Source organism: Durio zibethinus, chromosome 23 (assembly GCF_047325235.1).
Source record: "Durio zibethinus cultivar Kanyao isolate XHJ-2024 chromosome 23, ASM4732523v1, whole genome shotgun sequence".
Taxonomy (NCBI): domain Eukaryota; kingdom Viridiplantae; phylum Streptophyta; class Magnoliopsida; order Malvales; family Malvaceae; genus Durio; species Durio zibethinus.
In genome coordinates, this window is record NC_143184.1 from 8,315,453 (window position 1) to 8,387,541 (window position 72,089).

At 31.1% G+C, this 72,089-nt stretch overlaps 7 protein-coding genes and 1 pseudogene across 12 annotated transcripts; 5 read left to right on the forward strand and 3 right to left on the reverse strand.

The window, feature by feature from the left end:
- Positions 1-365: 365 nt before the first annotated feature.
- Positions 366-1,418, reverse strand: LOC111314507 (uncharacterized). Its single transcript, XM_022915930.2, has one exon. The coding sequence runs from the start codon at positions 1,282-1,284 to the stop codon at positions 649-651; it is 636 nt and encodes a 211-aa protein (XP_022771665.2). The 5' UTR covers positions 1,285-1,418; the 3' UTR covers positions 366-648.
- Positions 1,419-7,501: 6,083 nt separating this feature from the next.
- Positions 7,502-11,534, forward strand: LOC111314510 (transcriptional regulator STERILE APETALA-like). The gene is made up of 2 exons (XM_022915933.2): positions 7,502-7,710; positions 10,404-11,534. The coding sequence occupies exons 1-2, from the start codon at positions 7,507-7,509 to the stop codon at positions 11,496-11,498; spliced, it is 1,299 nt and encodes a 432-aa protein (XP_022771668.2). The 5' UTR covers positions 7,502-7,506; the 3' UTR covers positions 11,499-11,534.
- A 1,136-nt stretch (positions 11,535-12,670) lies between these two features.
- On the forward strand, positions 12,671-14,442 carry LOC111314509 (desmethyl-deoxy-podophyllotoxin synthase-like; annotated as a pseudogene).
- Positions 14,443-15,648: 1,206 nt separating this feature from the next.
- Positions 15,649-17,650, reverse strand: LOC111314508 (Tetratricopeptide repeat (TPR)-like superfamily protein). Its single transcript, XM_022915932.2, has one exon. It carries the CDS (start codon positions 17,549-17,551, stop codon positions 15,941-15,943), a length of 1,611 nt encoding a protein of 536 aa, XP_022771667.2. The 5' UTR covers positions 17,552-17,650; the 3' UTR covers positions 15,649-15,940.
- Positions 17,651-26,295: 8,645 nt separating this feature from the next.
- On the forward strand, positions 26,296-28,106 carry LOC111313518 (F-box protein SNE-like). The gene has a single exon (XM_022914205.2). It carries the CDS (start codon positions 27,415-27,417, stop codon positions 27,922-27,924), a length of 510 nt encoding a protein of 169 aa, XP_022769940.1. The 5' UTR covers positions 26,296-27,414; the 3' UTR covers positions 27,925-28,106.
- Positions 28,107-50,802: 22,696 nt separating this feature from the next.
- On the forward strand, positions 50,803-54,274 carry LOC111314511 (uncharacterized). Its single transcript, XM_022915934.2, has 2 exons — positions 50,803-51,104; positions 51,701-54,274. Exon 2 carries the CDS (start codon positions 51,815-51,817, stop codon positions 53,915-53,917), a length of 2,103 nt encoding a protein of 700 aa, XP_022771669.2. The 5' UTR covers positions 50,803-51,104; positions 51,701-51,814; the 3' UTR covers positions 53,918-54,274.
- A 1,198-nt stretch (positions 54,275-55,472) lies between these two features.
- On the reverse strand, positions 55,473-61,316 carry LOC111314512 (zinc finger CCCH domain-containing protein 18-like). Of its 4 annotated transcripts, none has more exons than XM_022915940.2 (8): positions 60,996-61,316; positions 58,913-59,874; positions 58,655-58,822; positions 58,361-58,540; positions 56,761-56,837; positions 56,487-56,660; positions 56,266-56,392; positions 55,473-55,977 (listed from the first exon to the last, which is right to left on the reverse strand). In XM_022915940.2, exons 2-8 carry the CDS (start codon positions 59,857-59,859, stop codon positions 55,908-55,910), a joined length of 1,743 nt encoding a protein of 580 aa, XP_022771675.2. In that variant the 5' UTR covers positions 59,860-59,874; positions 60,996-61,316; the 3' UTR covers positions 55,473-55,907. The 4 variants fall into 4 exon arrangements, with proteins under 4 accessions (XP_022771675.2, XP_022771671.2, XP_022771674.2 ...); XM_022915936.2 differs by having other exon boundaries at positions 55,473-55,980; positions 60,996-61,303; XM_022915939.2 differs by having other exon boundaries at positions 55,473-55,980; positions 60,992-61,277.
- Positions 61,317-64,996: 3,680 nt separating this feature from the next.
- Positions 64,997-70,611, forward strand: LOC111314514 (vacuolar protein-sorting-associated protein 11 homolog). 3 transcript variants are annotated; one of them, XR_002693196.2, is made up of 6 exons: positions 64,997-65,365; positions 65,481-65,654; positions 66,154-66,477; positions 66,560-68,332; positions 68,913-69,655; positions 70,036-70,611. XR_002693196.2 is itself a non-coding variant. In XM_022915941.2 (5 exons), the coding sequence occupies exons 1-5, from the start codon at positions 65,141-65,143 to the stop codon at positions 69,300-69,302; spliced, it is 2,886 nt and encodes a 961-aa protein (XP_022771676.1). In that variant the 5' UTR covers positions 64,997-65,140; the 3' UTR covers positions 69,303-69,980. The 3 variants fall into 3 exon arrangements, 1 of the variants encoding a protein (XP_022771676.1); XR_016332340.1 differs by having other exon boundaries at positions 70,042-70,611; XM_022915941.2 differs by lacking the exon at positions 70,036-70,611 and having other exon boundaries at positions 68,913-69,980.
- The last annotated feature ends 1,478 nt before the right edge of the window (positions 70,612-72,089 follow it).

Consider the following 72,089-nt stretch of genomic DNA (forward strand, 5'->3'; position numbering starts at 1 on the left):
AAAATCGTATTGGGAAGAAAAATCAAGAAAGAAAGATCAAAGAGACTGCTTTTCAAGCCTCGTCTTTAGCATTAAACAAATAAAATGAAAAGCTATTTTGAGATGCGCTTTGCTTATAAACCTCGCATTTATCACTAAACCATATAGTTTAAAACTTTAAAAAGTTGAGTTCATTTGGCTATTTCTCTGGTTATATCTAAGATTCAAATCTTACTGCTTTTAACTCTTTTTTTTATTCTTAAGCGGCTTATTATGTTTAAAAATTAAAAAAAAAAAAAAAAAACTTGAAAACATTTTCATGGATCCTAATTAATTAGCTTGTCTATGAACAAGAACTTAAAACCAAACTGTAAGATACTCTTCAATTGATATGCTCCAACAACTTAATTATACTTCAAATAACAAGTTTGGTAACCGCTATCATATCCCATTACATGATTATTTGGATAGGGAATCATTTCAACACAACATATAATTTACATAAACCAAAATTTTTCTGGGAAAAGAAAAACAGGGAACCAGGTATAAATGGGTGCAAATTATTTTTAAGTTAAGGGCTTTCAAGAGACAAGCAAAAGAAAGAAAACAAGTTACTGAAATCTATAATTTAAAGCCGGAAGATGCCTAGAGTCTTGTGTGTGTTAAATTCTATATTATTGAACCATAATCAGTTACTGATTCAAATTTGATTCCTTCCTTCATCTTTCTAATAAACTGTTCAAATTTCTTGTTTAACTCTTCATTACTCATCAACCCAAGTTCTTCATCTTCATCTTCATCTTTCTCAACTGAAACAAGCTCATGTCTCTGTTCTTCTTCTTCATCTTGTACAACCAAGGGGACATCTTCTCTTCCTTGTACCAGGGGCGCCACAGAATCCATTTTTGATTCTTGTGCTTCTTGATCATCGACTTCTAGCATAACTTTTGCATTTCCAATGGATGCTTTCTGCTCTGATGATTCAACCTGTAACTCTGTCTGATTGCTTCCCTTACTTTTGAGAGTCTTTTCAGCTTTAAAATCAGTCTCCACCGAAAAGCTACCAATCAAACCAGAGCTGGTGGCAATGAAAACAAGTAGTCCATTGCAAAGTAGAAACATGTAATTCTTACCAACACTGAAACTAAAGAGTTGCAAACCATATGCCAAACTATGGAAGTTGCATAACAAAGGGTAGGATAATATAACAGAAAGGACTGAAAATGGTAGCAAAATTTTGGTGACAAACTTCAGGAAATGGGAGCTGCTGATGATCAATTGAATTGGAGTTAGAATGTTTTCCATACTTTCTGCTCTTTTTACAGCTCTGGAAAAGGTCTGGGTCTGGGTCTGGGTCTGGGGATAGAGATTTAGAAAAGCTTCAAAAGCTGCAGAGAGAGGTGCTTTTGAGATTAGATGAATGGCACTAGCTAAGGAGAGACAAGGCAAAAGCTTTTATACAAGAGTCGGGAGCTAATTCCTGGAAGGTAACCCCCGTTATCGAAGAAATAATAGACGCTGATTGGTCAATTATTTCATTCAGCTATGCCAATCCTTTATTATAGTATTCAACAAGTATATAATTAGCATTATGAAAAAAATTATTTTTTTAGTGTGTTATTAATATTACTAGGAAGATCAAGAATAATTTTTTTAATATATATTTCTGTGGTTGTATTCGTTACGCGTAAGCTAACATGCAAAGGTAAAATAAATTGCATCTATTTTTGAAAATTGACTTAAAAACATTTTTATTAAAAGCGATTAAATGAAAATTAAAACAAAAAATCTTGGTTATATGAATTAAATATGCAAAATTTTAATAAATTTTCATATTTTTTTAAATATGTATTTTTATTAAAATTTTATTATTGAATAAATATTAATAATTTTAAATTATAAATAAAATTTTAAATTTGTATCTATTATTGATTTTTTATTATTTTTTATTAATTTATCTATTTAAATTTTTTATTAAAAAATTTTTAAATAATTTTTTAAAAAACTTTACAAGATTTTTTGAATCAAGTGAGATTTTTTAAAAAAATATTTTTTTGTCTAAAATTTTTTGGTGATCGATAATTATTTTAAATTTTGATTAATTTAAAATTAAATTAAATCAGATTTCATAAAAAATAATATATTTTTAAATTTATTTTTTTATTTATAAAATTTAAAATTAATTTTTAAAAAAATTAAATTTTTTATCATTCGAATCCATAAACGTTAATTTTTCAAAAGTATTTATATCATGGACTCTGGATATGATGTTGTGCAAAGAAAGAATATTTTTTTATACTCTAAAATCAGATTTTATAATTTATATATTTATTTATGTAAATTATTGATCATTTATATATTTATATTAAATTTTATATAAAAATTATATATTTAGCTGGTGTTAGTATTAAAAAAAAAAAAATTTTAAGATGAGGGATATCTTCTTGGTCAGTGTGATTGATTTTACTTGCAAAGAACGAAGAAGAAGAAGAAGAAGAAGATTAGAAATATCTTGCTGACCCCAAGTCAACAAGATTGATTTTATTTGCAAGACGGCTAGTGCAAACTGGGGACCCCTCTCTTCCTGGCATCGTCGAGGCCACACCTTCAGCTTTACACGTCACCGTTCTCACCTTACATGGTTTGACCCAACCAAATTTACCAACTACTACAGAAGTTAAATATTTTAACTACCATTATTAACAATGCTTAAGAAAAATAATTTTTGGCTGTTGCTTAGTGTTACCACCTTATTGGACATAATTTTTTATATTTTTGAAGTTATCAAATATTAAAATTATAAATTCAAAATATAACATCTCAACTGTTAAAATTTATGATATTTAATATAAAAATACTCATTTTTCATGATTCTCAAATAGCAAAACTAATGTTAAAAAAAAAAAGGCAATATAATTTGTAAGTTTCAACTGATCCCTAAATTGTTATGCAAAATGGAAAATTGTGAACCGAATTTCAGTGACTGTGCCAAGTTCCCATGGCTCAATTCAGGGTTAGAAAATGTGTAAATTTTAAGAAAGCACATTAAAACCAAAGAAGGTAATCTAAAATTATCATACTTTGACCCAATCATAGTAGGAAAAGGGCGTTTTGATTGATTCTCTCCCTGCCTGCTTTTTCATTTTTAAAAGTATCATCATTTAACTCTAGGGTCCAAGCTTGACCATGTCAACCAACTGATTCCAACTTGCTACTGTTAACTTTACCTTGTTCTCCAAAACAACCATTTTCCCAACAGAGACCTTGTGCACAACAAAATTACTCATTTCTTTAGTTTTTGTTTGATCATCATGAGTTATAATAATTGCATGGCTACACGCATCACACCTTCTTCCTCTTCATCTTCAGTTTCCTCCTCTTCTGAATTCAATGTTTGCAAGCCAAGAAAATGTTGTTTCTCCAAATGGGTTTCTCATGTTCGTCCAAGAAACTATTTCCAGATCAAATCCTCAAATGAGAATCCACTAAATGTATTTTATATTGAAACGTTTTTGTTTGATCAATGGTGGCGAAAGCCCTTGTCATGAACTCAAACAAATCCGTGATCAAAATTGGGCATATGCAATTTGTAGCAACTCGTTCAGCTTGATGCATCAAATAACTATTTTATTGGCCCAATACCAGGCTGTCTAGGCAGTGTCATTATTTGAATCTTGAAGGAAATGACTTTCGCAGCATGTCACTGAATTTTGAAACGGGGACCAACCTCATCAGGTCACTCAAAATCAAAGATAATAATTTAGAAGGGAAGCTGCCTTAAAACCTAAAATATTTAACCATAGAGTGAGAATATTTATTATTTAGAATCCAACTTTATATATTATAAATATACCCATTTTTTACTTAATACCCTTAATGATATATTTTTTCTCTCCATACTGTCACCATGGATTTTATGTCTTATTGCTTATTTCAATCTCATTTGTTGGATCACCAATTTCATCCATGTCACCACTGCTTCTAATCTAACCATTGTTAATGTCACTGCTATGCCAAACATATCCTTAATTAGTCTAATTATTTTTATATGTGAAATTCATGTTACGTGATAAATTTATTATTTCAACACATGAAGTGAATATTAAAATGATAACAAAAATTTTTCACATAAACTAAATTGAATGCATCCTAATTTTGTATACAAAATTACATTCATGTAATCAACTAAATAATCAATTATTACATTATAAAAATTATGATAATTAAATAATAATTAATAAATTAAAATACAACTAAACAATCAAATTCATATATAATAAAACTTAAATATTAAACCTCAAAATTAAAAAAAAAAAATTATTTTTCACTAAGGCCTCGGTGGCTGATTCTCATGACATATGCCTGCATTCATAATAAATATAAATAAAATTTTTTTCCAATAAAATGCATCCATTAAGTTTTTAGTTGACATATACATTATACATGCATTCATTAAGTTTTCTAGGAGTACAAAAGGAATAGCCAAAGCCCAGTCCAACAAAAACAATAGAAAAGGCCCGGCAAGAAGTTCTACCATCAGCCAGCGCGTTCACTGCTTTTCATACGGTTTTGATGTGGCGTGATTAACAATTCAACAATTAACTATTATATTATTAAATAATTAATTAATAAATTAAAATTTAATTAAATAATTAAATATAATAAAATTTAAACTTAAGATCTTAAAATTTTAAAATTTTTTCTTTATCCTTAAATCAAAATTTTATTGACAATTACCCAGAGATTTTAAAAAGTAATAAGTCAATAATTTTTTTTATAAATATTTTACATTATATACAAATAATTTTAATTACAGTTTGGAACAATAAAATAATGTTATAAAAGTGTTAATCGTCACATATGTAACAATATATGAAGATTATATTTAAATATTTTTTAATTTAATATAATTATAATATTGGAAATAATACAAATTGTTAAATATATTTAGTATTTAAATGATTTAAAATATATATATTGAAAAAAATGTAAGTTGTGTCTTTATCAAGTAAATGAATTATTATTTTTTATTAATGATATTATCAAGATTTAGCAATTACTGCAATTAATTTTAAAATATTATTATTTTGATTAGTGATTTTTGTATAAAGCGCTGTAAAATCGTAAGCTTTCTCTCCTCTCAGGAGAAGCTTGCTGTATTGGCTTTAATTATGAATGGATTACAACCTTTTGACTGAGAAAAAAATATTTTTTTGATTGGTGATTAATTGCTTTGTTAATTAATGTAATATTTTCATTCCTATCCTAAAATTTTTATTAAACAAAATCAATATTTTACATTTATCTATAACTTTTATTTAATTGAAGAATTTTTTAGATAAACAATTTAACCTATTATTAATTTTTATAGTATTTTTTTAACTTAAAATTTAATTTATTAATTTATATAAATTATTTTTTAAAAAATAATATTTAACATTTTAAATTTTAATTTTATCTTAAAGGCTGCTATCTTTGCTGGAAAAAACGTAATAAAAGGGAATGAGTGAAGGATTGTCGCTCGCAAATCTCAAAAAAAAAAAAATTTTAAAACTAAACCCTAGTAATATAGCTGTAGTTAGTAGGGGTAGGCCTGCTGGAGGACGTAGTAGGTTTTGGTTTGTCGCAGATGCAGAGAGAGCAGAGTCGGGCCAGAACCAATTCTTTCTCTATCCGGAATCGTTGATAAGACATGAGCAGGCCAATCGCCATCCCTTTCCCTTCTCTCTCAGACTCGGCCCTTGACTCGCTTCTTCTCTTCGCGTCAAATTAATGATGATAACTTTGTTCTTCTATCAAAGTAGCCAATTCCTTTTTCACAACTAGCTACCTCGTCCTTTTTTAAAATTAATAGTAGTATATTTGTTATTATAATTACAAGTACAATTAAGTAAGGTAAAAACTTAAAAGGAAATGAGAAAATTAGGGAGATTTACCTTTTACTTAAAAAGTACAATTAATTAATAATTAATATCCATCCTTTGGTTAAAAGATAATTTTGAACTTGCAATTTCACACTTTATCTCATAACTTGGCTGTTGGAGTTAATATTTTATACTTTATCCATATATAAATTTTATATATTATTAATGAATTAAATGATAATATTTTATTAATAAATAATATTAAATTTTAAAATAAATATATAATAAATTAATATTTTTTAAAAAAATTTAATCATTAATAAAATAATATTATCTAATTCATTTTATTAACAATATATTATCATCCCATTTATTGATAATATATTAAATATAAACTCTTTATATTACTATAAAAAAATGTTTTGTAATTATAATTAATTTTATGGTTATAAATTAAAAAAATTTCATAGGGATGTAATGAAAAAATCAAATATGACAAAAAAATGTATGTAGGATTTACCCAAAACAAAATAGCATTTACGTCTTTATATTCTTTGAAGTTATCTAATTTAAGCAAATCCCCATCATAGTATTATATTAAATACTTTTATTCACACTAGCAAAGCAATGAATCCAGTCATGGCTATTGATTTTTCTGGAGCTAATTTTTTAATGTCGCATAAGTAAAGAAGAAATTAAGTCAAAATGAGGGAGGAAAGGTCGAAAGTGGTTTTGACTAGATCTTTTCTTTTGCATATGATATGCAATCATATGTTGATATAAATCTTGGGATTGAGCTAGTTTAAAATTAAGCGTGACAGGTTTTGTCTCTCATCCTTGGGCATAAGAATAGGATTTGTGATGATTATTTAGCCATGTACAAAATAATTTCTTCCATAGATTCTATAAAAAAAAAAAAAAAAGGTCTTTTTTTTTTTTAATTATTATTGTTTAAGCAAAAAGATGGAGCCAGTGCGTAGATGCACATTGCTCTTCTCTCCTTGATCCTAAAATTTTTATGAAAATTTTTAAACATACCTTTTTTTTCAATCTTATGTTTATTTAATTGTACGAACATACTAAATTAACCCAAAAATTGAGGTAAGCCTGTGACTAGCTTTTTCAATGACAGTGTCTGAGTAGGTCTGTTAACAAATCCGCGGTGGCTACTCTTTGTACTAATCCCATAGCTTCCAAAGACACCTTTGATTTATATATATGTAAAGTTTTTTTCTTTTTTGACCTAAAAAGCTTTAATAGAGGATAAAAGAGAAAGTTGGAAAAGAGGATACACCTAGGAACGCACCTGAAAACACTGTGGAAAATCGAAAAGTCCATCAGTTTTCTCTTGTGAACCTCATACTATCTCCTGGCTGTTTCTGCAGGGCGGGAAAACCACTTTATTTGATGTATGTTTTTGTATGCAAACTGATAGATTGTGTATTGTTGTATGTATACACATATGTATGGATCGTAGCTTAAAATAAAGTGAAATGAAATTCTCCTATATATAAATATATATATCTAAGAATCCCAAACACCCTCTTTGGGGTCCCTCAATTCGTGTCTTTATCTACACTTTTTAGTCCTTGTTTCTCTGTAGCCCATTCTTTCTTCTCCTTTATAGCTTCTCCATTTTTCATAGCTTCTCCATTTTTCAGTGATGTCTTCTTCTTCTGTAGATGGCAATGACAATGGTGCAAGTAGAGGTGGTAATTTCGCAGGGCCTTCATTGACTCGTAGACGTGCCAATAACGAAATCTGGCCTGGGCCTTTTGTTGAAGATCTTGTTGTCCAAGTTGCCGTTGATGCTTCTCGTTCTCTTGGTCGGCTTTCCGCAGCTGCTGCACTTGTCAATGTGTTTCAGGTATGTTTTTGATCATCTTCAATTCCCCTTTTCTTTGTATATAATTTTTGGTTGATTTAAGGGATAGACTTGATTGAATTAGAGCATTCTTGATTGGAAATTTTTTTTTTTTTTAAGTATCATTTTTGAGTTCTATCAACTTGATATATTGTTACTGAAAATGTTATTTTGTTGTTTTCATTTCCATCTTCATAGCATTGTGATGGCAGAAAAAAAAAATCACTAAATTAAGAAGATAAGAAGTTATGAGAAAGGACAAAAACTTACTCTGGTCAAAAATATCGTTTTGAAACCTGAAATGTACTGTAGTTTTACAGATTATGGTACCCAGATATTGATTTCTCTTTTTTTTTTTTCCTACTTGAGAAATTCTATTCAATAAAAGAGAGCAGAGTGAACTGGCTTAGGAAGGGAACTGACTTTGGATGGGTCCATTTCTAACAAATTTATGTCCCTTTCGGACGGTGTAGTTTCATCTTGGCAATGGTAGTTATTTCCTTTTTACCAATTTCGAAATGTCTATTCTTGGACCTCTTTTTATACATTGAGGTGAGAGAGAGAGAGAGAGAGAGAGAGAGAGAGAGAGAGAGAGAGAGAAGAAAAAGGAAATATTTGGATGAAATTATTTTAGGTGAAGTTAATTAAGTTTTTTATAAAAATAATTAAATTAAAATTAAAATTCATAAATTAAAAGGTATCGAATTATAAAAATATGCAAAATTTAAAATATTAATGAAAATTTTATCATTATATAAATAAGTATAAGATAAATTTAAATTATAAATAATATTTTAGATTTAATTTTTTTATTAAATCATTTTAATAAACAACTTGACAACTTTCCTCTTTAAGAACTTTATATAAATTTTGTTCGCGGAAAAAGGCTCTTTTGGTTTTTGAATTTTCTTTTTCCCTTTCTTGTCATGATCCTTTTTTAAGCTGTAGAAATTCTTCCAACTTTTTTGAATGACCTTTGTTAGCTACCTGGTAAATCCATGGGATTCTTTCTTTCCTTATGCTAAAATGTAGGAAGAGACCTTTGAGGCTTCCTTTAATTTTTAACAGTGTTGGGAATTATGCATAGCATTTAGCATGATTTAAGGCCATGGTCTCTGTTGTACTTTGTATGTCTCTTACTTTGCTCATCTAAGTCTTAACATTTCTATATTTGGTTAGCATTGGATATACTGGAACCTTTTAGATATATATGGGAACTGTTGCCTGTTCTTACATATTTATACAATAGTTTAGGACTTCAGGTCTAGGTACTATTCTCTCTCTCTCTCTCTAGGTTTACAGCTTGCTTAATACTTCATGCTTCCATCCCATATATGTAGTAATAATGTCTGTCATTTTATGTGTCAACCCAGTCAAGCTAATATTCAATGTGAAAACATTCATCAAGGCTTTGTTTAAGGCTTTATGGTTCTTTATATCTCGCTACTTGATGGTTCTAATAGTGGGGATATCAGTCAAAAGCCAGCATGTGCAATGCCAAAAAGCACATGGAGCCCAATGCTGGTTTTTGAAAACTGATGTCCCCTTGTCATCTCAGAGATAAGGTCTTCTCAATTTTCTTATGCCCAGAGCCCAGTTGGTGACTTCTTCTTTGTTCTTTTCTTGTGTGTGTATATATATATTGAATGAATTTTTATATGATTCTAGATTCTCAAACTTCCTTAGAAACATTACCCATTTTTTTCCTCCAGTTTTTATGTTTACTGTTCTATTTTCTGTCAGAACCCTATCAAAAGTTAATTCAAAGACTAGTTTAGATTTTTTTTTTCTTTCTTCTTTCACGTGCTTTATTTATCAGTACTTACTCACCATTTATTAATAAATAAACAATCATATACTAGTACAACAATGAATTAATTAATGTTTAAAAGAAGGAAGGAAATCCAGTATTTTTATGATAATAAATCATGGTGCATGAATATAGTAAGGACCCAAATAACAAGAGAAACATATACTAGGAGGACTGGATCAGACTGGAGAAGGTATGTGGGATGTGGAAGCATGGGGTTTTAGGGACAACAGCTACCAGTCCCCCTCGTCTTTTTCACTTCCTTTGTCACAACTCTCATAAAACTAAATATAATCTTCCTCTAAGAAATTTCCTATTCTCTCATGGTCTTCACAAAGTCTTTCTCCTTCTGATTTCAAAGTTATTCAACCACCTGACCCCGAGGATTCTTTGTCTTTTTATTGCAGCAGCTAATTTTCTATCTTTGTTCTCTTGTTGGCTGGCTCTCTTTGAAACCAAGAAAAATTGGATAAGAGAATAAAAAAAGTATGAAATAAAAGGTTTTGAAAAGAAAAAGAACTGTCACTCTCTTGCTCGCAGTAGTACGTCTGATGAGGTCTTTGAAACACTACAAGTCTATGCTACAAGACAAGTCCAGTCAACGCTATATTTTTGGAAAATGAAAAAAAAAGTTGCAAATAACATAAAAACAAAACAAAACAACACCCATCTTCTTTTATTAAAAGCTTTTTTTGGCCAATATTTAAAAGCGCATGCCGGCCCCGATTTGTTGACTGGCTCTTATCAATTTTTCTTCCCGCTTTTATCTTTTGCAGCCCTAGATTTTTATACAGATTTTACGTGTATGCATGCATGAGCTAAAGATTTGTACTTTGGGAATTTTTTTGTTTTCTATTTTTCTTACGTGGAATTAGTTTGCATGCAGGTTTGTTCTACGTGGCATACTGTCTCTCGCTCTGAACAACTGTGGCACCGTCTCACAAGCGTCATATGGAGCCGCACCCACCCCTTGCACGACACGTGGCGTGAGGAATACATGTACCGTCATCGAACGGCTCAGAATTTTCGTGCTGGGAGATCATTTCATGTGACACTCCACTTGGACGTCCCAGATGGGCTGATGTGCCGTTGCCTCACCCTCTCTGACACCCACCTCGCTTGCGGCTTCGCTGATGGAACAGTCCGCCTCTTTGACCTCGCCACCCGCCTCCAAGTGGGCTCCTTCCACACCCACCACGGAGACCATTTGGGCCTCTTCTCACATGCCGTATCCGGTATTGTCATCACGGACCCCAGGCTCATTTTCGCCAAGTTGGATGGCGACATCCACGTGGCGATCATAGATGGGCAGCCGCAAGCGCGCAGGGCTCACATGGGCAACGTCGTAGATGACGGTGCATTGGTCGACTTCACCGGCTGTGGGCGCTGGTGGGTGGGCCTTTACGCGGGGGTACCTGGCCGTGCTTTCCACATTTGGGACGGTAACACCGAAGAGCTAGTCTACGTGAACACAACTTTGACTGACCCAGAAGCCTTAAGGGGGTGGCACATGTTGACTGAATTGACTGAAACTATAGGCCGAGTAAGGGTGACGAGTCAGGAATCGGTGGTGGCATGTACGAGCTTGAGATACATGGTTTTGGACTTGAGAAACCCGGAGTTCCCACTGCACGACCAGGAGAGTAGAAGAGGGCTTATAGTGACTTCCTTGGATACCAACAACGAGGCGTTCATGACGGTGGACAGCCGAGGGTGGGCTATCGTGCGCCGGGTGGATACTTTGGAGGAGGTGTGTAGGTTTAACACACGGCAGAGGAACGTCATGGGCTGCATGAACTTAGGGTACGCGCTAATTTGCGTCACGGGTGTAATAAGGGTGTGGGAGATAGAGCATGGGCAACATTTGTACAATTTGAGTGGGAACATAGGGGGAGTCAACGCTATGGTGGCAAACGACAGGCACGTGGCAGCAGCAAGCAGTGCCACGACGATACACCTATGGGATTTCGGTGCACAGTAGGGTAGAGATTTTAGGGCATGGATGGATAAGGGGCGATGAGAGGATAGGAAGGGGACCCTGTACTGGATGGAAAGGAGTCAGACAAAATGTACTTCGGAGAAGTGACATTGATTAAAGAGAAGGCTATTGTGGATTGGCGTGTGACACGCTTTTTCGGGGACTTTTTTAGGTTTTGGAAAAAAAAAATAGTGGGGTAGCGACAGAGAGTGACCCAGTGTTGACGACGGACTTAGGGAAAACTGGTTTAATTGGTACTGCTTTTGACTGAAATTAACAAAGGAGAAAAAAAATCAAAGCCATTTGGTTCCATAGCGCCCTCCTTTTTCTTTTAGAAAAAGGATGTATTCTTTATATTATTTGCTTGGGATTGTGAGTTTGTGATGAGCGCGGCAGGCATGCCATTTGATTATTGGCGATGGCCAGTTGCCGTACCCTAGCATATTTACACAATAATCTATCGGTTTTCCACCCAATATACAATATTCATATATTAATTATCTTCTTTGAAGTGGTAGGGACGTAGGGTTCAGTTTTTTTTTATTCTAATCGATGGCCAAACTTTTTTACAAAAGCTTGGTGGGTCGAAATTACTGTTTTATTTCTTTTTATATATTTGCTAAGCAGATGGTAATTAAAAAAAAAAAAAGTTTGGGAGTTAAAGTTAAGGTCTCGAATTTTTTTCTTTTATCAAAGTTAAACCAGTATTTCAACTTCACAGTAACTCTGCAATACAATTTTTTTTCCCACGTACAACCACATTTGTTTGACAGATGATTTTCTCATTTTTATAAGGAAATGGAATGAAAATACTCACTCAATTAAAATACATATATATATTTCTATTTGTAATGATGCTGACATAATAAATAACCACTAAAAAGCAATGATTGGATAGCTATGCCCCAAAAGTCGGAACAGTTTCAGGGTGAAATCACAAACAAAGAAACAAAAGCTAATTTGGACAGACATGCATCGCACAGTAACTAGAAAAGGTTCCAAGACAAGTAAACCAGCGATTCCAGCCTCGAAGAGAATTTTGCCTCGACTAAGATCTAAAATTAAAGGTCAACGGAGCCCTCAGTGATTCCTATGTATGTATGTATGTAGCAATGGCACACTTGATCATATGGGGGAAGAATCTAAAGCATTACAATTTCTCTGATTCATGTCTCAATCCCTGATGCTACTCCAACATGTCTTCTCCTTCCCTTTCCTACTCTTGTTGTTCATGCCTATGAAACAATACAGGAAACATTCCAAAGCCTACAATATGAAGCAGAGACTGCCCCCTGGGCCTTGGAAGCTGCCACTGATTGGTAACTTGCACCAAATGTTCGGCTTACTACCTCACCGTCACTGGAGGAACTTGGCTAAGAAATATGGACCCTAAATGCATCGACAACTTGGTGAGGTATCGGTTCTCGTTGTTTCATCGCCAGAAGCAGCAGAAGAGGTGATGAAGAAGCACTACCTAGTGTTTGTGCAGAGGCCTCAACTTCTTGCTGCCAAGATTATGTCTTATGATTGAAAAAGTATCGCATTTTGCCCAAATGGCAGTTTTTGGAGACAACTGCGAAAGATTTGCATATTGGAGCTCTAAGTGCCAAACGTGTCGAGGCATTGGGATCAATAAGGGAAGAGGAGGTCCAGAATATGATTGAATCCATTGCTTTGTCTGGAGGACAACATGTAAATCTCAGCCAGAAGCTATTCTCATTAAGCAACCACATAACTGCCAGGGCTGCATTTGGTTCCAAGTGCAGGGATCAAGAAGAATTCTTATCAGCAATAAAAAAAACTCTGGACCTGGCTGGAGGCTTTAATGTACCTGACATATTTCCTTCACTAAAATTTCTTCATCACTTTAGTGGGGTGAAGCCTACACTGGAAAGAATTCATCAAAAGGTTGACAAGATACTCACCAATATAACCAATGAGCATAAGCTGAAAAGAGAAACCACGAATTCTGCAGGCAATGTTAAATTAGAGGAAGATGATCTAGTTGATGTGCTGCTAAATCTTCAAGAGTGTGGTGACCTTGATTTTCCTCTTACAACTGAAAGCATCAAAGCTGTCATCTCGGTATGTCCCTATACGATATAGGTGCTTGTCATCAGTAGTAATCAAGTTCATCTTATCCATTTTTCAAACCAATTGAATTAAAACCTCAGGGTGCATCATACTAATATTAGTGGATTGACATATACGGACTTTGGCGCTAGCGTATTTTTTCTTCTCATTGCATTAGATTAATTTGTCCCTTATCTTAGCTTCAAATTGAAACTCCTTTTTTCTATTTCCAGGATATGTTTACTGCAGGTAGTGATGCTTCATCAACAACCACGGAATGGGCTATTATGTCAGAACTGATAAAAAACCCAATAATGATGGATAAGGCACAAGCTGAAGTAAGAAGTGTCCTCAAAGGAAAGAAGGAAATAAAAGAGAGACACAAAAGAAGTTACTGACTTGACATTAGTTATCAAAGAAAGTCTCAGGTTACATCCTCCTGCTCCCTTGCTGGTCCCAAGAGAAGCAAGAGGAAGATGTGAAATAAATGGATATGAAATACCTTGGAAGACTAGAGTCATCGTTAATGCATGGGCGATAGGAAGGGATCCAGAATCATGGAATAATCCTGAGTGCTTTAAACCAGCAAGGTTTCATAACTCTTCCATCGATTTCAAAGGGGCAAATTTTGAGTTCATCCCATTCGGAGCTGTTAGGAGGAAGTGTCCAGGCATCTCATATGGTATTGCAAATATCGAACTCCCTCTTGCCTTGTTACTGTATCATTTCGATTGGAAACTGCCAAATGGGCTCGGAACAACTTGACATGAAAGAGTCCTTTGGACAAGTGTTAAGGAGGAAGAATGGTTTGCACTTAATAGCCACACCTCATTTTCCTTTTGCTCCATTGTCCAAGCGCATTCAACGAAGATAGAAATGGACCTGCAAGAGAATTTCCAGGTGTCCAACCAGCGGGACAACTTGAAGCACCTCTAATGATTGTAGTCTTGTTGCATTTTTCTTTTCAATGGAAGACAGAATTAAATGCAGATATGGAAACATAAACTCCACACTTACCATGCACGGATAAAGGATAGTGGTAGAAATTAGTTCCATTGGAAACTGAAATGGTCGGCTAAATAGGGAATGAGCTAAAACTGGATTCTAATCTTTGATACTAACAAAGATGAGTCAAAACATATAAAGCATATAGAGGCTTGTTTGCCTGTTATTTTGTTACTGTCGTTAATTTTAGCACCATTCCATCCATTATTAGATAATACTTGTGGGATACTCTTTAAAACACACCAAAAAACAGTTCAGCTGACCGTTGATGGAGAACAACCTTGAACATACCTCCAGGTTGAACAACAAAAGCTACCATTTTCATCAAATATATAAATTGTTTAAGCTCATAGGGAGCTAGGAAGATATCAGATGCTAAAGGTTTGAGTCCTTAACTTGTCCAAAAATAGAGAAGCTACCTAGCATTAGGAACTTCATCATTGGCTGATCCACAACCACATCCTAGCTTGAGAACTTTAAGCTGGAGGTTTGTATCTTTACGCCTATTGGCCACAACTATGTGAACACTCATACACGACCAGATTGCATTTATTTCATCAATTGAAGCATACAAAGAAATATGGATACAATAATGATCTTAATTACAGGAAATTACTCAACTCATATTTTGCAATTGAATATGGATGTATGATAGGAAAAAAACCACAAAGCAGAAGGTCATCCATGTTATTTAACTAGCACTCATCAATGAGTAGAAAGTAGAAACTCCAAGATAGGAGAAAACCAGAGCTCAATGTGATCAATGCATTTGGAGCAATACTTAAAACAAAAGACTCGTATGCAGCTATAAAGCTACATACAAAGCTACATACACAGAGATGAACTAAGTGGCAATTTATTTAAGAGACAAGAATAAGTAAAGTAAAAAAGGTGATAGCATTAACCAAAATCTCAGAGAACCTAGGGTGTCCATATATATGGGGTGCAACAAAGGACCAACAATATTACAGCTCAAGCAATTTAACCAAAAATTCTCTGTGAAACTTGCAACATTGGAAATATATCGAAGACTCAATATTGGAAGATGTTATCTGAGAAACCATAAAGCAATAACCGGAAAAATGATCCTCATTAATAGACATATGCACAAAGAATTAGAAAAACATCTGTAAAAATTCTGTCTCTTTCCAACATGTAAAATATTTAATAAAATTAAACAGGGGGTGGTTTTTTTTAACTATCAACAATAGGTACCTTGCTATTGTTTTGGTACAGACAATAAGAATCTTCCTTCACTTCGACTAAACATAGTTGTCTTAGTGTATACTCTCAAATAAAACTCGATAGTGTCAACTTGACAGTATCCGAGCATTGAAGTTGGAGCACATGGAATTATACAAGTTAAATCAAAATGTCTTGTCCCCATTTTCTGGTTGGGAATTGATAGTTTTGGATTTATCAAATCCTCCTGGCAGCAGGTGTCTATCTTCCAGTTTTTTGCATAAGATCGTTGCCAATTGATTTTTACCACATTGGCAAAGTCCATTGTGGAGCTCAGATAAAGTACCAGAATCAGGAATCACTAATCTATCAATCATATCATTCAACACCTGTACTGCTCCATCAAAATCCTCATTCTTGCAAAAGGTAGAAATCAGCATATTATAAATGCATTCATTTGGATGACAACCACTCCTGAGCATGGTCTTATAAATCTGGAATGCACGGTCAGAGTTGTTCCTGACACACTGCCCACTAATAAGGGCAGAGAATGTTGAAGCATTTGGAACTAAGTTCTCCTTATCAAGTTCTTTAACCAGATAAGCAGCTTTCTTTGTCTTACCCTCCTTGCATAATCCCAGTATCAATGCATTGTATGTCAGTATATCAGCCTTAACTCCATTCTTTGACATGTCCTCACAAAGCCTGTTGCTCATCTCACTCTTACCTGCGAGGCTGTACCCGTTTATCAAAATATTGTAAGTTACAGTAGTTGGGGCCACATTCAGGGCTTTCATCTCATTGAAAACCTTGTTTGCTTCATGTAATTTCCCTTCCCTACAAAAACCATTTATTAGGGTGTTAAAAGTAACCACATTTGGATGCACTCCATCCTTCCCCATTGAGTTTTTAAGCTTCACAGCCAAGTTCAAAAGACCCTTGTTACAATACCCTGCAATCAATGTATTGTAAGATGCAATGGTAGGACTAAAACCCATACTCTCCATCTCTCTTAACAACTCCATTGCCTTATCAAGTTTTCCTGACTTGCAAAATGCATGAATTACTATATTAAAAGTGTATACGTTGGGAGAAATCCTGCAACGCCACATTTCTCTGTAGAATCCCAAAGCAATGTCCACTCTATGTAAATCTAGTAACGAGCTCAAATATAAATTACATGACTTAACAGTTGGCAAAAACCCATAATCCTTCATTCGAGAAAAAGCATTAGTAGCATTCCTAAACTTCTTCGAATGTGCATAAGTCTTAAACAGTAAATCGAACACACGAGGAGAAGAATCACATATCCGATAAGAATACAGTATTGCATCAAACAACTTAGCTGGCAATTCCAATGAACCAGACACAATAATACTCCTCAAGACCGATTCTGCTGATTTAAATTTCTGGCTTTTGGTGAGAATGTGGAGAATCATTGAATGAGTTTCAAGGGAATGTGAAATGGGGTTTTGAGTTTTAACCCAATTGAAGAACTCAAGAGAAAGAACATGGTCCTTTTGAATCTTTAACAAAATATGCTTAACTCTAAATGGGGTTAAGTGGGTAGACAAAGCATTAAGCTTATTCCAATCAGAATGAATGAGGTGGCTATGAGCAACATTCACAAAGTCAAGGTCTTGACCTCTGGGTACAGGGATTGTCCTGAAGGGTATTGGAATTGGATTCCAAATCCTTCTCCTCGAATTCCCATCAGTGAAGGGTTTTAAAGAACTGGGTTTTACTTTAACAGAATCAAACAAAGTTGAGAATCGACGACTTGACAAATTATTCATGAAACTACCAGAAAAAAAAAAAAAAGGAAACTTGCAATCTCAGTGTTTAACAAAAGGAAAAGAAAATGGGTAGCTTAAATTTTTCTTAATCACCTGAAGATCACCGTGCTTTGTTGAACGCAGCTAATGAAGTGGTGCAGGTTCCTGCGCTTTCCAAGACCCAGTTTTTCCAGACTTTCAGAGTTCAGGAAATGGGGAAAAAAATGGAATGAAAAAAAAGGCCAAAAACAAGAGTGGGGGGATGGACTTTGAGTTGGGTTTTCATGGGCTTGTAAAGTTTGCATTTTGAAGTTTAGTTACTTCTAGTGGGCTTGTAAAATTGAAAATAATTTGTGATATTATCAAAAAAAAAAGTTTTAAACTCAAATAAATTCTTTTGCATTTAAATGAACTTTTAATTTGGATAAAATAATAAAAAAATTCTAAACTTTATCATTTTATTTATATAAGTTTCTCTATTTTTATTATATCTAAATAAATTTTTAACTTTTAATTTATAGTCAAATAAGCTCTTTAATTTTTAATTTGTATCTAAATAAACACTAAATAAACTCTTGACATAATTTAATCTTTTATTTAAAATAAAAATTTATTTCTATAAAATAAAAATATAAAAAAGATCATTTAAAAAAAAACAATTTAAGAATTTTTTTAAAATATTTTAATCTTTTTAATTTTTACTTTGATCAATAAAAAAAATATCAAAACTTTAAACTATATATATATATAATAATGTTCTAAATTCGCATGTTAATACTTATTTTACAATTTTTTGTTCTTGATTTATTATTTTTAAAGCTTCAGGCGTAGGATTTCAACTAGATTTGCTACATTCCTCTTATCAAATTTTTTTTTCCTTTTACTTTGGCACCTATTATGATTTCTTACCCTTTAAAATATAACTAATTAACTCCATACATATAATACAAGGTATCATATATAATAAAAAAACGTTTACATGGACACTTACATGAATATCTTCTCTTCACAACATGTGAAATGATAAAACTTAGATATTTAAATTAAATAATTTTAATTTTTGTATTTACACTCACTTTTAACAGCACTTTTTTTGCTTTTTTTTTTAAATAGCTCTTTTTTTTTTATAATTTAAAAAAAATTTTATGGCTTTAGATGCATTATACAATTTCTTTAGTAGAATGTCAGATAGATTAAAGAGATTTGTGTACATCAAAGAAATTAAGCATTTTACTAATTGCCACTGAATATTAAAAAAATTTCAAATAATTAAAGTCTAAATACCAGCATTTTTAAAGTTTTTGTACTGCACAAAAATAAGTGTAGTTAAAACTCAAAATTTTTATACTTTTTAGGTCATCAAGTAGTTGCTAATTTGATCATTGTCATAAAGTTTTTGGTTTGACAAGGATTGATGAAGGGCTGATCAATCGATTCAGCTCCCTTTCACTCGGGGACGAAACTAGTTGGCAGGCGGGAGTCATGGCACTCAAAAAATTTTGATAACATTATAGCATAAAATTCGGCTCTTCTTAATATAAAACTCAACTCTCTTTCTCAACGTATTCTGTCTAGATATCAAAAAATGCTAGTGAGCAGTTACAGCTGATTAAGTGAACTAGTAAAGTTTTGGTAGTGAATCTGAATTAGAAATTGTCTAGAATTGGGAAAAATACATTAAGTAATAGTTCGTGAAAACCATGAAAGATCATCGGTGTTCTTGGGGAAGAAATGCATATGTAAAGCCACCCAGGTTTCTTCCTAAACTCCTAGTTTCATACAGCTTTATCTTGTCTTGTTTCTGCCACAATTTCCTCCGTTCAAATCTTGGCAGTTAGCTATTCTATATTCCAAAATATTGAGATATTAGCAGACAAAATTTCAAGTAAAAGAGGATTTTTTTACATGCATTAAAAAAAAATGTTGTTTCTCTCTGCTATTGATCAAGATTAGCAGTACCATGATGATAGGCAAAATTCTAGTTTTAAAATATGTTTCATATTGTGGACTTGAAGACAAAATAATTTCATGATGGTTCAAAATTTTCCTTAATCCATTCTTTACAGCTAGATTTTGGTCTAAATCAAATAAATATTGCTCTTAATTTCTTGAACCCTAAACACTATATGTTGTCACATTAATGCCCAACCAACCAAGCACGATAAAGACTAGTCACATGATTAATTATTTTTTTCTTGTCAAATTAAAAGTCTCCTCATGCCGTTAGTAGGAAACAATTATGTTAATATATATATTTTTATTTAAATCATATCACTATAATTATATTATTAAAATTATTATTAAATTTATTAAAATAAATATTTATTACTAATTATTATTTGTGATGTATAATAAAAAATTAAAAATTTTTCAATAATAAAATTACATATCTTAAATGAAAACAAAACAAAAACATGCGACAAACGTGAATAGTGGAATAGTCATTTTATATATTTCTTTTTCACGTTATTCACTCCAGTTAGCTTATTTTTATAGTTACAGTTAGGTTGAAAGGATCACATGTTCCCTGGTTTGGTTCAAAAATAAGGATTAGAATACATATTCTGTGAGGCGTGGATTCCTTGAAAAGGTAAAATTGAAAATCTTTGGAGGGAGTGGGTATTTGCAATTCCTGTGTTTGTGGAACTAGTTTTAAATTATCAAATTTCCAGCGTACCCTCTTATTCTTAATCTTCCTCTATCCCTGATAATTGTTCGCCTATCCCTCTCAAATCTCTCATCTCTCTCATCTTTTTCAAGAGAAATCAAAGCTTCAGGTGAAAGCATTATAAGAAAATGATGTATTAGCAACAGTTTTGTAGTAATCTTTCATTTACAAATGTCATTAACTTCTGTATTTTTATAAAACTTAAAGTGTTTATTATCAAAACGCTATTAAATATTTAAATAACGACATTATTACTTATAAATGTTATTAAAGATAAAAATTAACAGTGTTTATCGATTAAAACACTTTAAATAATCTTTTCTAAAAAATTAAAGTGATTATACGTCTTAAATAATTTGCTCATAAAAAATATAAGCGATTATTGAAGGCGTTTTTTATAAAAAAAAAACACCTTCAATAATTTTTTAAAAAAATTGTAGAAGATTATTGAAGGTGTTTTTGACCAAAAAATACATTCAATAATCTCTTTATCAAAATTTAAAGGGATTATTGAAGGCACTTCTTTTTTAGAAAATGACTTCAATAATCATTTCTAAAAAATTTAAGATGATTATTGAATGTATTTTTTACCTAAAACGCCTTCAGCAATCTTTTTTGCAAATAGTAACATTTTTTTTTAAGTAAACGCTGCTATCGTAAAAAAATGACGTACTTAAAATTTTTTTTCAAAATTTAAACCCCCTCTTTCTTCTCTATAATTTTCTTTCTTTCCCCAGCTTTTTTCTTGAAAGAGAATGACGAGAAAAAAAATTCAAATCAAGAAGATTGACAACGTAGCAACGAGGTAAGTGACTTACTCAAAGAGGAGATAAGAACTTTTCAAGAAAGCTCATGAGCTTTCCATTCATTGCGATGCTGAGATAGCTCTTCTAGTCTTTTCAGCCATTGGAAAGCACTTTGAGTCCTCCAGCACAAGATTGCTCTCACTTATCTCATATCTACATGTGAATGCTTTGCTTTGATTCTTGCTCTATCTCTGTTGGTTTAATATAGAAATCTTTGCTTACTATTCGATTTAATGTGTTGAATGTGCTTGGGTGAGTGTGAGAGGAAGTGAGAAACGTAATTGTTTTTAAAAAAAATCTTTCGAATCAAGAGAACTATATAAAAGTATAAATTTATGATAACTGAATGTACTTGAATCTTATATTCTATTACAAAAAGAACTTCTTTTAATAATTTGTCAGAAGTTGAGGGGTTTTGAGGTGGGAGGCCATGGTTTCACATGAATATCTGTATGATATTTGTTGATACTTGTTCATACTTTCTTGAACCTTGTTTAAGCCATATTTTATTACTAATCAGCTGTCTTATAAAAAGTTTATGCTTTCCATATATCTTTTCTAGTGCAACTTAAAACACAAACTGATATTTTACCTTTCATTTTTCTTGTCAAAACTTGATCTGCTATCATTTTCATTTTTTCTCCAACCAAACAGCTTTTAATTTCGATTTTCTTAATTGAATCTTGTTACAATTTTAGGTTTCCTACACTTTTTTTTAATGTTCTTTAAGATTTTCATAATGAAATTTACAAATTCTCATGATTTCCTTTTCAAATTTTGTAAAATTCACGTTGAACTTAAATTTGATTTCAAAATCGCATGCCTGACCTATCTTCAGTCTTTTGATCAAAACTCAGTGAATTCTACCTTGATTTACTTTAATTTTTTTCCTAGATTCCTAATTCATAAGGCTATAATCTAGTAAAAATTTAGCCTCAAATTCTATCTATACAAGTACAGTTAAATCTTCAAAATTAAGGCTAAATCCAAAAGGCAGAAATAATCCTTGCATGAGAACTTGATGAATGATGATCCTCTCTCCTTTTAGGTGTTCATTTTTATTCTCTCATACTTTACATTCTTAGTTTTACATGTTTACACAATATTTTTTAATTGATTGCATTTATTTTCATGAATTCATTTGGTGTTTGGATAGATTTAGTTGTTAATGTTCTGTTTTTCTTTATTTTAAGTGTCACTTGAGTTACTAGTTCATTAAGCTGGTTTTTCTTTATTTTGCTACTATTTTCTTGTTGAATTTTGTAGCAAACTTGATTGATGAATTGTAGCAGTTGAAAGGTGTATACTATAGACTTATCAACTTGGATTGGTTCTTTATACTTTTTTCAATTACTTTCTAATGATTTCATGATACAATTTTTGATACTGCTAAGTCTAAAAAAGCATTGATCTCTATAGACACATCTATACCATCAGTTCAAGATACAGCATAGTTGATTTATTCATTACACAATTTGTATTTCCCTCTTGAAACTTTGTTGCGTGGTAAACTTCATGGAATCAAATAATCTTTATCTCTTTCCAATGCAATCAAATATGAACTTGATTGAAGATTTATCTTTCAACCTTTCATATATTCTCCTTCAAATTAAATGGTACTACATTTCAAGTCTAGCAATTTCATAATGATATATGGAAAATGAAAGAACTATGATTATGAAAGGCATTTTCGTGAAATGCACTCAGAGAAGGAGTGTACATCATTTTGCCTTGTGCATTTATCTTGATCATTGACCAAAAAATATATCTTAGTTTGTTGCTTTGGTTAAATCTATTTCTCTGTTATTTCTGTATGTATGTAACAATGAGATCTTGTATATCTTCCTTGATTTTATCTTGTATTATAAATTTTATGGTACTTTTTATAGCTTACCTAGTGACATTTTTCAATCAAGATGGAACATGAAATTGTGGAGAATATAAATAAAATGAACTGTGATGCATTTCTAATGGCACATTTTGAGGTTCCTGAAGAAATATTCTCTTTAGCAATTAAAGCCAATAGGAGGAATGGGCATTGTAGGCTCCATTCAAAGCAAGTGCGACTCATTCCATGGAGTATGTTGATGGGCAAGAGGAAAACAAATGCAAAGTGAAATATTATTGTATGTATTAAACTTTGTGTTACATGCATATTGGAATAAATTATGTATTTAGATATTTAAATATTTATAATATTCAATTTATGAATTTAAATTCATTTTTATTTTTTTTAACAAATTTTATTTAATTATAATAAATATTTAAAAAAATTAAAAAAAGTAAAATTTTTTATTTAGCGGCGTTTGTATTTAAAAATGCCACTAAATGTTGAATTTAGTAACATTTGTATCAGAAAGTACCGTTAAACTTAATGACATTTTTACTATAAATGTCGTTATTTTTAGCATTTAGTGACGTTTTTAAACACAAACATCGCTAAATTAGCAGCATTTTTTTTATACAAATGACATCAATTTAACGACATTTTTATGATAAAAATACCACTAAATTAGTGGTGTCTCAAATATACAAATGTCACTAATATAACGACATTTTTTAGACAGATACAAATGCCTCTAATATAGCTATGTTTTTTCAAAAATATTGTTATTTTTTACTACGCGTGTATAGGCATCACTCTGAATGATATTTTTCGCAAATGTCGTAAATCTTTTAATAGCGTTTATAAACGTCGTTAGACGTTAAAAAAAAGGTCACTAAAACCCTAAACCTCTGTAGTGAAGGAGTGAAAAAGGAAGAGAAAGAGAAGAAAATGGAGATATGTGAATCCTCCATGGAAGGAGACGAAAAGGAAAAGGGAGACTTTCACAAGTTTTTCTTTTCAAAATTTTTTTTAAATTTTTGGAGATAAAAAATAAGGATGGAAAACTAGGGTTGAGGGAATTTTGAATATTTAATTATTTGTTTTTATCTAATGTCATAATCTATTGTTGCCAATTAAACATAAAAATAAACTCAAAATACTTTTTTTATTCAATCAAACAATAAAATATATATTCAATTTTATTTTTTTATTTTTTATTTTGTCCAAATATTAATTTTATTTCTCTTCTGTTCTACCCTATTCTACGGACCACATCTACTGGTAATTCTTTGGAAGGCCTTGAGCAGAAATTGAGAAAGAAATTTGCTTCAAAAAAGAGTGAAAAAAAAAGTGCACATGAGTTTATCAAACAGTAAATTTTTGTCAGTATGTTAATATCAGTTTGTAAGTTGGATTAGAAGTTAGAAGTTTCCTACCAAAAGTAAGCCATAAAACAAGGAAAGTCCAACCAAATCTCTTAACCCTTTGGAAGAAGAAAAACCCACAAAGAAAACGTACAACCAGTTCTAGCTAAAATCTCAAAACAATTGAGTCCTCTCCGTGATAGATCACTTCAAGCTAAGAAAGCAGTTAGGGGAAAGATGTCATGTATAGCATTGATTCAGAACCCTACTGGCTGTAATTTCATTGTTTGTTTTTCCAGGCCCTATTCTGTTCACCTTTTATCTCCTTGTTTGTTTTCTTTACATTGTTTTCCGTCATTTAAATTTTCCTGTATGGATTCAATGCAATCACCTTGCTTATTAGTTTAAAAAAATTACTTTTTTAATGACATCAATCCTAATGGGTCCTTCCAGCATAAAACTACAGGGAGAACCTGACCATATGGATACCTTCAAACAGATAAATTTGGTTTGGGTTTTTTACTCTTTGTTGAAAAGTTCTGGGTTTTGTATGGGAGTTGTTACCCAAACCAAAGTTAAGACATCTTGTCTTAACTTATAAATGACACAATTACCTAGATAGCTCACACAAATAGAAAGTGTATAATTTTTTTATTTAAATATTAAACTTTTAATTTCAATTATCAATTAAAAAAAAGAATCCAAAAATACTAATCCAGTTAGCCATATATCTATCTACTTCTAACAGTACTGACCCACTTTCAGTCTCTCAGCCCTCACCAAGTGGTTGAGTTATATATAAATATATAAATATATATATATATAGTTTATCGTCCAAAGATTTAGAATAAATATAAAGGGTGAAAAATTAATTGAGTGAATCGTAAATTTGATGGTCCATGTGTGTAATGAAGTTGTACAGTGTTGCAGAATGCAGATGGATGAATGGAATAGGGAAAATGGTGAAAACTCTCATGTGAAATGTTGACCAATTAGCCAATGTTTTCAATTTTTCAACGAGTAAAGAACAAAAAATGATAGCGTTGGGAAAGTGAGTGAAAACTGAGAACATTTTTGCTCACTTTACGGGTTTCTCCTTGTAGCCTTGCTATTATCAAATTCCTCCCACAAAGAATAGGAAACAGTGGCTGCTCAAATGAGTCCAACACAACACAGAACAAACCTCCACCGTTAAATACTCTTATTTGTGGGGTTTAGGACCCCAGCCTCCACACTCTTTTTCACAGAGCAGAAGAAAAGCATTTGTAATTCAAATGTCAATTTCAAGCCCTTTATCTTAATGATTTTTTATTATATGCTTTCTGTCTCAAAGGGACTTGGGAGTTTCCTTTCTGGGGCAAATTCCAGCCCTCAAAAGACAACCAAATGGTTGCCTCCTCACCTTGATCTTAATGCTCTTCTTTTTGCTTTGGTTGCTACCCAATGTCTCATTATTACTTTTAGATCAAACATAAGATGCTTTGCTATAACTTTTTTTGGTATCCAGTAAAAGAAACTGTTTATATACTTAGGTGCAGTTTATTCATATGGATTAAGGATTTTTTTAAAGTATTTATTTATAATATATATAATTGTTAACAAAGTTATTAATTTTATTTATGAAAAAGGAGTTAAAAAAAGATTTTTTAAATGTTTTCTTTTTCAATCTTTAAAAATGTTGATAAACATTCTATGCGGCTATGGAGGACATGCATGAGATAATGAATTTGTATCGTGAAGCTCCTTTACCACCAAAAATCTGAATTTCAGTTTTTTTTTATACACAGACAAAAGAAGAGCCAGACAATGTGAATCTCGCCAAATCCTACTGCATGCCTATATTTCTAGTCCTGCAGAGCCAATAATTCTGAATTTGAACCGACTATCTAGATATAAAGTGACTAAAGGTTCGTTTGGACGGTAATGAAATTAATTTTATTCAAATTAAAAATTATAATTATAATTATAATTAAAAATTTCAATAAAATTTTTTTATAAAATAAATTTTATTAAAATTATTATTTAAATTTAATTAATGATACAACGAGCTCAACCCAAAGCTAAGCAAAAGATGAAGTGAAGGGAAATTAAGATACCAACAGGAAAATATGTCAATAGCAATGAGATCAGCCAACCACTCTTTGGTTTCTGCCTGTTGAGGATTCAAAATTTCTTTTCTGGGTTCCAGCTGTTGAGGACTCTTTGGTTTCAGCTTGCTTGGATAGCGATTATAGGTTGCTTCCAGCGGTGTTGAAATGACGTATTGGTTTACATTTTTCTTCCTCATTTACTTTGATTCTTTCCCTGGAATCCATAGCCCAAAATGTTTGAAAGAGAAAATGTGACATCAAAGTTTTTGCTTTTGCACCCCTACCCTATACAAGCTGGGCCTCACACATTTCACATTAGGCTTTCTATAACTATTCCCCCTACTTGGATGGTCCAATCTGATCAAATAGTGTCTATAGGCAAAAACAAACAACACAGTTGCAGACCATCTATGATCTATGAATGTAGCTGAAGAAAAACAAAATCCTCTGCCTCATCACAAAAGTTACGGGATTTGCCACGGCCCTGAACCTGAACCCTTTGAACCTAGAAAAAAAACTCTTTGAAATAATCAAACAACAACAAAAACAACAAAGTCGAAAACGATATACGAAAGCTATCGAAGAAAAAGGCGCAGCATCGGTTCCAGTTCTTTGCCTTGGCTCTTTTCCCTTGGCCCCTTCTCTCCTCTCGATACCCTATCTCTCTCTCTCTCTCTCTCTCTCTCTCTCTCTCTCTCTCTCTCTCTCTCCCCCTCATTTTGACTCCCTTCAACTCATGCACACTGTATGAAAAAATATTTTCTCCGACATGCAAGTGAAATTCTTGTAAAAATTCTAACAATTCTTACCAAATACTTTATTATAGAAAATGAAAGAAAAAACTTTATTTAAATTGTCTCAACAACCCAGAAAAGAAAAAAAAAAAAGAAAATTTCTCTTTCTTTCCCTGTCTTCAAGTCTGTCTCTGTGTCTCTTTCGCTAATACAATTTATACAAACACTCTCTTTTTCTTTAATGTCCCTCTCTCTCTCTGTCTCTAAAGTCAAATCCCTTAAACTTTACGTTACACCTAGAGCACTTCTCCTATATATGGAACCCACCATTTTTTTTTCCATTAATTTCCTCTCCACGCTAGCTCTTGTTCTTGTGGCTCTGTTTGCTTAAACAATGGTACAACACCACCACCGGAACCGCCTCCGTCAGGACCAAGAGACAGTCGAAGAGAGAAAGGAAAAAAGACCCAAGTTCTTCATCAACGATCACGTAGACATCCTCGTAGAAATACTCAAACGCCTAGACGGCCGTTCCCTTGGCGTCGCCGCCTGCGTTTGCCGTCTCTGGTGCTCCATCGCTCGCAATGACTCTCTCTGGGAAGACCTCTGCTTCCGCCACGTGTCCCCTCCTCCTTCCAGCGTGCGTTCCATCGTTGTTGCCCTGGGTGGCTACAAGCGTCTCTACATGGTTTGCGTGAGACCCGTGCTGAGCCGACTCGGACGAGTCAGGAGGGCTTCTTGGACTCGCGACGAGGTTCAGCTCTCGTTGTCTTTGTTTTGCGTTGATTGCTACGAAAGGCTTGGTGGCGTTGGTGGAAGTAATAGTAATAGTAGTAACGGGAGGCTCGTCGGCGAATCGTTACCGTCGTCTCTAATGTTCCTTTGCAAGCCCGTGAACGTTTGATAATTCGTCGTCTTTTTATTATATATATTTTCAATTTAGTAATATACCTCAAAATGAAAACCATGATAAAATTCTTTGTAGCTTTTATTATTTTTTGTTATAATTATTTGCGAATTGTTACTCGAATTGTCATTAATGAAAAATAAAAGGTTTTTTTGGGAATAGGCACTGATTTCATTTTCCAACAAACAGTAAAACATTGCTGCCAAACAATAGCAACAAATTATGAAATTACAATACAAAAAAATATCTTTGCTTAGACCACATCTTTCACATGACTCTCTATTATCAAAAGCAATATTCTTTAATCCAGCCAATTTTATTTTGACAGCACTAATCTTTTTAATGGCATATATACATAAAGGATTAAGATCGATTTCTAATAATGTGTTTGGGTTTGTAGGCTCAGGATAAGAAAAGTTTTTTTTTTTTTTTTTGGTTGGCTTGAAACATGATAAAGTGTGAAATTAAGATGGCAGTAATTCGCATGGTTTGACCGTACTATCTATTTAACACATGTTGTATTTTTTTGTTTTTTCTTTTTTTAAAGATAAATAAATTCTAACGATAATAATTTGAGGGTTTGATTAAATCTTATGGATTGATTGAAAACAAATGAATTTTGTTTGTTAAACGATAATAATTTCTCTATTGGTTTTTCTGCAATTAGCATCAAAATCCCACTAAGCGATTCAGTTTAAGTGTCAATAGGACATGATACATTATGTCTAGGGAGATCTAAAGGTTAACATGTACTTGGAAGAACCTCCATCAAATTCTTTAAGGGTTTCTGGTGAAACAGTGTATTCGGTGGTTTGGGTAGTTTAGGATGATCTTATTATGTCAAAACACATTCCACAAGAGTTGTTGGTATGTCTTCAATGCCAAACATGAGAGATTCATTATGGGGTAAAGTATCTGAATTCACAATCATTGATGATCTATAATGAAAGACATCAGGGAAAGCAACAATTTAAATAAAAATAAAAAAAAGATTATAAGTGAGATCTATGTGGAGTTTTTTTATTTGAGATAACAATAATAATAGAAAAAAATAGGCAGACAAAAAATAAATTTAGAAATTGATGGAATTGAAACAATCATAAAATTTGGCAATAAAGCAGGATAAAAGATCGAAAATTGATCAAAGCCAAATAAAAAAAAAGAAGAAGAAAGAACAAAAAATAAACAAAAGTTTGGTGGCCATTTGAGTTCTTGTGAACTTGGCTGTAGTTTTGCTTGAAGTGGCTTTAAACCTGTGTTTGTAGTATTAATGCCAAGGAAAACTACGATAGTTGCATTTTGCTTAAGTTTCTGCTCACGAGCATTTTAAGTAACATTGAAGTACCTAGAGTGGCTTCTACAACTGATTTGTTAGGTGTACCTTTTATTTGTTTTGTCTTCTCACAGTGTCTAAAGGACAGCATGTGAGAGTAGTAGCAGTAGTTGACGTCACAACTGTTAGTACAGATCCTTGAGTTTTTTGCGTTAGGTTTTTAATGATATTTTTTTAATAAATATTATTAAAAAATTTATAATATTTATGAAAAATATCAATAAGAGTATCGATTATATAAACATAAAAAATAATGATATTTTTTATAAAATATTATTATATTAACAATATTTGTATTTAAAAAATGTTTTTATTTTAGCGATATTTATATTTTTGAAAAGTCACTAATTTAATATTATTTTTATCAAAAAAATATCATTATTATGGTGGTATTTATATGATAAGATGCTACTAAATTAACGAAATTTGTATAAAAAATAATCATTAATTTAACGATTTTTTTTATAAGAGCATTGTTATTTTTAGTGGTATTTTATGATACAAAGGTCACTAAATTATTCATTTAGCGACATTCTTAAACGTGAACATCACGAAATTAAGAAATTTATTTTTTTAAATAAAAAATTTTTGTTAATATTTATTATTTTTATTAACAAGAAATGTTAATGAAATAAAAACAAACTTAAATTCAGAAACTGAAATTAATAAAAACTTAATTCACGTTCAAATATGCATCTAATTAACACAAAGTTTAGTAATTAATATAATAACATTCAAATCTTTTTAATACATTAATAAAAAAATTAAAATGTATGAAATTAATAACTACATAGATTTTAAAAGTTGCTAATTGATGAGGAAATTTTTTCTCCTTGATCACTAACGTGCTCAAGAACCTACTGAATAATACCATACAATTTTTAATACTTCATAGTAAGATTTTTTTTATATTAAAAAATATAGATATTTACTAAATATAATATCTGAGTTGGTGGACCACCGAGATCAATTCTTGAAAATTATTGTTACACAAAATTCATAAGATGATCAAATCGATCATGAAATTATTGAAATTTTACACGTTCTTGCTCTATTCTAGCATGTTCTTCTTTAATTTTGACATGCTCATGTTCTCTTTTTACTTTCATTTGCTAAAAACGTTGTTGCATAGTTTAGAACTCCTTTCTTAATATCGAAATATCTCGCAAAGATTGACTTGCTGAAAATGTAAATTACTGAGAGCTACATCCATAGTAGATAGATGGTATTGGACCCAATCCAATGCCTCGGACCCTTGCATGCCTTTTTTTTCTAGCAACTTCTATGAATATCTAATTTTTTAATTCTTGCATGTTGACAGAATCATCAAATGCTACTTTAATTTCAGCAGCCTTTTTCTCTTTCGCTTTCTCATATAAATTAGTCATATACAACTATCAAATTTAATGATTAATTGATAATATATTAAAAAGAGTAAATATTTACTTTATGTTAAAATAGATGTTAAAAATTACCATAATTTTTTATGTTTCGATATTTATGTAAGATCCGTCTTTTTTATGTGTTTTTAGCGAAAAAGTTTTACACATTCAATTTTATCACCCATATTAATTTCCTATACAACAACATATGTTATTGTTAAATACATATCAACCGTAACTTATTCATGCATATCAAGTCTATCAATCAAGTTCAAAAATTTTGAATAATTTTAATATCATGTATTTAATCTATCTAAATTGTTAAAATATAAATATAACCGTAAATTTATATTTTGGTCCTTTAACAACACAATAGTCTTAAACAGACACAAACAATAAAAGCATTTTAACCTTTTATACATATCGATCATGAAAACCAAATTCAATTATTTGGACAAGTTTAATATAATGGATTGAAGCCATTCAAATTGTTCAAAGCCATCCAAAAGTTTAATTTGTATTTTTACCTTTTAAAGGCAAAAATAATCCCAAATAAACATAAATGACAATTTTTTCACCCATATCAACAGTATAAACCAAGTTTAATCAATTAGACAAATTTAATATCAAGTATTGAAGCTATCCAAACTGTTAAAATAAAACAATAACAACAAATTTGTATTTTTACCTAACTAGACATAAACAATAACTTTTTCATATATATCATCTGTGTCAACTAAGTTTAATACTTTCAATAAGTTTAATATCATGTATTGAAACTATCAAAACTATTAAAACAAAATAATAACTGTTTATTTGCATATTTACCTTTTAATGACACTAAAAGTTCATTAATTAGAATAAGTTTAAAATCATAAACTTACTATTTCTTTTTACTTTCTTGCAAAACTTTTTGATCCACTTGTGTAGCTACATTTTTGTTGTTTTCTGCTACCAATCCCAATCTATTCTCTTTTCTATTATAAAAAATAATTGCGTATATGGTAGAAATACAAATATTACTAACTTAAAGCATAAAACACTTTCATTATTTCATTATACTATACAAAGTTATAAATTAGTACATCTTTTTTTTTAGAACCAAAATCTAACTAATTGGTCATATTACCACCTAATCATATTACGAGATAGATTTTTCATCATCTCTTCTATGATAGTATTTCGATCGAAATACTTATTCTTCAAATTATGCTTATCATCTTTTCATTTCTTTCATAATGGCTTAAGTACAAATGAAGTTGGTATTTCAAGTACAAATCTTGACTGTAACAATACAATAAAAAAAGTTTGAATAAGTAAACAAAATGTAAAATAATTATATTTTTATATGTAATTAATTATACTAATACCTCAATAAAGTTTAAAGCATTAGCCTTAATTTTTGCTGGAACTTTATGCCATGTTTCATAATAAATAGGCAATTTCATTCCATTACGAGCAAGCATGCCTAGAAATCCAGCCAATAAATGAGCCTCTTCACCAATTGGTTACCTATCAGAGTTTGCAGACACTAAATACGCTCGTTTAAAGGTAGTGCAAATAATTTTTTCAAAGTTGTCTGGCCTCTGGTCCTCTGTTGACCATTATTATCAACTGTAAAAAATAAAAAATTAATTTGTAAAATGTTAATACTTTAATCATTATAATCAAATTTTAAATATGGGGTATATGATACCTGCATTCAAATTTAAAGCATAATCAATTAACGGGATACTATATAAACCTTAACCTCCCATATTGACAAATCCAATAACAGTTGAAGGGTTAAAAGTGACTGAGTTAGATTCGACATTACGTTCATTCTCCTCCAAAAGATTCAGTCCATAGCCAATATTAACAAGTGCCATAAAAGGTTCTGAACTAATATTTTTTATATATATTCCTTTCTATTTACTCTTCCGCATTATAGCTTACCTCCATTATAAAAGTGAATATATAAAAGATATTAGTTTAAAACATATATAAAGACATTAAGAAGTTAAGAAATCATAACCTACGATATATAAAGAACATATCAATTTAATTAAATCCAAAGATAATGTATGATTTACAATACAATAAATATATAATAGTGAATGTGACATTAATTACATACAAGCATTTACTACATTATGTCTTAAACACTCGAATTATAAAATATAGATGATCTATCATGATTCATAAATGTCTTCAGTAACATCTTCGCGGGCATATTGAGCGTAGGCACTGGAGATATTTTCATCCAAGTTTTGTTCTGCAAAAAGATAACATTTAGTTCTATGTTCAATATCATTTTTGGTATCTAACCCTATATCAAAAAAGTCTTTAGGTATGTTTCGAAGAACAACAAACCAACCCAATTCTTTGGGATTTTTAGAATAAAAAACTTATTTGACTTGAGATGAAAAAGCACAAGATTCATCGATGAGTTGTTGTCCAATTTGAATTAATCAAAAAAAATTCACAAGTGTAAATCCATACTAATCTTTTTTAATACTCCTCGCATTATTCACATGAGCCCAATCACATCGAAATAAGATAACTTTTTCACTTGCCATAATAATCCAACTCAATGATGTCATTAATCATGCCATAATAGTCAATATTTTCCTTTAAAAGATTTATTTCCCTAGCACTTGCATAACTAGTAGTTGATTAAGTAATAAAAGCTTCTTAATTTGTGTACTTTTAAATCTCTCATGAGATTTAGTATGAAATCTAAATCCATTAATGATGAAACCTTTGTATCATTTCACAATCCTATTCGGACCTTGTGAAAGACACTTCATCTTTTCACTAACAAGCCTTCCACTCTAAACCTATAAAAGTGAAATAAATATATATGTTATTAATGTTAGTTATACTGTAAGCATTTAATGTAGATTTCTCATAATGAGAAGTATGGCATTACTTATAGTTACTCCTACCACTTATGAAAGTTTTCAGTGAATAACTTATCAAGTTCTTGAAGGTTTAATCATCAATAATGTACAGAAGCTCTCAAATTATTTCTATACTTACTATAAATCATCATGATAAAGTATTAATAATTAAAAAAATACAACAAATTATGCTTAATGGAATGAATAATTTCCTTGCTAAAAAAATTGTGTGCGAAACGAATCAATTGAGTCATGATGAAAAAGAACATATCAATATGCTTATGCCCAAGATTTATCATCTAACTCTACCATTTCAACTTTATCTTTGGTTGTCCAAAACTTTTAAAAAGATAACTGTAGGCAACATCAATATGCTGCATACTAACATTTCTCGATGGTCTATTAAATCTCATTTCAATATCTTCTAAATAACTAGAATAAAATATCATACACTCTTCTACTAAATATCCTTCAGTAATAGAACTTTTCAAATAGCATTTGTTATGACAATAAGACTTTGACCTCCCAAAAAACCTATCGCATAAAACATTAGTCATATATCTTTTTAACTAGAGTGGCATGATCATCAATAACAACTTAATCAATCTATTAAAAAATATTACCTTTCGATAGAAAACATCCATCGATAATAAATCGGCCCACCGACTTTTAATTCATATGGAAGGTGGATAACCAAATGTATCATAATAGTAAAAAAGTTTGAAGGAAAAATCTTCTTTAAATGACATAAAGTAATCACAACTCGATCTTAAAATTTGTCAAGCTCTTTCACATTCATACATTTCTCACATAAAGATTTAAATATTTTACTCAATTCAATTTCCACAAAAGTAATTTGCTTTGACATTAATGAACTTAAAGCAATTGAAAGTAAGTCTTACATCAAAATGTGATAATCATATAACTTCAATGAAGAAAGTTTTTGCTCCTTTAGATTCACACATTTCGATATATTTAACGTATAACCATTTGAAACTTTGACATTTTTCAAAATCTTACAAAACATATCTTTTTTAGCTTTAGAAATTCCAAAACAAACAGGAGACAATCAATATTTACCATTAGGAAGCAACTTCAGATGAAGGTCAGGGCGGATTCCTATATCAACTAGCTCAAGCTGACACTTTAAGACATCTTTTGATCTTCTATTCACATTGAGAATTGTCCCGATAAAATTTTTACAAACATTCTTCTCTATGAGCATCAAATCAAGGTTATGGCATAATAAATTATATTCCCAATAAGGTAACTCAAAAAAGATTTTTTTTTTCATAACTCAAACTCATTGGGGTCATCTTTTTCATCGTCCTCTTCATCACTTTAAACATCAAGATCACCAACTTGAGTATCAGTATCAGTAACTTGCGTAATATGAGGTCAGACACCTTCAAAGATGTCTTTCACTTTTTTCTTTGATGGAGTCATTTTTTCATAAGTGAAATTGATATCGTTTAACTTTAACAAGATATTAGACCCACTAATTGGTGAAGACAATCTCCTCAAGTCTTCAGTTTCATCAAAAAGATATTTTTGAAATATAAATCAATGATTATAATCTAACCATTAATGATGTCCTATATAATAGAACTTCCTACCATTAGGTAACTACTTCGAATATTTTTATTGAGTACAACATGGACAAGCATAATGACCTTTTGTACTCTAACTAGATAAATTCGCATAAGCAAAAAACTTATTAATAGTCTATAATAAAGTAGTACGCATATTAAAGTTATCTTTTTTTATGCATCATAGGTCTAAACTCTTTTTCATAATTACTTTAACTCTTTAATAAGATGTTGTAAATAAATGTATATATTATTACCTAGACCTTTTTTCTCGAAACTTGTCATAGACAATATAAATGACTATTGTTTCATAGCAATCCATGGTGATAAATTGTAAGAAATTAATACAACTTGCCAAGTACTATAAGAAGTACTCATCATTTTGAACTGGTTGAATCTATCAGATGATAGTCCAAACATAATATTTTGAGGATAAAATACAAAGTCTAGAAACTTAGAATGAAATGATTTTCATGCCAAAGAATCTACAAGATGCCTTAATGATCCATAATCCATCCACTTCTTATGATGCCACCTCATTAAATCTATAGTTTTGAAAGACATAAAGAGTCATTGAAGTCTTGATATTAATGAAAATAGTGTAAAATTTTAACAGATTTTTTTTTTTACATAGACCTCATCACCATCCTTATTCAACCTTTCATCGGAGTTTTTATCCAACCAATGAGAAATACCACATAAATGATAAGATTCTTGATTTTTTTATCACCCTAATACAACATGCAATCACTGAGACAATTATGAATTTTTTCATATTCGAGATTCAAATATTTGATCATCTTCTTTGATTCCTTACAAGATTAAAAAATTTTTGTAAAAAAAAAATATTTCTTTTATAAAATCTAATGATAAAGTCAGAGAGTTTTTCATCCATTCACATAAACATTTTAAGTGAAAAAGATAAACACAGAAAGATAACCTTGAATGTTTTAATCCCTCATAAAGTTCTTCATTCATATTCTCAAGCAACCTATAAGACTTTGATGCTTCTTCTCAAGGTTGTCGGTCACCTACACCTACCTCAAGTTCACTAAATTCATTCATTTCAACATTGGACTGATTAAATCCATCATTTTGAGGAGACGAATTATGAAAATATTGGTTATGAATGTTAAAAGTATCTCATAATATACCTTCAATATCATCTGCTATAAAAGGATCATATTAGTGTTGGAAAGTCCTTGAAGTTAAAAAAACTCTAGTGAAAGACCTTGATGGTATAGACTCTCCATGAAAATATCAATTAACATATCCTAAGACAAATTCAATACAAATTAAATGTTCAAAAATAACTTCACGCATTTGCCAATCGATATTAGCACACTTCATACATAGGCATAATATCATATCATCTTCACTTGTATTGTCAAATGCAAAATTAAAAAAAAAAATTCATTCCATCTCTATACTTTTGACTTAATCTTGACTTTTGCATCCAACTCTTATCCATTTAATACTTGCTACATTATCAGATCAAATGTATATAAATAATTTATATAAAAATGAACATGAAAAATACTTAAGTTTACTATATTTTAAACAAAAGATAATAATAAAACCAGTACTTATACCATAACTCCCTGTTGTGAAGTATTTTATCAGCTACGTGATATTAAGCATTTAAAACTCTGCTACTAACGTGGACAGTATCCTAGAGTATTTGTAGTTGGGGTTGAAATAAGGTAAAACAGGTACAAAAAAAACCTAAAAAAAAATAAAAGGGAAAGGGAAGTGGATGATGGGTTCCAAATGGGTATTTAATGAATGTGGGTTTTGGAGAAAATTGTTTAAACCAAAAAGAATATTACGAATTGCAAAAACTAAAAGAATAGTAGAAAGAAGTAAAAGCTAAAGTAAATAACTAATGAATAGTAAAAATAGGGTTCTAAAATATAAAACTCGAAAGGAAAAGTAAATTGTAGTTGGTCTAAAAAGAGAAATAGTAGAATAATGAAGATGAAGCTTGACATTGGTAATTCGATGCGCTAAGTTTGGGGACAATTTAATTCGATCAAATTATTGAAGGCTTTTGTTAAGAAAAACACCTTCAATAATTTTCATTTAAATATTTTTTGGGTATATTAGAGGCATCTTCAATAGAGTTATAGTAAAATTTTAAGGTGATTATTAAAAGCGGTTATGCCCCAAAAACGTCTTCACTAATTTCATCTAATTTTTATGATGTATTTATTAAAAGTATTTTTTTGTATAATACGCCTTCAATATATTTATAATGTATTTATTGAAGGTATTTTTCTACTAAAAACGCCTTCAACAATTTACTCCAATTTCTAAGACAAAATTATTGAAAGCATTTTCTAAGAAAAAATACCTTCAATAGTTTTCTTTTAAAAATTGTTTGGGATTATTAAAGGTGTCTTCTAAGAAAACACCTTTAATATGTCACTACTAAATTTTAAGGGGTTATTGAATATGTTTATTCTAAAAAAATGCATTCACTGTTTTGTTCTAATTTTTGAAAAAAATTATTAAAGGTATTTTTTGCATTATATATCTTTAATAATTTTTTAAAAAAATTATTTGAGATTAGTAAAGGTGTCTTCTAGTGGAAAATACCTTTAATATTTTACTACTAAATTTTTAAGACGATTATTAAAAGCGTTTATTCAAAAAAAAAAACACCTTCACTAATTCATTGTAATTTTTGAAGGAATTTATTAAAGGTATTTTTTACATTATACACTTTTAATATTTCACTACTAAAATTTTAAGATGATTATTGAAGGCATTTATTCTAGACAAATACTTTCACTAATTCGTTCTAATTTTTGAAAGAATTTATTAAAGATATTTTTTTGCATTATACGCCTTCAATAATTTTTTTACAGAATTATTGAAGGTATTTTTTTAGAATAAACACCTTCAATAATTTTTTTTAAAAAATTATTTAAGATTATTAAAGGCATCTTCTAGTGAAAAACGCATTCAATATTTCACTACTAAAATTTTAAAAAATTTAGTAAAGGCGTTTATTCCAGAAAAATGCCTTCACTAATTCGTTCTAATTTTTGAAGAAATTTATTGAAAACGTTTTTTGCATTATATGCCTTTAATATTCCACTACTAAAATTTTAAGACGGTTATTGAAGGCATTTATTTAAAAAAAAAATACCTTCATTAATTTGTTTTAATTTTTGAAAAAAATTATTAAAAGTATTTTTTGCATTATATACTTTCAACAATTTTTGTACAGAATTATTGAAGGTATTTTTTTAGAACAAATGCCTTCAATAATTATTTTAAAAAAATTATTTGAGATTATTAAAGACGTTTTCTAGTGAAAAACTCCTTCAATATTCTACTACTAACATTTAAGGCGGTTAGTGAATGTATTTATTTCAGAAAAAAAACCTTCACTAATTTGCTATAATTTTTTAAAAGAATTTATTGAAGGTGTTTTTTGCATAATACGCCTTTAATAATTCCCTCTATTCTCATCACGAGAATATCAGTGAAGGTAATTTTTATCAGTGAAGGTGATTTTTTACTAAAAATACCATGAATAATTTTCTTTCAAAAATTTTTTTAGGATTATTAAGGCGTCTTTTAGTAAAAAATGCCTTCAATTATCTCCAACTAAAATTTTAAGAGGATTATTGAAGGTATTTTTTTACAAAAAAATGCCTTCACTTATAATTTTTATATTCATTCCCTTATCTTGAATATCAAAATCACAAACTGCTAGTATAAAGAACGATTAAAAGCTGCATTAATCAACCAAACCAACCCATAAACACATTTCTATTAGACTTTTGGTTTCTTTATCTCTATCGTCGCCATCGACCTTCAACAAATCAACGGCGTGCACCTCTTTGTTTACCGATATATCTTTATTATTTTTGTTTACTATATTATTTATATTATTTGATAAAGGTATTTTTTATTTTTTACTATTTATATATGTATATATATATTTTTTATTCATTTCACTGTAACCATAGTCGTACAAGTTTTGGTATTGCATGTGTGCTGTTTTTATGTAGTTTTCTTTAAATATTGTAGTTTGCTAAATGGTATTATGTGATATTATTTTACTTAATGATATTGTATGATATTGGTATGCTGAATCATATGCTGAATGGTGTTTCTGAACAGCTTGCTGATAGGTATTATGAACACATTGCTGATTGGTTTACTGAATGGTATTTCTGTACGTAGTATGGTATTAGTTGTATTTAATTATATATAATGTTAAATTTAGATTGTCATTTTGTTATATTTTGTATAATTATTGACTTAAAATCGTAGGTATTATGGACTCCAAACAAGACATATCTGTAGGCCGAAAAAGAAAAAAAAGTGATGAAATAAACAAATTAAAGTGAATGACACAAAAATTCATGTTGACTTCAATCAAAGTGGGCAGTCTGTGTCTGAAGGAGCTGCTAAGCTGGCTACTCATATTGGTGTCGTTATCCGTAATAGGATTTTAATTACGTACACCAATTGGAGATGAGTTTCTGATGATCTAAAGGATGATATATAATAGTCAGTTGTAGTATGTTTATTCAACGATTTTGTAAAATTTGTTAAATGATCATTTATTTGAAATTCAATGTGTTCATACTAATTATGTTAAATTATTTAGAACAGTTCAACATCCCAATTAACTATAAAAAGATTGTGTTGCAATCTACTGAAAAAGCATTCAGAGACTTTAAAAGCATATTGACAACCCAATATATTTTACCGTTGGTTAATCAAAGTGATGTACTGACTATTTCACCTACGTCATATGCAAATATAATAAGTGTTGAAAATTGGATAAATTTTGTTCGAGATCAGCTATCAAAAAATTTTTCAGTACACAAACCCATTACCAAAAAAATTATTTATAAGATTTTATGCAATATATTTGATATCTTCATATGCGATTGACATAATTTTTTTCTTTTGTAAAAAATCAAAGAAAACCAACGAAACATTCAGGCCAAACAACTATATCACCATTGGATAGTGAAAAAGAGATATACAAATATGAAGTATAAGCTTATAAGTATCACACACTTATTTTATACTCATTAATGAATATTTATAAACATTCATTTCATACATTTTGATTCTTATATTGGGGTAATTTAATATGAATTAGTGAGCTCTGGCACTGAAGTTTCCAAATGGGATGTCTGAAAATAAAGACATCTACGAAATGATGGATCATTTGCAGATGAAGCAATCAAAGAAATGGTTAAAAAGATTGTATATATAATGGCTTGTTTAATATCATGTATGATTAGCATTGTGGTTATATGCATAACTCTATACTAGCTTGTATAAATTTGTTGTTACAACCCATTTTATTATTATCTTTCAAGATGATTATGCTGTCAAAGTTAAATCTGGTGAACTGACAATCTAGTACGACGAAAATCCATTATCTTTAGCATTAAGAGCTAAAGAAAAGCCTGGTCGGGTTTGTGGGTTTAGTAAATTTTTGTTGCCATTAAAGTTTTTTAGTAATCAATCCAAAACCTCATAATAACAAATGCACAATATAAAGCAATCATTGAGCAACAACAGTAACAACTTGATGACCAAGAGCAACGGCTCAATGAGCAACAGCAAAGACTTTATGCTTTTGAGGTCATGTTGCCAGCAATACAGCATAAGATGCTTGTAGGCCGGTTGAATAGCATTGTTCACTAAGACAAGCTTCCATTGCAAGTTAGGCAAAGAACCCAACCTTCGTTACCAGCCATAAAGTATGATTTTGTCTATAAGTTTAATATTAATTTGTGTATTATATTTATTGATTTAGTTTTAATATTTATATTTCATTAAGTATTGCAGTAGGATGTTGAGACTCAGAGTATGACCCTTGCTCAAGCTACCATGAATGAGTTATCTAATTATTCACTCGAGCATTTATCCAGATGAAACTTCATAACCATTGAGTCTGAGAAAGGGTTATTTGATAAACCATCATTTTTTTTACATTGGTGTGAATGAGGTTAAAGAATTTTGTGAACTGAATGAAATATCAGCTGTTGATATTATTGTTTATATGAGGTTAGCTTATAAATATAAATATGCATACTCAATAAGTATTAATCTATATTACAGTGTAATACCAACTAGTATTGTTGATTGTTATCGTGTAGCTTCCTATATAGAGAGCTCAAGACGAGACAGTTGACTAATAGATTTAGATTCATTGACCTTACTTCATTAGTGAACATAGTGGCATAGTCGTTTATCATGCTAATCATGTGATTGAATGCATGAAAAGATCAACTGATTCTTATTTACTCCCATATAATATGCAATAAATTATATTCATATAAATAATTATTTCAACTTTACCCAAATATGATATGATGCCTAATCTGAGTATATCATTGTTATTATTTTGCAATCGTCATTAGGTGCTTATTGTGATTGATACCAAATCTTTAACACCATATTTACTTAATTCAGTTAATCCAACGGCAATGCCCAACCCTAAAATTCAAACTTTTATAAAGAGGTATTACACTTTATTATATTATGTATCTTTTGTTGCATAAGTAGTTTTATTTATGTATTAAGTAATTTTTTTTTTCAATTTAGGGTAATATCTGCATTTGATAAGAAGGCAAAGAAAAAATAGGTATCATTACCAATAAATGTGAAATTTATTCTTTTATGCTAAGTTTGTGTAGATAAATATTTCTTAAACCCACTCAATTTAATTTTTAGATACCTCATCAACCCAAAATATTGAAAGTGGATAATATGTCATTCATTTTATGGGTGAGATAGTTTTATGATTTTATAACCACACCATTCAAGATTAGTATAAATTTCATAAACTCATTATATCTTCAAAAAAATAAAAAGCTAAATTATGTTCTCATTTATTAATATTTACTTTGGATATTTTTTTTAGTGGGAGAGTAAACAAAGCTTTACAGTAGAGGAACTGGATGAAGTCGTAAAGAATGGTGTGAGTATGTATTATCATTTATTGATAAACCTTGAGGTTGGACATTATTGGTTGAATGTAAATATATGAGGAATAAATTGTTATAATGTTTTTAACATGCCATGTTGAATGAATAATTTAAGTTTGTAGATTGGGGTATTGGTTTAATATTATTGGTAAATATTTGTTTTATATGAATACGTTATGTGTACTCAATATATTATTGAGTATGATTATTTGATAAAAGTATATTAATATGGCAACGTTATCAGTTTTAAATTCGAATATGTGGTCAATTTATTGAAATATAATAATGTTCATAATGTAAATTTCAAAAATGTAATTCATTGTATCACATATATAAACCAAATATTTTCTGGGCATAAATTTATAACTGACTTCAAATGTTTTTGGGGTATAAACCTACAACTGACTTCACATATACAATAAAAAAACTTTTTTTATGGGATTACTAAAGACGTTTTTAGTAAGAAAATACCTTGAATACTCCCTAACAAAATGTTATTGAAAGCGTTTTTGAGCAAAACCCCCTTCAATAATCGTACTTAAAAATTTATTGTGTGGAATATTAAAAATGTTTTAGGCCAAAACACCTTCAAGAATCCGTTTCAACTTTTTTATATGGATTATTGAAGACATTTTTGATAAAAATTCCCTTTAATAATCCTAACTAAAAATTTATTGATTGGATTATTGAAGGCGTTTTTAGCCAAAAACGCTTTCAAGAATCCGTTATATATTTTTCCTATGGATTATTAAGGTCATTGGCCAAAAACGCCTCCAATAATCCGTTCTATATTTTTTCTATAGATTATTAAGGGCATTTTTAGCAAGAAAACGCTTTGAATAATCCCTAACAAAATATTATTAAAGGCATTTTTAACCAAAACTGCATTCAATAATTCCAATTAAAAATTTATTGATTGAATTATTAAAGGCACTTTCAACAAAAAATATCTTCAAGAATCCGTTTCATATTTTTTTTATGGATTATTAAAGGTGTTTTTAACAAGAAAATGCCTTGAGTAATCCCTAACAAAATATAATTGAAGGTATTTTTTTATCAAAATTGCCTTTAATAATTTCATCTAAAAATTTATTGTTTAGAATATTAAAGGGGTTTGGCCAAAAATGCCTTCAAGAGTTTGTTCCAACTTTTTTGTATGGATTATTAAAGGCATTTTTGACAAAAACAACTTTCAATAATCTCACCTAAAAATTTATTGATTGGATTATTGAAAACGCTTTCAGCCAAAAATGCCTTTAAGAATCCATTTCATATTTTTCTTATGGATTATTAAAAGCATTTTTCTGTTGAAAACGCCTTCAATATTCTTTCCAAAATTTTTAAGTCGATTGGTGAAAGCATTTTTATCGTAAAAATACCTAGAATAATTCATTACAAATAATCCCTACAAAAACCCAAAAAAAGTTAAAGGGATCGAATCTACCACCTTATGGTTAACATCCGTATGATCCTAAAATTTTGATAGGATATTTATTGAAAGTATTTTTGACCAAAAATGCCTTCAATAATTTTGTGAAATTTTTTCGTCGAATTATTAAAGGCATTTCTTACAGAAAATGCCTTCAATAATGGCATACATTTTTTTATTAGGGAATTATTCGAGGCATTGTTTGCCAAAAATGCCTTCAGTAATTTCCTATCAATTTTTTTAACTGGATTATTCAAGCTGGTTTTTTGCCAAAAATGCCTTTAGTATTCACTTAAATTTGTAAGACAGGATTATTTAAGGCATTTTAGTTGATAAATGCCACTAATATCAAGTCTCGGGTGGCGTTTATAAGTAACAACGCCATTATTTGAATATTTAGTAGCATTTTGATAATAAACGCCTTAAGTTTTATAAAAACACGAAAGCTAACGATATTTGTAAGTGAAACACCGCTACAAAACTACCACTAATCTTCTATTTTTTTGTAGTGCTAACAATATTTTTCTAGCAAAGCTTTTTTCACACTGTAATAAATAAATATAAGAATTTGCATGAAGGGTTTAACATTGGGCTCTCATATGATATACCATAAAGAGTAATGTCAATAGGACTCACAGGTCAAATATGCAAAAATTCATGACAATATTAAAAGTAATGCCAATGAGAGAAGGTCTAAGACTATAATAAAAAAATGCAAACCTTTACTCTCGCAACATTGTTAAGGCAACCTAAAAACAGCACATTAAGGTTCATCTTCCAATAAAATGGTTATCTTTTTATTAGTAATAATGAGAAAGGTAAATATACCTCAAACATAGTTTGATACCCTGGCTCCATAGCTAAACATAGTTTGAGGACATCTAATGAATATGTTGTCTACATAAAAGCAACACAAGCAAAAAAGTAAAAGATTGCAATTCATTAACAGACACATTGAGCAACAAATAAGATAAACCAAGATTCAAGAGACAGAAATGACAAAATCATAAAATCAAAGTTAACTGATCATAATTTTTTCTTAAAATGCATAAAACTTTTTCTTGTTTTCCTATTTAATAGAGTAAATAATATAGTTAATAATCAAATTTTATGAAGCATAATAGGTAAAACCCTATAAAACTAAAATATAAGAAGGCTCAATCATTGTATCATTTACAAAAATAGATGTCATGCTAGCACAAACTTCAGTAGCAAGTCTCCCAGTAACATATAGTTTACCATCTTTTCCTTGGAAAAGTTTCTATAAATCAATAGGAAATGAAAATCAAATTAATAATTCCATCAAGGGATATAATGTAAATACCATGCTAAGATTAGGTTGTGCATATTCTTTTATAACCTTACAAGATTCATAAACAAAGAGCTGGATAGCATTGTAAGGTACAACTATTATCACCTAAACTGTTTAAAATTAAATCAATATCAAAGGCAACTAAAAAAAATCATTACAATTACATAATCCAATTATATTATGAATTAATGTTTGGATGTAAAATTATAATGAACTTAGGAAAGTTGCCTTTCCAGTACCCTTTAATTCATTTGTTTATCCCAATCAATACAATCACTTGTAATTTATTCCTAAATAGTCAACAACATTTAAAATACGATCAAATGCAACTACTTTAATCAACTAAAATTCAACAAACATATTGAACAATCGTGATCTCTATAATTTGCAAGTCATTGCATTTTTACTATTTGTTTGTTGTCCAAACTTGAAAACTTAACCTCATAAAATGCTTTTAAAACAATTTTAAGGCTTTTAGGAAATAAGACAAAAAAGAAGAAAGAAATAAAAAGAGGGGGAAAGGGGTGGGTTAAGTGGATGCAGAAATTATTGGATCTTATGAAAAAAATCAAAGTGGTTATAAAAAATGCATTGCAAATCAACACTTGCAAGTATACTTACAACAAAAATTATTACTCTGTCACTAATAGAATAAGAAAATTCATTAAAAATGGGGCATTCTAAAACTATCTCAATAGCATAATGCAACAAGAGTTGTATCAATAAAATAATGTAGCAGGCCCAATGAGGCAACAAAATAATTCAACCTGCACTGACCAAAAATTTTAGGTTATGACTCATTCAGATATCATATCAAAGTTCAAAATCTCTTGAGTAGAAACAGGTAATCAAAAAAAATCAATTTGAATAATAATTAAAAAAATCAAATAAGCAATTAAAAAACACACCCACGTAAATGAAGTTGTTTTCTTAAGTTTGGTTCTTGTCATTCAACATTGTGTTAAACAAATTCAAAGAAAAAATTATTAGTTTCAGTAAGTACAAAAATATGTATAAGCAAAGCAAAATTTTTTATTTGTATTTTTCATATCCGTATATGTACCATCAAAGACATTGACATCAATGAAAGGAACATCTGAAGGAATGAGCATCGATACAAAATGACAAATTGCACAAGCAAATGCCAAAACATTCATCGACCACCAAAACGTCATTGTTTTAAAATTGCTAGAGAAAGAGAAAAAGAGAAAAGCTCTTTGATCTTGAAGAAAACAGATCAATCACTTGATAAGCAAAAATCAAATATAACCAAAATACACATTAAATAAAAGAAAACAACACATAATACAATTCATACAAACCTGAAAATTTAATATTCAAAGAGTTTTAAGAAACCTTAAGACAAAAAAGAAAAAAAAATCATTGGAAAACAAAATTACAGTTTCATTCAAACAACATGCAAAACAAAATACTCCTAAAAAATACACAAATTATGTACTATAAAACTTTGTTTTATAAACAATTTGATTTTCATCCAACATCAAAACATACACAGAAAAATTCTTTCAAAAAAAACAAATACATTTATAATAATTTGCAAACCTAAGAATCATAAAACCCAAATCTTATTTAACTATCTAACTCCATTAAACAAAATGAAAATGTATAATAGCAAAATCATCAAAAAAAAAAAAAACCCCAATTCAATTAAACAACCAAAATTAGCCATAGATTTTACCTAAAACCATATTTAAAAAAAGGAAAAAACTAAGACACCAAAATTGCATTTTCTAAAGCAACAATAAAAACTCAAAAAAGAAGCTTCGAAATTGCAATTAAAACATAGGTGTCAAAGATAAAACAACAAAGAAAGACACTTGTAACCTGTCAAAAAACTTTGCAACTTTTGGTCATGGTAAAACATCTAGTTTTTCCCAGTTAAATAGCATGAAACAATTAAAGAACTAAAAAAAAGTACAAGTGACACTCCTAAATCCCTTAAAAGATACTTTTTATTTAGAGGTGTATTAATTATACAACCTCTTATTTTTCTTTCCAAATAAAATATATATATGCCCCAAGCTAAACACAAAATGACAAATACCAAATCCTTCTCTTAAAGCCTGCTAACAACTCATAGGAGTTCATTCGCCCAATTGGCAACCTCTTTATGTAGATCGCATAGCCTGCTTCTATATAAACTTAGAATATAAGAAAATGTGGTTCTGTTCTCTTTCTCCTAATTGCATAAAACACCAAACACCACCCATTCAATAGAAATCCCTTAAGATAACGTTTGATATTTTTATAAGATCAACATGGTAACGTGACGGAGATTTTATTATCAAAGTAATGATACCATTCATGATTTAAGATCACTTTATTTGATTTAACAATCATTAATTTTTAAGAATTAAAAATCATTGTATTTAGTATTATTAAAAATTAAATATTATTTTATTTAAAAGTACGAAAATAACCATCCATATTGTAATAGTTACACAAATAAATGATTTTAATATTATTTAAAGATAATAATTTATAAAATATTAGTAATATTTTATTTATTTTATAATAAAATATAATTAATTAATAAATATATTTATTGATAGATAAACTAGTTTTTATATATAAATTATGTAAAAGAAACATTTGAATTAGAAAATAAAACTACTCAATTAAGTTTATAATAAAAGAAAAATAAAAAATTATCTTATATATAAAATATTAAAAATACAAAAATTATTTTTGAACTTGTTATAATGAATATTAGTTTAAATATATAAAAAATTATAATTTTAAGAGAAAGTAAGTTTTTAATTTACATATTAAATGAGTAAATTAACTATTGTAAATTTTACGCATTATTTCATCTCGATGATGAAAATTTTTTTATCATTTTGGATAGAAATTAAATCACTCTACAAAATAGTGATAAAATCACTTTCAGTGATCAAAGATCAACACTACATACTATCCTTGAATGCTTACTAAATATAGTGATTTGATCACTATGTGTAGATCACTATAATTTTTTGAGTGATCACCCTATGCTAAACATTATTTAAAAGATAAACTTATCTTTACTAGGAAGCCTATTAAAAATGATCATCCAAGCCAGAGATAAAGCCAAACAATAATTAAAAGAAGAGCCAAACAGTGAATTGAATGAGGGAAGGGGGATGCAAATTAATTTTAGTATATTCAATTACTGATCTAAAATAGTGTAAAAATTTTTTTGAGAGGACCATGGCCCCTGCCTGCCTCCCTTGGCTACGCCCGTGATCCATAGCATCTGTGGGAATGTGAAATTTGCACCAAATAAGCCTACGCCATGCAACTTTCATTTGCTTGGGCCTTGATTCATCACAAATAACCTTAGCTGAATAACTAAAGCCATGAGTGTTCTAAACTATTCCATCCTCTGTCTGCAGCAAGAATTTGAAAGTAGCGTACCTCGTCTGAAGTAGTTTTTTTTTTTTATGCACCTACTGTAGCTGCTTCGATTGATCGGTAACTCCTATATGCCACGTCACTTAAGCACGTAATTTTTATAGTTTAAAATATAATATGTCTTATATTGGATATTGGATAGAAAATTTTAATTATTGATAAATAAAATTAATTTTTATATTAATTTTATTTATATTTTAAATAATTATATTTAAATAAAAATAATTATCATATAAAAAATGATCATAATTATTTGAATATAAATAAATTTTTGTTCATGAAGATCATGATTATATAAAATGTCATAATCATATAAATAAAAATTTATATTTATTCATTTATTATAAATAGATCTTATAATATAATTATTTCACCATTTTTATTTGAAGAATTTTGAAAGTTTGTTATATCTTAAAAATATAATTATTTTAAAAAAAATATTTTTCACGTTTCAAAGTTAAAATAATTTTTTATTATTTCTCATTTTTATTTTTTTAACACATAAAATAGGCATGATCCATGAACAGAGGGAAAGAGGTCTTGATTTGAAATCAATATCCTTATGTCTTCCTAACTTTATATCATGCAATCCATAGTAAGCCAGCATATGAGCAAATAGATCATAAAATGCCAAGTACGCAAGTTTGGCTCAAAGTAAGAAAGTATTTAGTCCAAGGCCTCATTCAAATGTGGGATTGAATATAATTTGCCAACTGACTTCCCCTAGTTGTGCCTAGATGACCTTTCTAGAAAATTTTGAACATGGTTAAGTAACTTGCTTAATAACCTTATTTAATAACCTTACGGGGAAGAACAAAATGTCTACATCAGTGATTGTGAAGATTAAAAAGAACATATTGTATCAATTGCAATATATCACATATGACGTATGTCCTATTGTCATATACAGATTCTTTTTTATGTTTAGTTTAATTAATATTAGCATTCAAAGTTTAACCCTTCAATCAAACCAATATTAGGTTCCTTTAGAACAATTCCATGAAATTGGCAAAATTACCATGATGGAGACATGGGTTGATGTTACATAAAAAAATTATACCCATTGAAGAATAGACCGAATGAGAATCAGTATTGTCTTAAATGCGCATGGCATTGTTGGGATATGGGCCTGGAGTTCTGATTGTGACTGGACAAAACCCTTTCATTTAGGTGGGCCAACCACCTCTGATTGTTTCTTCAAATTTCCTTCTTTTCTGCTTAAACTACCCTATAAAAATGGTAGTTTCCCACTTCTCCAATAAACCCTCAATCCCCATTGAAGGCATGCATCAATCAAGTTATACTATAATAGCTTGAAAACAACAAGTTCTTAGTTCTTACAAGTACAACGAGAATTATATATTTAGTACTATGATATGTCTTGACCCATAGGGTCTGGTTGCTGGGTCTAAATCCTTCCCAAAAAAAAAAACCCATTGTATTTTGGTTTGATCCCTTAAAGATTTTTTATGCAAACTCCATGGATTTTAGCTACAATCTTAATGGTATATTAATCACGATTTGGAACTGAAGTAATGAAAAAACTTGAAGGCAAAAACCAAAAAGTACATTGATCATAGGCTAAAGATGTCACCCAATTACCGATTCTTACCTGGTGGTTGAACCACTTGCCACTGTAATATTTAACAATTCCACAAGTATCTCTCAACTTTTAGTCATAAGAAATAGTATATAATCTTAGAGATCTTGCATTGAATTGCCAGATGTGATAAATAGGATTTATAGGATGAAAAAGTTTATATATCCACAATGCTTAGCCTTTCACAATTCCTAATCATCTATTGATTGCTCAAAGCGAAAATATGGAGTAAATTATACCATGCTTTCATGATTTTATTCACAATATTTTACTTTTATTTATAATTTTTAAAATTCAAAATTTGTATTTATAACCTTTTTAAAATGTTTTAAATCCATGCATTTTATTAATCATTATTAAAATTTAATGAAATTTATTGTATTAGAATCAAATGTATATTCATGTGGATGTCGAAATGATAAAATATTTGATGAATCATATTAATTGTAATTATTATAATATAATTAATCAATCACAACTTAAAATTATAATAAATTTAAATTATTAAATTATTTAAAATTAATTTATTTTAATTTAAAATATTTATTTTGTTGTCTAATTTTAAATAGTAACTAAATAAATTTTATTTTCTTCTAGCAAAAAAAACAAATTTTTATTTTCAATTTCACTACTTATATTTTTTAAAAAAATTACACATTTAAAAAACAAATGTTACCATGATGAAAAGTGATAAATGTAATAGCGCATGAAACAAAGGAATCTTGTTTTGCTTTTCTTCTACGTACCAAATATACAAAAGAAAGGAAAAGATTTTTCTTTTTTATTATTAATATATATCATAATAATGTCTTTTTCTTTTTTATTTTAATAAAAATTATAGTATGTAATTGTTTTTTTATTAAAATAAAAATAAATAAATAAATACTGTGCGTATTACGCACCAGATTGCAAAATGGCAGCCCTCACCATTAAATACTATTAACATCGTTTACCTTTTCTGAAAATTATCATTTTTATTATTAATTTTCGCCCGCCCCATTTTTCTGATCGGCGACCGTCGGTATCCCCAAGACCTCGCCGCCGATTTTAATCTCGCTAAATTCCCAATTGAAAACCCTAATTTGTTTCCCACCACTTAGTTCAGTGTAGTCCCCCCCCCCCAAAAAAAAAAAAAAATTTGTTGTTTCCCTTTTTAACAACACTGAGATTCAGAAATTAGCTCAAAACCTTGATTTGCTCAAGCTATAAAGGACACGTGGCGATCTGGGTCTTGCTTCACTTTCATTGCTGCTCAAATCTCTGTGAGTTGAGTTTCTTTTTTGTTTTAATTTTTAACTATAATTTTTTGTGGAAATGTTTACTTATGCACTTTAATTTTGTAAAAAATTTTAACTCTTTAGTTAAAATTTGGGGTTAAATTACTTGATTTAAGTATTTTTTGAGCTGTTGAACTTGGATCCGTATGCTTTTTGTCATTTAGCCTTGAAATTTGTGTGATTTGGGTTTTCGAAATTTTGAAAATTTAGCTGTTTTTTTATGGTTTTTTTTTTTAACCTAGGAAATGATGGGAAAAGGAAGGGAAATTAACTGCAAAGTTTTATATTTTTTTTCTCTAAGACAAGGAATAACCCAACGCTGCATAATGCTTGGATGTGGTTAACTTTGATGATTGATTGATTGATTGATTTAGCTTAAAATTTTAATCATTTTTGCCTTTTCTCTGGTTTCACAGAAATTGGATAGATCTTAAAAAGTCAGGATATTGAATTAAATAAGTAATTAGGGATTGATTAAGTGTGTTTGAAAGGTGACTGACTTGGTGAGGTAGAGTTTTACTTGGAAAAACGAATTTTGATTTCGGGAAAGATCTAAATATTGTCTTGTTGACCATATGCAGAAAAGATGAGATGGTTGAATGTGACAATTCAGCTTCTTTTATGGTTAACCATGTTGGGATCTGTATAACTTTTGCTTCGGGAGTTTGGTTTTGAAAATTGTCTGAAATTTCTGAATGGAAGCCAACAAAGAGGAGGCTCTTAAAGCAAAAGAGATCGCTGAGAAGCGATTTTGTGAAAGAGACTTTGCAGGTGCTAAGAATTATGCTTTAAAGGCTAAATCGTTGTATCCTGGATTGGAGGGTATATCGCAGATGGTATCCACATTTGAAGTTTACATTGCTTCTGAGGCTAAATGTAATGGTGAAATTGATTATTATTCAATTCTTGGGTTGAAACCTTCTGCAGATAAAGAGGCAGTGAAGAAACATTACAGAAAGATGGCTGTTTTACTCCATCCTGATAAGAATAAATGTGTGGGAGCTGATGGGGCCTTCAAACTTGTTTCTGAGGCATGGACATTGTTGTCGGATAGAATCAAGAAAAGGTCCAATGATATCAAGAGAAACAAACAGATGCCTTCTGGAGTGGTTCAAACTTCAACATATGCTACTGGGCTTACAGGTGTCAGCAACTGTTCAAATTCAACCTCACAAGGTAGACTTGATACTTTTTGGACTGTATGCACATCTTGTAAAGTTCAGTATGAATATCTTCGGAAGTATGTCAATAAGAGACTTTCATGTAAGAACTGCCGAGGTACTTTCATTGCTGTTGAAACTGGGTCAGCCCCATTGAACGGTTCTTTCCCCTATTGCCCTTGGTCTTATGTCCCAAGTAATGGATATGCAAGTCATGGATATGACGCGGTCACATATGTCCCAACAAATGCTACTTTTTTTACTGGAAATGGGGTCTCAGGTCATCATTCTGGTCCTGGATATGAGTATGTTTCTAACATGTCATTTCAGTGGAGTTCGTTCTCTGGAACTTCTACTGGGATTGTTGGTCATAATGGAGTATCAGCCATTTCCACTGAAGCCGTTTATCAGACTAACGGAGATGGTAGAGGAGCAGGGTCAAAGGTGAAGTCAAGTGCCAACGGAAAACGTTCCCTGAAAAACGATGTCACTCAAACAATTCCAAATTTGTTCAATGGCTGTAATGAATCTTCAGGGTCTAAGACTGGTAGTCTTGAGAAGAAAAGGAAGGTTATTGTTGCTTCTGATCTTAGAAATGGATATGAAGACAAAGGATTAAAATATTCAGAAGCTGGATTAGCAAATGGAAATGGTGTTGAGCCTGATCCAAAGCTTTCCAACGCAAATGAACCTCCAAACAGGCGATGCTTAATGGTACCAGCATTTGATGCTAGAAAGTTGCTAATTGACAAGGCGAGGACAGAAATTCAGAAGAAATTGGAAGAGATTAGGTTGGCTTCAGAGGCACCTGCTGCAGCTTCAGCAGTTAAATTAGGCATTGAAGATGGTCAACCACCAGCAGCAGGAAAGGCTCCCAATTTGGCTGTCTCTGTTCTTCAATCAGCATCAAATAAATGTGCACCAATCTCAATTATAGTTCCTGACTCTGACTTTCATGATTTCGACAAAGATAGATCAGAGGAATGCTTCAAACCAAAGCAAATATGGGCCCTGTATGATGAAGATGATGGTATGCCTCGTTTGTATTGTTTGATTCGCCAGGTTGTCTCTGTAAAACCATTTAAGATTCTCATCACTTACTTGAACTCCAAAACTGATAACGAATTCGGGTCAGTGAATTGGTTGGATTCTGGGTTTACTAAATCTTGTGGACACTTCAGGGCATGGACTTCTGACATTATTGGCCAGGTCAACATTTTCTCACATCTTCTGAGAGGAGAAAAGGCTGGGAGAGGAGGCTGCGTTCGCATATTCCCCAAAAGTAGAGATATTTGGGCTGTTTATCGAAATTGGTCACCAGATTGGAACAGGTCAACTCCTGATGATGTGAGGCACCAATATGAGATGGTCGAGGTGCTTGATGATTACTCTGAAGAGCTTGGAGTTTGTGTTACTCCCCTTGTCAAATTGGATGGGTTCAAGACAGTATATCAGAGAAATACAAACAAGGATGCCATTAGATGGATTCCAAGGAGAGAGATGTTTCGCTTTTCACACCAGGTTCCATCTTGGTTACTTCAAGGAGAATCCGGTAACTTACCCGACCATTGTTGGGATTTAGACCCGGCTGCAACTCCAGATGAACTTCTTCATGCTGCAACAGAAGTAAAGGCTTAACATAACCTTGTCATGCAGGAACAGCATGATTAGTTTGGAATTTGATTTACCATTCTTATAGAAAATTTAGATTAACTGTACAAACATTTCACACTTGGTTAGCGGCCAATGCAACACATTTAACTCTTGATGATTTTAGAGGATGTACTATCGCTGAGGAACAGTATCTACGTATCTACAATTCTGAATCTATTGACTGTTTGTTTTCAAAAAATGCCTTGTTTTTTTTTAGAAAGGAGTGCAGTGTGAGATAGTGGAAAGTATTGGAGGGATTTGAATTTCAAATTTATTAGTCGTTATATTTTAAGAATCATTATATGAATAAACTGAGTTAAAATCAAGTTTTAGATTCAAAAATGCTTTTCTTTTCCATCCGAGCTTTTAACATCTATTGAAGGCCATGTGAAATGCAATATGATTAATACAGACAGGGTTTTACTCTTTTAATGCAAGCCACATTCGGCTAGTTATGTGGCTAGTGCAGGTATTAAACTATCAGAAGGAAAACTTTTAGATTCCTTTTTCAGGAAGCAAAAAGAAATGAATGAAATTAGAACAAGGGTACCATGGTTTCTTTTTTTTTTTTTTTTTTTTTTGTTCATTCTCTCTGGGCTTGAAGTCTTCCGCCGGAGATCCTTGTTGTATATTGATATTGGCAGTTAAGAGTAGTTATCCTTGTTAAGCTTATATTTGCTCAACCATTGTTGTATGCATCTTCATTTAATAAATGAAATGACCAAATAAGCATGTTCTTTGTATGGCCTTTGTGAATTTTCTATTGTTGCATCTGGCTTAATATGAATTCAATGAAAGTAAATGTTGGATAAAAATATTTTTAAATATATTTTTATTTATTCAGATTTAAATTTGAAAAGTTTTATTCAAAGTCTGACCGAGTTGGGTCAAGCTCACTAGCCTAATTTTTTCATTCAAAAGAAAGAAAAGAAAAAGGATTGATTAGAGACAAAACTTAAGTAAAAATAAATAAATAAATAAATAAATAAAAATCCATTTAACTGGAGAACATATGCACCAAAGAGCCGTTCCATCAAGAAAACGAAGAGTGCTGGGTTGGGGTCCACAAATCTTGAATAAAAATCAAAATCAGGTCCACATATCTTATCTCATCCATCAAGCCCACTTTAAGAACATGCAATTCTAACCTCACTAATCATAAAGTCAATTAATCTGATTGGTTCCCAAAACGAAACTTCATTTTCATTTCAACAAACGAATTGACCAACATGGAAAACCCTTTTTGATTCAAGTGGCCCAAAATTCTTTTGTTTTAAAAAATTTTTTTTTGAATCAATCCACAATCATCAACCGCACAACAACAGTCATCATCATTCATCTTTAATTCCATAATTTAAGGGCTTTTCTTTTATTTAAATATTACTTTTTAAATAAAAAGTTACTTATTAATTGTCTAAACCAATACTTAGAGACATGTTTTGAAATATCCTTCTTATAATTTTGTTTTATACTTTAATCTGTCATTAAAATTAAAAATTTAATACTCTAAAAACAAAGCAACGCAACTTTATAAGTGCAGTTATATAAAAATTAGAATTTATTTATAATAATAACTCAGTGTAGCTGAAATTTCTACATCTTCTCTTTCTTATGAACTCTGCATGCATGTTTTCTACTTGTTAACTTCTTTCAACCAAGAGAAGACTATATAGATTGCATTCTCTCCTAAAGAGTAAACATCCACAGCTCTCTGGCTGACTTCCTGTGATTATTTCCAAAAAGAAAAGGACTTGGACCCTGTTACATATTAGCTTTCTATATTCATTTTTCTTTGGAATCTTCTCCATTGAAGTGAAATGGAGAATTTCTAGTGTTTCTCTGAACTATGACGATGCTGTAGGACCGATGACGTTGACATGAGATCTAATAAATAAAAAAGGATGAAAAAGAAATTCCGGTTGTTGAAATCCAGTCATCTACCTCTATGATTCCTGATTGTCATGTGTCTAAGTCTCTATATAACTGTTGAAATGCCACTCCCTATTGGAGATGCAAACGGGCTCTCTGGAAGATTGTGTCCTTGGCTGCTGCAAGGGTTACAAGAAAAACCAAAATAAATCAACATCAATGAAGCCATGGACAGAATCTAGAGCTCCTGGTCCCTTTAATACAAGAAATTAACAGTCGCAAATGGCATGAATTTATTAGCTTCACAGGAAAAAAATGGCATAAAATATGTAACCTAGAGGTGGCAAAGCTTTATCATGCTTTATTAATTTATTGATAGCAAATTCTAATGACTCAAAAAGCAAAACTATCGACATGTGCTGCTTTCGAAAAGGAGGGGGGAACAAAGGAAAAGATAATCATACCTATCCTGGTCACTATAGTTGGTACTTATATGCCTGGCTTTTTCCTCACTGGTGGAACCAGTATTCAGAACATCCAACAAATAGTTGAAACGCTCCGCAGAAGGAAAATCTGCTTGCTCTGCATAGGCTAGAGCCATAACTTTAATAGTTAGAAAGAAGGGGTAGACCATATACACAGCATAAATGAAGAAACCGGCAATTCACCAAGAAAAGTACTATACCATCTGTGTGCTTCAGCTCATCCATTGAGTAGCCAAAATAGGAGTGATCATTCAAATGTTGCTTGGGTGCTAATTGCAGCTCAGAGAAGCGCCTTCTCTCAAACTCTAGTGCATGCTCATGATCCTCCATAAGCTGCTCTCTAAAAAATCTTGAACTATCGCAAACTCTTGGCACTATAAAAGGACAGGCAATTCAATGTGGCATCAGAAATAAGCAATCACTACCAGAAACAATAAAAGATAAAACAAGCATCAAATTAAAAGAGATACTAACTTGATTGAAGCTCCGTGTCTCCATCTATAAAGTGTGAACTGTAATACATAGGATGCTGTACTTTCTCAATATACTTCCTGCAAAAAGGAGAGTGAAGAAAATCTGTAAGCATCAATGGGGCTTTGAAAACTAAACACAAGAAAAATGGTAGATAGTGCAGGACACCATAGTAAAGTTAAGAAAAATAATTTGTTGCATTATAAGGCAAAAATATTGATAAGATACTTATCCAATAAGATAATCTCCAAGATGGAAGAAATGAAAAAAAACATTTGGTCCTACCGGGTGGGAAGAATAAAGTTAGTGTGACAAGCCAGCTGGAATTAGCCGATTAATGCTTTTGGAAATTAGAAAGTTACAAAAGGTACATTTTCAACATAATCTGCATTTATGGAAAGATTATCCTAGTCATATTCTAGACACCGAAAAGCACTCCTATACCGAAACAAACTCCTATGATTATTTTTGCCTTAATTTCAAAGGTTTCAGTACGTCTCTCTGATTTAGCAGACATCACTGGTGCTGAATTTTGAAAAAATTGCAAGAAAAGGCAACATGAAAAGTATAAATTCTAAAACAGTAACTAGCAAAATCCATGAATCACACAAGCTGCATAAAGTAACTGCAATTAGAATCCATACAATGAGCACAGAAGGCAATTGCACCAGCTGTAGCACTCATTGGAATCAAAAATATTTTTTGGTTTGCATATAAAGATGGCAACCAGGTGAGGAAAAACATGGAGAGTCAAGCGTGCATCACAAATCTGGACTTTGAGTTTGCAACCCAAGTTTTTAATTTAAACAAGATCAACCTAAACATATTCCCTTGCTAATTTTCACCCTCAAGTACCATATTTCACTCAAAATTAGAATAATACTAACCACCAGGACATCCCAACAATTAGTCAAATGCTGATGCAGGATGCAAATGCTAACAAAAGGTTCAAGTTTGGGGCAGACATATATCCAATTTGAAGTTTAAAGTGTAAATCGATAATCAACTGATTGAGGCAGTGATGCATAATTACCCTGAATATGAAACATTATAAAGAGAGATAAGGTTTAAGTAAAGCGCAATCTCTAGTCAAATCTAATAACTAATGTTGCTGACCCACCAATGCTTTATGTTTAAAATCATCATGTCCAAAAAATTCCGGAGCAGATATTCTGTTTGTTATTCCGGTGGACCCAATCAAGAACAAGCATATTATCACAAACTAGAATTCCTCACACCCACTACGTGGGTGCTAAGAGGGAAAGAAAAGCTTTTTTTTTTTTTTTTTGTAAAATTAAGTGAGAAGTAGTCTTTTTTTCCTAACAAAGGAGGTCGCAACTTGAGGATAGAGAAAGGGGTTGCAAATGCTAGGATTCCAAGCCAAGAAATGGGTTTTTTGAGTGAATGTCAGGTAAGCCCCAATCCTAATATGTAGGAAAGCATATTATTAATATACAAGCATTTTTTTATATTATTGTTTTATTATCTTTTGTGGTTTTTATATAAATTAAATAACTAAGTTGGTGCCACCAAACTCAGCAATGTAGTATAGATTAAACAAGATGAAGTACCAGACAAGAAATAATGCAATTGGAATTTTTACCTGTCAACAAGCCTTGACTTTTCCCTATAAGGTTTCACCAGAACACGAGCACCACATACAAAATGAGGATTTCCCTTAGCCAAAATTTGCTTGACTGTCTCTGCGTAAACAAAAGTGACAAACCCGAACATCCTCTTCTGTTGGCATGGAATCCTGACATCTTGAACATGTCCGAATTTGCTACAAAATAATTTTTTAAAAAATAACATTTGCAATTTAGAATCGAAATCTCAAATTCAGAACAAATACAACAAAAATAAGGAACTCATAATTATCTGATTATGATTTCCTTACTTAAAGTAGTTGGAAACATCTTGTTCCGTAAAGGTACTCTCAGCTGGAAAGGTGAGATATATCTGCCGAGAACCAGCAACTATTCCACCAGGATGACTCCTCTCCCCTGCATACTCTGGGTACTTTGGAGCATCTTCAGCCAATGTCACTGAGTGCTGCCCATGAGGCCTGTAAATGAAAATGACAATTTAATACAAAATTTTTTGTTAATTGTGTAAATGCAAGATAAAAAATAAACATAATATTCACATATCACACCTGTCAATGAGATGAATGCTGTTCTTCAATCGAGCAAGAAGTTTTGTCAGACTATAACCAGCCTTACCATGTCTTTGGCTCTCTGTAAGATACCCCTCAGCCTGAAGTGTCCTCCCATACTTCTCATAGTACAACATTGGCAAAGAGGCAATAGAGACAGGCAACCCTCTCCTTGCTTTAAGAAGCTCAGTTAGCTCCAATTCTAGCTTTTCAAGAGCCCTGGGAGAGACTACATGATCATCGTTCCCAACCTCATTCGAATTTGGGCTGAAAATCTGAGAAAAGCTCTCTGGCATAGGATGGCCATGGAAATACCTACAATTATTTCCATGCTTACAGAACCCCTTGATGAAGTAATGGCAAATCTTAATAGGAAATTCAGGCAAGCTTGGGGACCTCCGGCTGGTTCTTCCACCCAATACAGGTTCTGAATAATAGCAATTACTCAAAAAGTCAGAACTAACTGAATTGGCAGATTCTAACTGATCTTCCCTATTCAAGAAACGCATTTGGTTTTGGAGGCGATAATCTTCAGCAACAGCATCTGAGTACCCTGGTGGGACAAATCCCAAATTGTTGACATGTTGATCAGCAGTCACATGGGGATCCCAGAAAGGAGTTGCAGCTCTTATAGTTGCAGGAGTTGAAACTGTGCGTGATGAAGCAGGTGAATAAGGTGTGAACTGCATAGGGAGATCGGTGACAGGGGTTGCGCTCACCTGAGAGGGTGAGATTGGCACAGAAACAGCTGCTTTGTTTAAGCTGAGTTCAGATTTGGCTTTGTGGATCAAAGAGTGGAGCAAAGCATCAGGGCCAAAGGCCAAGCGGATCATGTCCTGATCCCCATGGTCTTGTAAAAGAAGATAGCCAATAATTTTAGAGACATTTTCTGGCTCTAGCTGTTGGATTCTATTGTACACAACTTTGGTCGATTCTGTAAAATCCATATCAGTTTCTCAACCCTGCAAGTGCAAGTAAATGCATTAATATAAGCATACAAGGGAAACAGTCAACACCCCAAATATACAAATCACTAACAGAGAGAGAGGGGTATAAAAGGACTACAATCAAATAATTGCAAATCGAAGAAGGGAAATAAGCCTGGAAAAAGATTCCAATACATTTGATTCTAGTCAGCGAAAAGCCATTAGCTGCCAACATTAACTGTACGGAATTATCATTTCCCTTATATTTCAGGTCCAAAAATGGCATTAACATTAATACTTATAGATGACCCCAAAGTTCAAACCATATGGCTAAGAAAGAGGATGGATCCAGGTAAAAGTAAAAGATGACAGCAAAATGAAAGCCTAATATAAGCTAGAGAAAAGCTGGAAATTTTGCCAGTCATAGAATAGCTAATTAGCTACATCGGTGTCTGAATTTAGCATAACAGGTAACATGAATTGACTTTGAACCAAACTATGACTAAAACATTAGCCATACAACCAAGAGAAAAAAAAATGTGTTAAATCTTTGGCTGAGTTGACGCCCTATAACAACCAATCACAACATATTTGTAAATTTCCATATTAAAAAATTAAAAAAAAAAATTGGAATAGTTCTAATGATTGGATTTGAAGAAATTCTGAAACCCCAGAAAGGAAAACTACTGAGGGAGAGACAGCAAATATTAACTCTTTCCTTCTTTTTTTCTTTTCTAAACCTTTCAATTTAACTTCTCCTTTCCCATGAATAAGAAACTCCAGCAAATTGAACATTTTTGGTTATTAATTAACAAACATTTCTCAGACAATGTTCAAAATTCATAAGCATTAACCAGTAAAAATAAAAAGGGGCCAAAAATGTTCAGAGTCTCTGCTTGTTTTTCTCTTTAAATACAACAGAAACCACTGAAAACGTTAAAACAGAAGTTAAACGCAGTTGAAAGAGAAGAATAGGTCATTTTAAGAACACTTAAAAGAAAAACAACGTCTTTGCCACAAATCTTTGAAAACCCATGTCCAAAAACACAAGCTTTACCAGAATTAACCAAAACCAACCAAAAATGAAAGTCCATTGGAAAAACAGACTTTGAAAGCTTTCCTTTTTTTTTTTTTGAACAAAGATCTAACATACCCACCAAATCTAACAGGCCTCTGAAGATGAAGAAACACAAATAATATCAAACGAACCAACCCAAGGCCTCAAATTCTTCCATGACCATCATTATTTTCTCGCCTCTTTCCTTCTTTCTCTCTCTTTTGTTTCTTCCTTGCCACTACTATTATAATTTCTCCTTCTGATCTTCTATATTTCTTAATTCTCCCCTAGAAACCACACCCTTCTTTAAAAGTGAAGCAAAATGACAGAAAGGATTAGCCTTAAGAAGGCGCCTTGTCTTTAGTTCAAATCAACACATAATAAATAAATATATACTCTCCTTCTCTCTCTTTAAAAATCACATAAAAATTATATATAATTATATATACAAGTAATAGTACAGGGGAAATAGCTTTGATTGACTTTGTTTATTTAATTTTTAATTAAAAAAAAGTCCCTGCTTTCCCAATTTTTGTTATTGTTGTTGTTCCCGTCGCTCTTATCTTTTTCTTTTACCAAAGAAAAACGATTTTCCCACAAATTTTTGGTATTTAAACGAAATTTTTTTAATATATTATAAAATAAAATTCCAGATTCTGTGTTTTGAAATGACGTTGCTGCCCTTCTTCATTTTCAAAAATATCTATGAAGGTCTTTGTTTGATTATTTTATTTTATTTTCAAATTTGGAAATATCTATGCGGCAAACCGCCCAGCCTTTTTGTAAGAACTCATACTTCGTTTTGTCTTTGTACCGCTTGAGGATAAAAGATAAGATGTGTCCGATCACACGAATGGAAGATTTTAATCTGACCGTTCGATCAATGTTGGGTCATGTAAATCAGATAACCGGCTCTGATTGTCGATTGGAAAATCTATCAGGACACGGCATGTTTGCCATAGGGAAAGATACAGTCTGGTTCCAGGTACTGCGCAAATTACGGATAATCACAGGAGACCTCAACCTCCAAAGATTAGGCGGGACCCACATATCCGACCTGGCACGTGTCGGCCCCACTCTTTTTCTCCAGTTCACTTCCCCGTGATTGGTGGTGCTCTCAGTCTCACTAAAAAACACATTTTTTTTCATTATTTTTTGACTAAAAAGAAGGCGACAAAAGGATTTTTAATTTGTTTTTAATTAATATAAAAACTTAAAAAGGGGAAATAGGGGAAGAAGTGGAAGGTCAAACAGGCAAAAGAGGAACAGACAAGGGTAGTTACTGTAAAAAGGATATTTGGATGAGATGGTGACCGGTTCAACCGGCAGCAAAACTAGGATTGTCAGTTACAGTCAACCACTGACGGAACATAGCATGGATTTTGAAGAATCCAATCTGATTTTGCGTTACAGATCGCAAGGAAAAATTGTCGGGTCGTTATGGCTCTCCGTTAGAACCGGGACTTTCCGTTATGGATTCTTGAATAATTTAGTCATATTAATTGATAACTGTTTTGTCCAACGATTTATAAATTCACATTAACACAAGCGGAGCATTTGGCCAATTAACACTACTTGAAGAGTCAGGTTTGTTGGTTTCAACTTTGAACTCTTGTTGGAGACTTGACATGACCACAACTTATCCTGTCTACTTCATTTGTGCACTTAACATGAAGTTAAATAGTTCAAAGTTGAATTTAATATTATTTTTCAAGTGATCAATTTTTTTTTTCAAAATTAACTTATTGAAATATGCAACAGTTATATTTATATGCTTAAAAAAAATTTTATCATTAGTGAAATTTTATGCAAATTATTAAAATTTAAGGTTAAATACAAAATTTTTAAATTTAAAATTTTACGATTTTTTATGGATAGATAATTTATAATTTTAAAAAATCTCAAAAATTTTATAAATCATTTTATAAATCTATGATTTACTTTAATATTAAAGATGAAATAATTTTTTCTATTTCTAAATTTTTATGGACAAAAAACCTTTTTTATCCAATATAATATTAAAACACCATATTTATTTTTCTTAAACCGCTTGATATACTAATATTTGCTCAATCTTCAAATAACATATTGGTTGCAAGAGTTGATTAATGAATATCTTTTGTAATTTTTGGTGATTATATATATATTTTTAAATTATAAGCCTCGTTAATAGGGAAATGGTTGACAAATCCGAGACTAAGGTTTCAATATTCCGTGTGTAAAACGTTGCTTAATTAATCGGCTGTCAAAGTTCATTAACTTAGTTCTTAATCTCAATCACTTGCTGTAATCACATCGAAAAATGAAAATGATTAATTAATTAGTTAAACAAGTTGGTTAAGGGATCAATCCCACGTTTTAATTAATTAGTGGGGCAAATTGGCAAATCCATACAATTAAAGGCATTTTTGCAATTGAAAATAAGGGAGGGATGCCCCCACCCTCTTTGCCGTGTCAACCTTGAGTTATCAAGCTTTTTTTAATCAATGAAATTTTTGCCAACAACTGGTTTTTAATTGTCCAAAAGAAACTTATCAACTAAAGATTCGTTTGGATAGACAAAAAATTAATAAAATTAAAAATAACACTAAAATATAAGATTTGTTATTGTAATAGTAAGATTAAAATTAATAATGATATATATGTTTGAATGTAAATATAACGATAATAGTGAGATAAATTATAATAAAAATAAAATGATCATTAAATATATTAAATTAAAAATTATATATAATGAAATTTATAATATATATTTGATATTTATAAAATTAATAAATTATTTAAAATATTTTATATCAAATAATATTTTTATTAATAAATTGAAAATTGCCAAATTTATCTTTATATCAAATAATACTTTATTAGTAAATATTTAAAAATTATTTTTTATGTTTATTATTTTTGTATAAAAATAACAAATAAAAAAATAAAGTTAAAAGCTACAAGTGTAAGGGACATATTGTTGTTCTTTCATTATTGTTTGACGGATAATATTAAAAAAGATTAAAAAAGAAAGATATTATAAGTAAATATGATAATTCGTGTATTCATATTATGTAAAATATTAAAATTTTATATATTCGTGTTATATTTTATATAAAATTACATATTACAGTTCGTATTGATACGAAATATGAAATTTTTTTTATTTTATTAAATTTATTTATGGTTTTTATTAAAATTTTAAATTATATTATTTTTTATATTTTTTATTCATATTATTTTTATATCATGTCTTCATATCGTATTTAAAATTACTAAGTTGAGAAAAGAGGCTGCGATGAAGACAAAAATTTCTTACTAAAGGGAGGAGTCGGTATTGCAAAATATGGGGTATGGTGCATTTAAAATCATCTCCAACTGTGTTAATGTTGGTTGCCAAATGCATATACGATGAATTTGACACATTTTTTCATACAAAAAATTTTCTCCACCGAGCTTAAGTTTGAATCCAAATATGCCCTAAAAGTATTTAATCAAACTTTAATTAAAAGCATGATGAAAATCTATTCATTGTATTGGAACTTATATTTTATGAATGGACCCTTAAAACAATTCGAAATGATCTTACCAAGTATCATACATTGCCAGTTTTCTATTCTAATGAATTGACTAAACCAAGATTCTATCTCTCTCTATCGTTCATGAAAGAAATTCTCTATTGCATTTTAAATGTTCAAGCTACATTTTTTTTTTACTTTTTGAAAATTTTATTAAGAAAAAAGCAAAAGAAAAATTGTTGAAACAGAATTATGAAAATTGTACTCATAATAATTTTATATTTTTATTATATCTAAATAAGTTTTTATTTTTATTTTTTTTTACTTCTAAAAGTAAAAGCAAGGATCAAATGGAGATTAAAATAATTTAATCCGGTTATGGACTATCATCCTCAAAGGCCTAAACATCGTGATGGGTTCAGTTTCGGCCTAAAACCAGAAAACGAGGAACAAAAGTTTGGCCCAAAAAGAAAACCCAAAGGGAACCCAAGAATGAACTTGTTTGAAACGTCGTCGTATGGGATCTGACTGACGATCCTAAGCATCAGAAACTACCGTCTTGGCAATAGCAATAACTAATTTCCCCACCCGTAAAGGCCTAGAAACTAGTACCAAATTTCGCTGCAATTTCACGCGAAAAAGAGTGAAGGAGGAGAGCTTAAACATTTAAAATAAATAAATAAATTTTTAGGGTTTTAGTTTTCGGAGTCTGATCTGAAATCCGATCCATCATCGAGAAGGCTAAATGTATCAGTGGAGGAAATTTGAGTTCTTCGAGGAGAAACTGGGGGGAGGGAAATGCAGAATCCCGGAGGAAATCAGTGGAAAAATCGAGTGTTGCTCCAGCGGCAGAGGAAAGCTGGTGATCGGCTGCGATGACGGCACTGTTAGCCTCCTTGACCGCGGCCTTAACTTCAATTTCGGTTTTCAAGCTCACTCTTCTTCTGTCCTCTTCCTCCAACAGCTGAAGGTAAAAATAGAAAAAAAAAAAAAAAGCCTTTCGTTGCAATTCAACTTTATATTATAAAAATTACTTTAGTTAATTGATTTTTTTTTCTTTCTTTTTGTATTGATTTATAAATCAGCAACGAAATTTCTTGGTGAGTATTGGAGAAGATGAACAAATACCACCACAGCAATCGGGGATGTGCCTGAAGGTATTTGATCTTGATAAAATGCAGCCGGAAGGATCGAGTACCACCACTCCTGATTGTATTGGAATTTTGCGTATTTTCACCAATCAGTTTCCTCAAGCTAAGGTTTTTTTTTTTTGCCATCAATTTACTGTTAGTTGTTTATTTCATATATTTATTTGATTGCAAGTTTGCTTTTTTCAATCCACTGGGAAAAAAATTATATCAAAGTTGAAAGAAATATTCAAGCCTTCCTTTAGTTGTTACTTTTGCTAGTTGCTATTCTGCTTTCTCAAGTAAATAGTAAAAAAAAAAAAAAAAAACATAGTTTGAGAACAAAAGCAAGCAATATTTTTGGCATGAACGGCAAAATTCTTGATTTTTTAACTTTTATGTGTAATAATTATGTCTGAATTGGTCGGCTTGTTGTGACTATTTGTTCAGTTTTAATTTAATCTTATTTTGCTTTTTTTACTTTTTGATTTTGCTCTATTATAAATAACAAAGAGTAACATGAGGCTAAAAGCAATGGCCAAACTGGACATTAGCTACACCTACTTGTGGAATACCTGAGACTAGAGTTTAGCTTATTTTTAAACTTAATGTGAGTCCTTATTTATTGCAGATCACATCATTTTTAGTCTTAGAGGAAGCTCCGCCTATATTACTTATAGCCATTGGGTTAGACAATGGTTGCATTTACTGTATCAAGGGAGATATTGCACGTGAAAGAATAACTCGATTCAAGCTTCAGGTTGATAGTGTATCTGACAAAGGAAATTCATCGGTTACAGGACTAGGTTTTAGGTTGGATGGTCAAGCCCTTCTATTGTTTGCTGTAACTCCAAATTCTGTGAGCTTGTTCAGCATGCAGGACCAACCTCCTAGGCGGCAAATATTAGATCAGATTGGATGCAATGTCAATAGTGTCACAATGAGTGACCGCTTGGTATGCATATTTTGCCTTTAACTTTTTTATTTATGGTGCATTAATAATCATGATACTAAAAAGTGTTTCCCCTTTTTTATAGGAGTTGATAATTGGTCGACCTGAGGCTGTGTATTTCTATGAAGTAGATGGGCGTGGCCCCTGTTGGGCTTTTGAAGGAGAGAAGAAGTTCGTTGGTTGGTTTCGTGGATATTTATTATGTGTTATTGCAGATCAAAGAAATGGCAAGAATACTTTTAATGTTTATGATCTCAAGAACCGATTAATAGCGCACAGTCTAGTTGTTAAAGAAGTTTCTCACATGCTATGTGAATGGGGTAATATAATACTTATAATGACTGACAAATCAGCTTTGTGTATCGGTGAGAAGGATATGGAAAGCAAGTTGGATATGCTCTTCAAGAAAAACCTTTACACTGTAGCTATCAACCTTGTTCAAACTCAGCAAGCTGATGCTTCCGCAACTGCTGAAGTATTGAGGAAGTATGGCGATCATCTATATAGCAAACAAGACTATGATGAGGCTATGGCTCAGTACATCCACACCATTGGTCACCTTGAACCTTCATATGTAATACAAAAGTTTCTGGATGCGCAAAGAATTTACAACCTTACAAATTACTTAGAAAATTTACATGAGAAGGGACTTGCCTCTAAAGATCACACTACCCTTCTGCTAAACTGCTATACAAAATTGAAAGATGTTGAAAAGCTGAATGTGTTCATTAAGAGTGAGGATGGTGTCGGGGAACATAAATTTGATGTGGAGACTGCTATAAGGGTCTGCCGTGCAGCAAATTATCATGAACATGCCATGTATGTTGCAAAGAAGGCAGGGAGACATGAATGGTACTTAAAGATTTTGCTTGAAGACCTCGGCAGATATGATGAAGCATTGCATTATATTTCAAGCCTTGAATCAAGTCAAGCTGGGGTGACAGTGAAGGAATATGGGAAGATTCTCATAGAGCACAAACCGGCAGAGACAATTGATATACTCATGAGGCTTTGTACTGAGGATGTAGATTTGGCTAAAAGTGGAACTTCAAATGGTTCTTACTTATCTATGTTGCCATCTCCTGTTGATTTCCTCAACATTTTCATCCATCATCCACAATCGCTTATGGATTTCCTTGAAAAATATGCCAACAAGGTAAAAGATTCTCCTGCTCAGGTAGAGATTCATAACACGCTCTTGGAGTTGTACCTGTCCATTGATTTGAACTTCCCTTCAATCTCCCAAGCTAACAATGAAATAGATTTTAATATTAAAGCAAGACCAACAGCACCTGCAATGTCAAGGGCAGTGTCCAATGGGAAGTTAATTGTCAATGGTAAGAATTCATATATGGAAAAGGACTCTCTGGAAAGACGTGAGAAGGGGCTACGTTTGCTTAAGAGTGCATGGCCATCTGACCTGGAACATCCACTTTATGATGTTGATCTTGCTATTATCCTATGTGAGATGAATGCATTCAAAGAAGGCTTATTGTATCTCTATGAGAAGATGAAGCTTTATAAAGAAGTGATTGCTTGCTACATGCAAGCCCACGACCATGAGGGATTGATTGCATGTTGCAAAAGGCTAGGGGATTCTGGTAAGGGGGGGGATCCCACTCTTTGGGCAGATCTTCTAAAGTATTTTGGTGAACTTGGGGAAGATTGCTCTAAAGAAGTGAAAGAAGTATTGACATATATTGAAAGGGATGACATCTTGCCTCCCATTATTGTTCTTCAGACACTTTCAAGGAACCCATGCCTCACACTATCGGTTATTAAAGATTATATTGCTCGGAAACTTGAGCAAGAATCAAAGCTGATTGAAGAGGACAGACGAGCTATAGAGAAGTATCAGGTTGGTACCTAGTTTCTTTCAATGATTTTTTAGTTTGCGAAGTTTATTACGTGTCTTTCAATCTTCTACCCTTAGTAGAAAGTGGTAATGATCAGGCATATATTTTCAGGAATTATGTATCAAGAGATTTGGCTATTAAACATTCTGTAATGTATGCAGCATCAGAATCTACGTAAAAAATGCTAAAGTATTGTTAAGAGATTAAAACAATATTTTATAAGCATGTGAGAGAAAAGAAGACTAATTAATCATAATTAAAAACTGCAATGCTGCAATGGATAATGTTTGCTGCCCTTTGCACCATTGCAGTTATTCAGTTTCTTTGATGGAAAATTTATTAATCAGTAAGAGTATATATTTTTAGTGGCATACCATGCCATCCTTCATTGTGAAGCTCATAAGCATATACAACATAAAACTTGTCCATTTCTTTCTTCAATGATTTCGGCTTCAATGAAATATGGATTTTTTTTGCTTTAAAATTTGTCATGATAATAATTTCTCAATTACAATAACTATGTTATATAACTGTTCTTTCTATCTTTTTTTTCTTAATTCTTCGAGTCTTTGAATTGTACAGGAAGACACATTGACTATGAGAAAAGAAATTCAAGACCTCAGGACAAATGCCAGGATATTTCAGCTGAGCAAGTGCACTGCTTGCACTTTTACCCTTGACCTACCTGCTGTCCATTTCATGTGTATGCACTCATTTCATCAACGTTGCCTTGGTGATAATGAAAAGGAATGCCCTGAGTGTGCTCCTGAGTACAGATCTGTAATGGAAATGAAGAGAAGCTTGGAACAGAATTCAAAAGATCAAGATCGATTCTTCCAACAAGTCAAGAGTTCAAAGGACGGGTTTTCGGTGATTGCTGAATATTTTGGGAAGGGTGTCATTAGCAAAACTAGCAATGGTTCCACAGGAACTGTTAGATCTGGCAGCACCTCCTCCACCAGTGGCTTCTGAATTTTCTTGATTGTTGTAGTTATAAGTGTTCTTCTTTAAGCATCTCTCATTGTTCATCGCATTGCAAGGTCAATGTTTTTGAAATCACAATGACCGTTGGTAAAATAAAGTGAGTGGGATCATGGATTTTTTTGGTGGCACTAGGCCAGGTATATTTTTGACGGACCAATAGTTCCTTCTTCCAATTGGACTAGTTGTTCAAATGGTGAGAATGCAGCATCATTTCTGTGGTGAGAAAAAAATTGTCAGAAGGATACAACTTGCGTGATATTTCAAAATGGAATACTCATCCATTGTTTTCACTCAGAAGGCACAGCTCACATCTATTCTGGTTTCACAATTCTAGTTAACTGGTAAGCTATTGCAGGATCTATTTCTTGTGTGTCTGCGTGTTTTTTTTTTTTTTTCAACTCTGAGGTTGCAAGCCAGATATTTTCCTTGTGCAAAGAAAGAATTGTGCTTATTCTACAAATCGAAATTTCAGGCCTTTTATGGTTTTCTGGGCAATGCTAGTTTTTAGAGGTGAAAAAATTGTGTTGCTTTTCGTGTAAGTTTTGAAGTTGTAATCTATCGGTATGATTTGATGCACTCTAATTTTCTGGCTTTTGGGTTATTTTGTAGTCAAAGGAAAGTAATGTATGTGAGCTTTTGGAAATGGTATTGTAGTTTATTGGCTTTGATTTTGGTTTAATCCCTAAACCAAAGGGAAGTTGTTCTCACTAATTCTGACCAGAGACAGGGCAATGATCTTTGTAATTCATCTGGTGATGCTTTACTCATTTATCCGTCCGGGAAATGGATTGTTGGGGCCAACAACATATGGTGGAGATCAGGGTACCGTTTTTGTGTCTGGTTCCTATCAAATGCAACAGTCAGTATTGTTACCGTCGAGTGTTTGTCATAGAAAAGCAGTTGCATCCTCCGCCAGCTAACGTCTAGCCATCAGTAACTCCTCGACCTAATTTTGTCGGAGTGTTAATCTTTTTGTGCGCTTAAATCAAGCTTGTTTGTCCTACAAAAATCTATGAAAGCAATGTTCAATTGAAAGGATCTACCAACAATACTTGGGCATGGTTTTCTTGAATGAACTGCTGGGCAAATTATACTTTTATGAGGTTTTGGGATCTACCGCCTATTTTGTTTTTGTGCCATGCGTCCATATGTATTTCAGAATTTAGTGTTGCAGAAGGGTGTCCTCAAGCGGTTGTATGATTGCTTTTCGTCTCTCCAAGGACATCTTGTTAAGAGTTATAACAATTTTCTTGCTGTAGGATTTAACTAGTTTTTTAATAGAAACTTGTTTCTCTAATTCGAGTTGAGAACTGCCAAAACAGTACTGATTTGACTGATTATGAAGCTCGGACAAGTGCCCAAGTTGCAACAACAAATGGTGGTGTTTTGTTGTTAATCGAGTGTCCTCCTTAGAGCTAGGCCGATACCATATCATATCATGCCGTTTTGAGTGTACATGTGGTTTGTCGAAGCATGAGTTTTTGGTAATCAATAATGGGGTGGGACTGAGACATACAACAAACTGTCAGTCAATCATGGTTACGTCGCTGATTAGCTGTATTTGCACTAGATTTGCTTTCGTTCTAATGATAGTGGCATTCTCCTTGGCAGGCAGCGCAGCTTGGTCCAAGGACCAAGAAATTAATGGCAAAGCCTATCACATTCTGTTAATTCTAAGTTTTTTTTTTTTCCCCCTTTAATTTTTATTTAAAAATTTTAAATACAATAAATTAAATAAGTTGTTCAATTTGCAAGCACTGGATGGTACTTCTGTTCCAAATTTAATGTATTTTATTTTTAAATTAAAAAAAGTTTACAAAATTGATTCTCCATGATTTTTAACATAAAAAATATATAAAAATTAATTTTGGAATATAAAACATAAGACTATTAAGTTTTTAGAAGTTACTTGACCAAATTGAAAAGTTTTCATTAAAGTCAGAATTAGAGGGCAGCAACTTGGCTTTCGCTGATATTGTTACGGTCATTTTCAGATTTTTGTCTAAATATAGTTAATTTGATTTCAAAATGCATTTTTCGTCCCATTTTCTTTATTTATTTTTCTGTATATTTAAAAAAAAAAATTTAACATCTCAAACTTTTATTTTTTTTATTTTTTAACATTAAATATTATGAATTTTTAATTTTATAAAAATTTTAAATTATAATATTAAATATATTTAAATTAAAATTTTTTAAATTTCATAAAAATAAATAATATTCAGATAATTTAGGACAGAAAATAATTGATGACTAATCTGCTTTATTAGTAAAAGTAATAATTATGTTAAAATTGTGTCATGTCAAGATTTGACTATTAAAAGAATATGCATTTTACATGAAATAATAATACAATTAATGATCAAGTTAAAAATTCAAATAATAATATACAATTTTTTTTTTATTTTTAAACTACGATAGAGATTAAAATTCAAAATTTTTAATTTTAAAATCAATTTAATTTCATTAAATTAACCACAGGTTAGTTGAAATGCAATTGATATTAAACAAGTTACACAACATGACAGCAAATAACTCTCTTAACCAGACATGATTATGACAAAGTTAATTGGTTCAAACATGATTATTTTAGTTATTTATGATTTTTAATATTTGTAATTTTATAAATATGTTTAAATAGTTAAAAAAATGTTGAGTTATACGGATTAATTTAATTAATATAAATAATTACGAGTTAGGTTAATTAACTTATTATATTAGACAAATTTTTTTATCATAATAAGGTTGATACAATCACAATGCAAACTTTTTTTT

Bases quoted from the DNA above. Each gene is read 5' to 3' on its own strand.
- LOC111313518 (XM_022914205.2), top strand. From the start codon at position 27,415: ATGGTACAACACCACCACCGGAACCGCCTCCGTCAGGACCAAGAGACA.
- LOC111314508 (XM_022915932.2), bottom strand. From the start codon at position 17,551: ATGAATAATTTGTCAAGTCGTCGATTCTCAACTTTGTTTGATTCTGTT.
- LOC111314512 (XM_022915936.2), bottom strand. From the start codon at position 59,859: ATGGATTTTACAGAATCGACCAAAGTTGTGTACAATAGAATCCAACAG. The intron at 58,541-58,654 runs GTAAGGAAATCA...ATTATTTTGTAG, and splicing joins GATGTTTCCAACTACTTTAA to CAAATTCGGACATGTTCAAG. The intron at 56,661-56,760 runs GTTAGTATCTCT...GTCCTTTTATAG, and splicing joins AGACACGGAGCTTCAATCAA to TGCCAAGAGTTTGCGATAGT.
- LOC111314510 (XM_022915933.2), top strand. From the start codon at position 7,507: ATGTCTTCTTCTTCTGTAGATGGCAATGACAATGGTGCAAGTAGAGGT. The intron at 7,711-10,403 runs GTATGTTTTTGA...GTTTGCATGCAG, and splicing joins CACTTGTCAATGTGTTTCAG to GTTTGTTCTACGTGGCATAC.
- LOC111314514 (XM_022915941.2), top strand. From the start codon at position 65,141: ATGTATCAGTGGAGGAAATTTGAGTTCTTCGAGGAGAAACTGGGGGGA. The intron at 65,655-66,153 runs GTTTTTTTTTTT...TATTTATTGCAG, and splicing joins ATCAGTTTCCTCAAGCTAAG to ATCACATCATTTTTAGTCTT. The intron at 66,478-66,559 runs GTATGCATATTT...CCTTTTTTATAG, and splicing joins TCACAATGAGTGACCGCTTG to GAGTTGATAATTGGTCGACC.
- LOC111314507 (XM_022915930.2), bottom strand. From the start codon at position 1,284: ATGGAAAACATTCTAACTCCAATTCAATTGATCATCAGCAGCTCCCAT.
- LOC111314511 (XM_022915934.2), top strand. From the start codon at position 51,815: ATGGAAGCCAACAAAGAGGAGGCTCTTAAAGCAAAAGAGATCGCTGAG.